At 34.6% G+C, this 72,089-nt stretch overlaps 4 protein-coding genes, 2 non-coding genes and 1 pseudogene across 6 annotated transcripts; 2 read left to right on the forward strand and 5 right to left on the reverse strand.

Annotated features, from left to right (window-relative positions):
* Window positions 1-14,194: 14,194 nt before the first annotated feature.
* On the reverse strand, window positions 14,195-15,483 carry LOC111622894. Its single transcript, XM_023365348.1, has one exon. The coding sequence runs from the start codon at window positions 15,221-15,223 to the stop codon at window positions 14,210-14,212; it is 1,014 nt and encodes a 337-aa protein (XP_023221116.1). The 5' UTR covers window positions 15,224-15,483; the 3' UTR covers window positions 14,195-14,209.
* An 8,326-nt stretch (window positions 15,484-23,809) lies between these two features.
* Window positions 23,810-24,691, reverse strand: LOC111622910. The gene is made up of 2 exons (XM_023365371.1): window positions 24,625-24,691; window positions 23,810-24,570 (listed from the first exon to the last, which is right to left on the reverse strand). The coding sequence occupies exons 1-2, from the start codon at window positions 24,689-24,691 to the stop codon at window positions 23,810-23,812; spliced, it is 828 nt and encodes a 275-aa protein (XP_023221139.1).
* LOC111622911 lies at window positions 24,561-26,902 on the forward strand (annotated as a pseudogene).
* A 20,554-nt stretch (window positions 26,903-47,456) lies between these two features.
* Window positions 47,457-48,125, reverse strand: LOC111622912. Its single transcript, XM_023365372.1, has one exon. The coding sequence runs from the start codon at window positions 48,123-48,125 to the stop codon at window positions 47,457-47,459; it is 669 nt and encodes a 222-aa protein (XP_023221140.1).
* Window positions 48,126-49,495: 1,370 nt separating this feature from the next.
* Window positions 49,496-49,579, reverse strand: Trnay-gua. The gene is given in 2 exon segments: window positions 49,496-49,531; window positions 49,543-49,579. It is a non-coding gene; the product is annotated as a tRNA-Tyr (tRNA).
* Window positions 49,580-49,878: 299 nt separating this feature from the next.
* On the forward strand, window positions 49,879-49,960 carry Trnas-gcu. Its single transcript has one exon. It is a non-coding gene; the product is annotated as a tRNA-Ser (tRNA).
* Window positions 49,961-52,576: 2,616 nt separating this feature from the next.
* On the reverse strand, window positions 52,577-60,007 carry LOC111622885. Its single transcript, XM_023365343.1, has 6 exons — window positions 59,948-60,007; window positions 59,438-59,704; window positions 54,025-54,189; window positions 53,225-53,953; window positions 52,852-52,951; window positions 52,577-52,782 (listed from the first exon to the last, which is right to left on the reverse strand). Exons 1-6 carry the CDS (start codon window positions 59,961-59,963, stop codon window positions 52,677-52,679), a joined length of 1,383 nt encoding a protein of 460 aa, XP_023221111.1. The 5' UTR covers window positions 59,964-60,007; the 3' UTR covers window positions 52,577-52,676.
* Window positions 60,008-72,089: the final 12,082 nt, after the last annotated feature.

Here is a 72,089-nt window from a genome sequence, read left to right on the forward strand (position 1 = left end):
GTTCAAGGAACCAAGAGCGCTTGGCCACTGGTGTGCCGTTTTTTGTTTGTTGAAAATGATAAATTTCAGAAATTGTTTTTCGATTATGTGATTGAGCAGTTTGCGGCCGAGAAGAGTCGGAAAAAGTTATACTTTGTAATAAACTGTGTAGAGGGGGTGCACGTGACATCACATGACTCCGCTTACGAAGCGCACGCCGTATTGGTTTGCTGTTTGGTTGTCGATCTCGATATCGTCATCTAACTCATATTGTTTTTTCAATTTTAGTTTATTATTGTTTATTGCGTTGTATTTGGTTGCGAAAAGCATAAAGATCGGTCATTTTTCCGAATTCTGACGGTAATTCACTATCAAGGGAAAAAAATCGAAGATCTTTCCAGGCAAAGGCAAACGGAATGGCTTGCCAGAATTAACAGGCAAAATTTTACCGATTCCTCTGTGACGGATAATATACGTGTTTGCAATAAACATTTCATTTCAGGTAAATGTACATAATTGATCTTGTTTTTGGTATTATTTTTTATAAATTGAGATTTTGTTACCTTGTAATTCGTATAGGGGAATGGGAAACTGTGAGATGCTTTTCCAATTCACGGTTTACTATTACGTACCAACCATCGTTGAGAAAATTTTTCCGTGGTCATAAAATCCTCTGTTCCCTTCAGAATGAATATGGTGACACACACAATTATCTTATAATTTAAAGTTTACAAATAAACTGTAGGATTTTTATTAATATTTAAACAAACTGAAGTAAAAGGTGCAATGAAAAGATAAACTTTTTACCTTCATATCTCTTTCATACCTGGACTAATTATTTTAAAGCCAAATTACAGAAGAAAAAAATTAGTTAAATAAAATAGTAATGTTTATGAAGAAAATATTCATTTACATTTACATAAAAGAACATATTAGAATGAATTACAAGGGCTAATGATGGAAATGCTTCCATGTAAAGTTTTTTTCTTGTTATAAATTTTGCTGTCTCATTGCTTTTCATTTTTCTCCGCTTGTAAACACAAAAGTATGTGTGTATGTAAGCAATACTTATTTTGAAACTACTTTTTATTTAAAGGAAAACCAGGAAAGCTGTATGATTTAGAATTTCCAGATTGGACCTCAGCAATAAACATAGGAAAAAGTAGCAGATCATAGCAAGCAAGAGCAAGACAAGAAAGATATGAACGTGCTATGAAAAGAAGAAAAAGTAGACAGGTGAAAAAGTGCATCAGACTGAAGTTTCTTCCAATGAAGAAGCTTCAGAAAGTGTTGTAAATTTAAAATCAGCTTCAGATTTGTGCGATAATGGAAAGAGTACTGTTTATGTGCAAACCGAAAACAAAAAAGGAGTTGCATCAATGTCACAAACAGAACTTATTTCCATTATGATACATAATTTGGAACAGAAATGTGATGCACTTCGGAGAGAATGGCAACATTAAAAGCAACAGCCACCATAAATGATTATTATTTACTTCAGTCATTTCAAGGAAATGATGAAAAAACAAGATTTTTTAAAGGCGTGATAAACTTCAATGTCCTTCCGGCTGTATTTGACTTATGTTCTGCTGCTGTTCAACATTCAAAACAAAGCAAATTATCGCAGTTTCCGGAATTTTTGATATGTTTAATGAGATTCAGAATGAATTTATGCCATTAGGATTTTGCCTGCAGGTTTCATGTTTTACGATTAATAGTTTCAATAATCCTGGAATAATGGACAAATGTTTTGTGTTCGTTTGTGTGATTTAATTCACTGGCCAGATAGGAACATTTTACAGCAAACAATGCCTAATGTATTTAAAAACTGTCTTGGATAAAATGTTGCCATAATAATAGACTGTTTGAAATTTTTGTTGATAGACCTTCATTATTAATGCCTAGAGCTCAGACTTGGTCACAATATAAACATCATAATACTATTTAATATTTAATAGGAGTAACACTTCAAGGAACAGTATTATTTATTTCGGTACCATGGGGAGGTAGAGTTAGTGACCAATATTTAACTGAGCATTCTGGTTTTTAAATTATCTCAATCCCGGTGATGTTATTTTAGCTGGCAGAGGGTTAACATAGCTGACAGTGTAGGTTTCTATTGTACAAAGCTCCAATTTCCAGCATACACAAGTTCAAGTTCAAGTTCTTTATTGCCGTACAAAGGTAAAAGCCAGGTACCGCATAAGCACAACCGGTTTGAAAACGCATACAACAGTAAAGTTACAGGAATAGAGTACATAACATAGCATAACATGATATTCGATATAAATCAATTATATACAAGGTATGAAATAAAAGACGGGACTGTAGTTACGGAGCACTATATACATAACATGATATACAAAGCAGTTTAATTACATACTACAGATCGCGTAACAAATAAGAATGACTTTATATACAGGACATTGAATTGGAACACAATATACAAGACAATTACATGTCAAAGGTCAAATACATAATGGAATTGCATAGCAATATGAATAAGTTATAAGTGGTGGTATTTATGTTGCTAGGAGGTGCTAGTTGNACCTGAATGACCTTTATGCACATCACACACTGTTCCATGAACTTCGAATTTGTCTCGTATGCGTGTAATTGTTAATCTTGAAGGTGGTTCTGTATCATACTCCCTTCTCCACTGTCTTTGAACTTCATTTACATTTTCAAACTTCCAGTACCACTTAATAACCTGCTTACGTTCTTCAAAACTCAAACGTACGTCCCCCATGTTGATATTACAAATTCCAACTGATAATATAACATAGAGGGACGATTATGCTGCCACCTGGCGAAGAAATATAACATTAGCCTTGTAGAGCGGGAAAACTACAATAGTTCAAAGTGTGTATACATTTTTTTGAAGCACCCTGTATAAATTAATACAAAATATCAAATGAAAAAATGATATAAACCGAGAGAGACGCGACCCTATTATAACCGATACAAGATCGAGAGAGAGATTACAACATCGTTGCAAAACATACAACCTGTTTTAGTTGTCGTTCGTCTTCTTCTCTGTAGGCGAGGGATACTTCGGAGATAAAGTTCATTTACTTCTTTTCCATGGGAGATCGATATGTGCACAAAATCCAAGTATATTTTCTAAGTGTTGACTCTGGGCTTATTCTATGTGACTCGTCTAAGGGCGTTGGTCATCAGGAGGAAAACATGTGTGGAGTCTGGACACTTCCAGGTCTGTCGATGAACTCCCCGAATTCTGACAAATTTCCTCTATATGTCACGATCGGCGACCAATCATCATGCAAAGATTCCTCCGTGAGAACAAATGGAAAGGGGGATATGTGAGGGGTAAGCATTTCCCATCAAAGCGAGAGGTTTCGCAGATAAGGGAAAAACAGAGGATGTACTAACTTCTGTGAAAGGAAATAGCATCTGTTATCTATTTTTCCTACGTTAAAACGTTAATTTTTCACCCAAACGAAATAATATTTTATAACAAAATATTAACATTATCAATAAAATCACTATTTTAGCCCAGGGGCCTTTCAGGTCTCACAATTCTTTGGTGCTGTAAGTACTGAGTTTTGAGATTGGAACGTTTAGGCTCACTGGATGTGCTTTGATATCTTTTGCGTAGTAGGTTATTTGTTTTTCTCAGTTCTGAAAGTGTGGAGTTCCACCACGGCACCTGCCTGCCCTTAGGAGGGGTCTGTGGAATAAAGAGTTTGCAGGCTGTCGAGATGTGCTCGATGTTGTCTTCTATGATGCGCATGGTGGTGTCCCTATCATGATTATCAGGATCCGTTAGGTGAGAGATGAGATGTTAATAAACTTATCAAACAGTGTAGTTCCACTTGATTAATAATTTTAATTTGTTATTCGTGGATGGAAATCTTTTGTCAACTGAAGTTCCAATAATATGTAAAATAAGTAAGTAAATTTTGATTATTAGTCAAATGAATTACAATATTTATTCAATACTGTAATACTTTTGGGGTTTTCAGTTTTTTGCTTGAAAGTGGCAATTTTTACATCAAACTAAACCATTTGCTGTACAGTAATCTATGTATTTTATTCTATAAAATTTATACATTTTCTGAATCTTTTCATGGCAGTAGAGCTGGCTGGGAAGAAAATTTTTTTACAATTAGCTCTGGTAAAATATAGTGCACAAAAAAGGCCTTACTTTATTGCACAATGTTTGCCTACAACAATTCATCACGTGTAATGCGTTCAATGTAAATGGACTTTCTTGTCCAAACAACAAAATCACAGTAACTGGCATTGCAAATAAACAGCTGAGTTTGAATTTGATAATAGTACACATGATCTTTCTTTAGTATGAATTTACCAGCTTTATTTAGAAAGTTTGGAGGGTTTTCTTCTATATTTTTATCTCTTTTACACCATGCGCACTTAATTTCTATCAAACCTGCTCCATAGCAATTGCAATTTACAATTCCATCCAGTGTGGCACCAATGTGAGGCCAGGACAAATTTAAGTGAAAGTCACAAGCTTTCATACTAAAATTTTCATGTTTTTTGCATTGTAATCTTTTATACTCATCAGACGCAATTTGTTTGTGTTCACAACCCCGTGCAGTTGCAGAATTCTTAAAAGAGAATTCTTTAGGGTAACAAATTTTTTAATTAATGAAACTGGTGGAGTCTCTGCTCTACACACACTTTTCATAACAGAAGCAGTTATTCTACCTGATCTATGCACAAACCACAGCTTGCTTCTACTCTGTGCTAGTGTGTTTTTTTAATAAAATCAATTTCTTCATCTGTCAGATGCAAAGTTTCAAATACAGTCCTGCAGTGATTTAACAGCTGATCCTAGAGTAAGGCAGCTTTTTTTGGCATCAAGTAGAGTTGTAAGTGGGTAAAAACCCACTTACAACTCTACTTGATGCCAAATGGAAAGATGAAATGACATGGTTTGTAAAAGAATTAGAGTAACCTGGCATCACTGAAAAAATTGCAGCAGTTGGATTATGAATAGAAATTTTATTCCAAAAACTGCTCAAATTCTCTCTTACTAGGTTTGTTTATACAAGTATTCCAAGTTTTATCACTTGACAAATGAGGTTTTTTAAATTTTTTTCTTCAAGGCCGTTTGCTTGCAGTTGCAGCTGACGTAAAGTATATTTTTCGTAGTGGTTTCTAACAACAATCTTTTACATGTGGCACAATTTAATTATTTGGTCGGTCAGTACATGTCTGGGAGCTCCTTGTTTTAATTCCTTCTGCAATGGCAAAAAGAATAGCACCAATATAAGAGCAGGAGGAAGATTGTCCAGCCATGCAATTGCAATGCCCAGTTATCACCTTTCCATTTTTCTTAGCTAAAACCCACACTACTCAAGCTAGCTGCCGTAGATTTTGTAAGTGATTAACTTGTGTGCAAAAGCAATGCAAGAAACTGTGCTATTTACTTTCAATAATACATTATATTTAAACAATAATAGGTTACTAAATCATGCTTCTAGCCCACAACATAAATTAAGATTAAACTAATCAATTTAATAAGCCCTCCAATTTATTATAGTCATATTTATAATATCAGGAATTGACTGGAGCAAACTAGACTATATTTTTACAAAAAAAAAATGTAGTCTATTTTGTCTATAAATTATAGTCAAAATAGACTATATTTTTACAAAAAAAAATGGATACATTGGTGTCGTCGACAGTCGTATTAGTTCATTTAGGTCATATTGAACGTTTGCTAAGGAACGATCGGCCATTTTGATATCCTCATTGGAGGTTAATTGGTGGATTCCTCGCTCTCGCAGGTATTTCTCAAGTATCTGCATTTCGGTTTTATTTAAAAGTTGGTTTATTTGCGGAACTATCAGGTGTTGCGCAATTTCATGTTGCATTGTTGATCGTCTTTGAAAAGGTGAGGTAAGGATAAATCCAGGTAAATAACCTGTACACGCGTTTGGGAGATTAATTATCCCGGTATGATTTAATTTGTAGGTAGTGGATATAGAAGAAGGGGTTGGATGTCTTGTGGGACATCTAATCGTTAGGGTGAGAGGATGTGGTATGGAATAAATCCATGATCCCCATAGGTCAATCTTCTTAAATATTGGCGTATATTTGACAACTATTTGGCGAATGCAGAGGTCTTTGACCTTGGTTTCCATTCCCGTAAATAAGGCATATTCACAACTTTGTTGAAGGAATCGTTGAATAGGAACACCTAATGAACACACAGGGAAATGGTCTACTTTGCACATAGTTAGGTCATGCCGCTGTAGTAACATATAGGATTGTCTATCCATAGATAGGGCGATGACTGCGTATTCAGGTTGAAATTGGACAAAGGCCTTTACGACAGGGACGTAGGTCGGAAACTTTATAATCTCGTATACATCAAAATATCCATGAGGAGTTATTAATGGTATCTTAGCAAAAATTCGCAACTTGTTAGGTAAAGCAACAGCAATGGTAGTAATCCATTGGTAATACTTGAATAACGTATCTTGTTTGATAGGTTCGATCATTGCGTAACTCTCTGGTAATTGAAGTTGGATGTTTCGGAGGGTACGTAGCATAATGTCGTGCGGAATGAAATAGGTACTTAATTGGTTATGTTCCGACACATCAATGGCCTCTCTCAATTCTACCAGTTGGAAATGCAATTCTTGGATAGAAAAGTCGATTATTCGTAGAATACCTTCAAAGGCGAGGTCATATCTGTACAGATTCATTAGTTCTCCGAAGGCTTCCTGTCTTTTGAATAGTACATAAATTTGATGTCGATTATTTCTATTGATATTTATCATTCAAGAGGTATCATTTAAGAGGGTGGTTTGGGAGTGTAATAAATGAATGATTCCTTCGTTACGCTGGTTAATTTTTGAAATCTCGTCATTTAATGTTTTAATATCTTCAGATGTGGCTGTGCCAAAGAGGAATTTTAAGATTTTTCCGCCAGCATCTATCAAACCTCGCTTTTTCGTTTGTGAGGGCCGTATTGTAATTAGGGTGGTGAGCTCTTGATATTCTTTATGGTAATTAAGAAAAGATGTTTTTACTAGCTCAAAGCCTCTTTTCGGGAGATTCCATTGTGTCTGCGGGACTTTGTCCTGTGGCGGTATATGTTCTCGCTGTTGAATCATTGTTTCTAAATAAATAAGAGAACTAGAAATGAATTGAATTTGTCTCTCGAGATGCTCAAAGGTCATATCGTTTACCAGGGTCCAGTGGCTGGTGGTTATCAGGAAATTTCCTTGGTGCAGGAACACGATTCCTTTGGAGAACTCTTCCGTTTTTACAGGAAATGTCGCTGTCGCGAGCAAGCTTAAGAGAAAACCATAAATTCGAAGACAACCCATGTTGTTGACCCGGCGGTGATATTTTTCGTGTAGGTCGGTATGATCAGGGTAGAATTCTTTCTCTGCAATAGGGAAATAGTCTCATTAAGGTCAAGCTCTCTCAAAAATTGTGGTGCAATTAATAATTACAAAATGTTTCGGGGGTGGTATTAGGAAAGGAGTATCTAACACGCTAACCGTGTCTTGAGCCAATAATGACGAGGCTGGATAGGTTATGATAAATCTATATTTATTAACTAGATCCTGAGGACGACATATAACAAGGATATTTGCATATTATTGGATTATCTGTACACCAGGGATATATATATAAATTCTTCCGTTTTATTCCTTTATTACAAATTATTTTTCGCGCACATAGCAATATATTGCTAACAGTACTATAGCACTCCTCTTCTCTATTATTAAGTATCTTTAGGATCACGGGGAGCGTTGATTGTGTTCAGTTGTCCGAGCCGTCCCTCTAGGTAGGGACTGGAATATTGGGACTCTGAATGCTTGCGGAGAGATGGCGGATTGTGTGTCATAATGTTCTCTGCTAAGTCTATTCTCTTCCCCTACAGCTTCCTCGAGCTCAGGAGGACACATATATCCAATAGGCAGTATGATGGTAACATTTTCATTTCATTTTTATTTTATTTACAACTTGTTGGAGTACAACAAATCCTGGCGCCATATACATATAGCCAGGTGAAAAGCGGAGTTGATGGTTCCATAATAACGATACATTTAGTAGGATAAAATGCATAATAAGGGAATAGGGAAAAAATAAGAAAATATAAAAGTATAAAGATATAAAATATAAAGGTATGAAATATGAGACAATAAAATTAATGGATACATAGCAGTTAGAAGAATTATACATACATATAATTTGTACAAAATATACATATAGATAATTACATATCATTACAGTGATGCGAAAATAAGTGATATAAGATGCTAAGGTTAGTAATACAGTTATAAAAATACATAATATCAGGATGATGTACAATAAAGACACAGAACACAGTAAGTGAGGTTTCAGTTGAAAGAGTATGATGGTAAGAGGAGTGACCCCTCTTAGTCGTTGCATTCGTGCAAAATTCAGCACGGCTCGTATCGAGGCAGCGTTGACTATTTTCCTGGGTGTCGCTGTGATGTCGGGGTTCCACCATTCTTCTGAATTCGTTATCTCTCTGTAAGTCGCAGGAAATGAGAGTTTACTCAGACAGAATTTCAAAGAAAAACTTAAAATTACTATGTCCGCAAAATGCGTATATTAAGTTGACGGATATTTCGAGAGGAGGAGATGGTGGTGGCTCCCCAGACGGGAATATGGGAAGACTTCCAAAAGAGAGTGTTGCCACCCCTCTTAAAAGTAATAGAGTAACTGAGATTAGAAGCGCTCTGTCGCTCCGTAAGTAGGAAAAAATTCACAACAAAAGAAGGGGGCTCGGTTTGTTGTTTGGTGACCATTAGCAGACACTAGAATTGTTTATTGGCCGCACTCATTGGTATAGCCGAAAAACATGAATAGGAAAGAAGAATAAAAGTTTTAGGAAGGGTTGAGGTGGAAGGTGAAAGAAAGCGAGATAGGACAGAGTTAAAGCTGAGATATACAATTTGACCTGATGGTCACTGCAACTTTTTACAATTAAAGAAAGAAAATATTTACAAAGAAAACGTTTGAACAAAATATGGGTACAGTATTTACACTGAAGAGTTACATGCTGAACTTTTGCGCTTTAAATCTTTGTAGCAATACACTATATAAATGATGTCATAAAAATTAGCAAATCCAAAGAAAATATATTTTAATTTGAAAACTTCGTTTACAGATTTAAACCCGTACAATTATATATTTCACAAAATGTTAATTTACATGTTTGGAATATACGCAAGAATTTATTTTAATGACAAATGAGATATTAATAGGAAGTTTACAAATAAAAAAAACTGTTGCTTAGGGATAAATTATTAATTGTTTACCCATACAATATTATAGTGTTACAAAAACATATAAAAACAAAGAGGACTTTGATACCAACATTAAAATACAAAATTTTTAAAGATAAAGCCCATGCAGAAAGTAAATCCTTTATATGTGCATGCAATCGGAATAAAATTAGTCCAGAATCTTTATGCTTGTGGCAAAGCTTTTTAGTGCATTAAATAGTTTTTTTGCTATTTGTTAAATTACTTAATTGGCAAGGCCACAGTTCGTTTGCTGTACGCACAGAGTCAATTAACACTTTCCTTTGCCTACTGTAGTGGGGACTGTGAAACAGAACATGCTCTGGGTTATCTTCCTGATTCGTGTGGCAAGTACAAAGTCCGTCTGTCTTATGAAGAAACCTTTTAAGATAACACCTGAAGTTCCCATGCCCTGACATTATTTGGGTTATTTGAAAACTTGGGGTTATAAAGTTACAAGTGTTCCTGAGTTGGACATTCGGGATAAACTGGTAGGTGAGTCTACCTGTAGGGCTATTAGCCCATCTGTTTTGCCAACTGTTCCAAGTGGTGTCACGTAATTGTTTCTTAAGCCAAGAGGTTGGAGTTAAATCGTAGGAGCAGCTTCTGGTCCTGGTGGGGGCTGATCGGGCTAGTTGGTCTGCCCTCTCATTACCTTATATTTTGGGATGACCTTTAACCCAAATGAATTTAAACTGAATGATGTTTCGATAGGCTTCAATAAGTTTCACACTGTCGTAAACGATCGACAGCTTCATGTTTAAGTTCTTTAGTTGCAGAAGGGCAACCCTACTGTCACAAAGAGTGTTTACTTTGGAAATATTATAGTTTGTCTGGTGGTCGGTTATCCATTTAATAGCCTTGTAGATCGCGTAAGACTCAGCCTGGTTGGCTGTGCAATGGCCAGCCAGACTGAATTGTGCCTGATAGATGGTTTTACTGTTGGCTAACACAACAATGGAGCAACCCACTCCCACCTCGGACTTCGAACCGTCCGTAAAAATGTTAAGTCCCGTCGGGTTCTTTTCACCCTCTAAAGAGAAAAGTTCTTCGATAGAAAAACTTGGGTGAAAGACAAATTGCCTAGGGTTGTGATCCAACTTGTAAGTCTGTAAGTGGTCCGAGATGTGTGATGCTGCTTGGTGGATACCTAGTTTCTCGGTGATTCGAAGAAAGTTTTCCATATTTATAGTCCCGTTGGCTAACTTGAATTGACAGTAATTCCATACTTTTTCCTTAATAATTAAGTCAATCGGTATAAGGTTAGCAATAACTAGTGCTGCATCAGTAGATATTGTCCTGTATGCCCTGGATATGGAAATAGCTGATAGCCGTTGTGCTGACAGGACCTTTCTCATTCTATTCTAATAAAAGACAAGAGGGGCTATCTGCGATTTAGTGCAGACTTTACCCCTGTATGAATACGAAGGAAGAGTAAAAGAAAGTAAAAGTTAGAGAGAAGAGGAAATAAAGGACCTTCCTCATTGTATACTTTTTAGTAATTGATGTGCCCCAGACTTCAGAACCATATGTGCGGATTGGAGTAATCACAGCGATGTAGAGAAGCCTCCGGGCTTTGTTGCTATTGCCCCAGTGATTCTTGGCGTTTGAGGCGAGGGAATGCAGGGCTGTTATGGCTTTCCCGTATGCGTAGTGAATGTGGTTTTTCCATGTGAGCTTATTGTCTATAAGTACTTCCAAGTATTTAATTTCATTGCAGTTTTTGATTCTGTAACTATCCATCCTTATTCTAGGTCCCTGTTTTAGTGGAGTAGTTTTTGGAAAAACAATGCATTTACATTTTTCGTAATTGATGATTAGTTTCATTCTTTTGCTCCACTGTGAAATTGACTGTAGAATATTATTTGCTCTTGTTTCTAGAACTTTCTGGTTTTCGTGAGATATTGCCAAAATGGAGTCATCTGCATATCCTTGTAACAAACTGTTGTACTCTTTAGGAATAGTTGAGTTAATATCTAAAAGGCTATTGTAAATGACAAGCCACAAGAAAGGGCCTGACTGCGAGCCCTGAGGACAGCCTCTATTAATACTTTTTTGAAAATATGTATTATTGTTTTTGACAACTGTGATGCTTCTATCTGTGAGGTAGCTTTTCACCAGGTTGAAGATATTTCTAGGGCAGCCAGTTTCCTTTATGGCTGTAAGGATTGCTGGCCACCACGCATGATCGAAGGCACCTCTGTAGTCTATAGAGATCACCATGGTGTGCTGTCCCCTTTCCTTGGCTTCCTTTATGTAATTAATTAAATTATCTAAGGCCGATATGGTATTAATCCCTTTCCGAAAATCGTACTGTTTATCATTAATGCAGTTATATTTTTCACAATGATATTGAAGTCTATTTGTCATGAGTCGGTCCAGCACTTTTCCAATCACCGGAAGAAGCGAGATGGGACGATAGTCAGTGGAGCTCTTTTGATTGGCACACTTTGGTATTAGCTTAACTGAAGCTTTTTTCCAAATGGTCGGAAAAAGACCTATTTGTAAACATTTATTTAGAATGATGGAAAATGTTGTAGGAATTGCTTCATAGGCAAGTTTCGCCATCATGGGGTTGATGCTATCAAATCTGGGTGCCTTTTTCAACCTGAGTTTGCAGAATTCGTTGTGGATTTCCTGGGTCGTAAACATAGTATCTTCTGTTGTAGTGGGACAGATGTGACAGTCTTTCCTTATACTTGTGTGTGTGTCGTCATCTGTGGCCGGATCATCACTTGGAAAAAGATCATTGATGATTTTGATATAAGTATCCTGTATCAAATTACTGTAGTCAACACTGTCTTGGAAGTTATGTGGAATTCTGGTGTTTTTCATCTTTCCTCTGGCAACGTAATATGGAGTAGACCATGGTGTACTCTTCCCGCGCTCCGAACAGAATCTTCTCCACGATTCAGTGCGAGCTTTATTGATATTGTTCTTGTATTCCCTAAAGAGGACTAAATAATCTTGTCGTAAATTTTCACGCCTTTCTGGGTCCTGCTCTTGCCTAAACTTTTTCCTGGCCATTCTAAGTGTGGTCCGCTGTTAAGAAAGTTCTTTAGACCATCAAGGTGCAGACTGTTTAACAGTTTTTATAGTTGTTGCTAGGTGGTAAGCCATCTGAATGATATACTGAAGCTTTACAATAACCTGCTCAAGTGCAATAATATTATTCAGATTTGCAAGAGTGTCATTGTACCATTGTGACTTAATGTAATCTTGATAATGGACCCGGTCAGTTTTTCGTTTAATGTGAAACTTTTTGTACGCACTATTGATGTTTATAGTTGTCTCTATGTAGTTATGATCACTTGCAGAGTGATCTACTAAGGTACTGCAGTGAATGTTTAGCCTTAATATGAGTTTATTTCCAATACAAATGTCCACCCAACTTTTGCCAGTGGAGGAAGAGTATGTTGGGAGAATGCTTTTGTTGAGGGACTGTAAGGATAGACTATTTAAGAGTTCCACAACTTTGTAGCCCCTAGGGTCTTGAATTGGGCTGTGCCACAACTGTGATTTGGCATTAAAATCCCCCGCTATTATGATGGGAAGGTTACTTAGTTTGTAGATGGTATTATAAAGCTCCTCAAGTGGCTTCGTTATGTCTTCATAGGGAGAACAATAGAATGATATCAGAACCAGTTTTATATTATGAGTCTTAACTATAATGGTGGTGTAGTACCTGTTTGTATGGCAGCACAGCAACTGTACGTCGATATTCTTGTTAATAATGACAAAACCACGATGTGGTTTGTCCAGAGGATCCGTATGGCAGAGAGTATTTAAACTTCCGAAAAGTGCTATTTTCCCATTGTAACAGTAGGGCTCTTGTATAGCAAGGATGTCTGCTTGTCGAGTGTTAGCTGTTTGCATTGCCTCTGTGGTAGCCGCTTTGGAACGTTGAAGATTGATCTGTATCAGTTTTATGTTACTTGGTGAGACGTTAGAACCCATAGTTTGTTTGTTTTATCATTAGCTCCTTTATTTTAATTGTCTGCTGACATTTTTGGTCGAACGCATTATGGTTTGTCTTATCTTCTGTCATGTGCTATGTCTTTATTGATTCTTTTGCAATTAATACAGCACTGAGGCAGTTCACGATTGGTACAATCACTGTATTTATGGCTCTTTGAGCAGTGACTACAACTTTGTGCTGTAGTATAATCCCGTGCAATGTGGTTATACCCACAGCATCTGAAACATTTTATGATATGCACATAATCGTCAACCTGTATATTCGTCAACCTGTACAATCGTCAACCTGTAAATTGAATTACTTATTTTAAACAACTCCTGAACCAAATAATTAAGAAAAGTACCAGAACACTACATAGTTTAAATTAAATGATCCTTCTTACAAAAAACCTTAAAACTATAAAAATTAAATTACAAAGATAAACCGTTCAAAACCCATAATACCATTATTAGCCGTTTAAACCGTTAGAACCTTTACTCATTACAGGCAATTAAAACACAAAAACCAAAATTAAATCCTGAGTGCAACGTATATAAATTATTAATATATATGATTTAATTATTATAATTTTTTTATAAATAAAACAACTTATAAAAGTAAGAGATATTCTTACAAAATGGTTAAAGAACAATAGAACGGCCGATAAACGACCGTTAGAAAGACAATAACCACGACCATTAGTTTTTTGTAATGAACAAAGAAAACCGGAACAAAGACTTTCCCAGAATGCTGATGAAATAAATGTATATTAAATCTAAGCTAGAACGGTTAAATTGGAGCCAAAAGAGACCAAATTTTAATACTAAGACCTATAACCTAACGATAACAATGCGATATAAGCAAGCCCCCCTTTCAATTAAATACCCCCTCTAAAACCGACCGAAAAATACTAAATTTACTAACCAGTAACTCCCCCCCTAATATAGCTAGCTAAACCATGCTAATATAAAACTTTTTGTTGTTGTTAAGTTCCATCGAGTCGTCGTCGACTCCTGGTGACTTCATGGACAAGTCTTCTCCATCTTGATCTTTCCCTTGTTGTCTCTCGTAGCTCATCCAGCTTCATTTCTGTGACTTTTTCTATTTCTTCTATCCATCTTATCCGTTGCCTTCCCCTCTTCCTTCTACCTTCCACTTTTCCCAGCATAATAGTCTTCTCTAGGGAAACTTCTTTACGCATCACATGTCCAAAGTAGGTCAATTTTTGTTTTAAGATTCTTGACTCTAAGGAGAAGCTTGGCTTAATTTTTTCTAAAATTGAGATATTTGTTTTCTTTTCTGTCCATGGAACTCTAAGTAATCTTCTCCATACCCATAATTCGAATGCATCTATCATTTTTCTTTCCTTTTTCCTTAGAGTCCAGCTTTCACAGCCATATAATGTTACAGGGAAAACCATTGCTTCTACAATTCTTTTCTTAGTATGAATGGAAATGTCTTTATCTTTCATTATCTTGGTGAGATTTGCCATGGCTGTTCTGCCAAGATTAATTCTCCTCCTGATTTCTCCTTCACAACTTCCATTCCTTTCTATCTTTGAGCCCAAAAGTATGTAACTTTCTACCACTTCAATTCTTTCACCATCCACAATGAAATCTTTTAACTCTTTAGTTGACATTACTTTAGTTTTCTTTACATTTAGCTTCAAACCAAATTTAGCACTTTCTTCTTTTACCCTTATGATAAGTTTTTCTAAATCTGCTTTGCTTTCTGTCAAAAGGGTGGTATCATCTGCATATCTTATATTATTAATAGTTTCGCCTCCAATCTTGATACCAATGGACTCTTCATTTGTAGTAACCATTCTCATGATATATTCAGTATATAAGTTAAACAGATATGGAGACAAAATGCAGCCTTGTCGCACCCCTTTCTCAATTTTAAAGCATTCAGTTTCTCCGTATAGAGTTCTTACTTTTGCTTCTTGTTCATTGTAAAGACTCATCAATAAAGATATAAGGTGTTCAGGAATTCCCATGCTCCTGAGTACTTTCCATAACTTGGAGTGATCCACACAATCGAAGGCTTTACTATAGTCTATAAAACAAAAGAAGGCGTCCTTCTGGTACTCTTTTGCCTTTTCTAGAATCCATCTGATGTTGCTAATTTGATCGCGAGTTCCTCTTCCCTTTCTAAATCCAGCCTGTTCCAGTGGCAATTCTCTTTCTAAATATGGCTCAATTCTCTTCTGTATTATTTTTAACAGAATCTTACTTGCATGGGGAATTAGTGCGATTGTTCTATAATATAAAACTAACCGTGATTAAATACGCTATCCAACGATGTATCAGAAGATAAAATACGATAAATATTTCCGAAACCAATCTCCACGAAAAGAGGAGCGATGAAAAGAACGTCTTGACTCGTTGACGACCTACTCTCGACTGGTGACCATTAGCAGAAGATACTGGCTGTACCAAGTCAGGATGGTAGCCCAGTTGTTGGCGTGGTGTTCAGTTGCCGGGACCCCCAAGAAGATTAGGCGGGTCTGTTATAAAACAGGTACCTGAGGATGATTGGTCTGTATATGAGCTATCAAATTGGCTAATGCTCCTCTCCAACCGCAATCATTGTCAGAGAAGGGACAAGCCACCGGTCAGAATGAACATATGTTTTCGTGTGTCTCCCGGTCGACCTCCTTCAGCAAGACCGGGCATCCAAACATTTTATTAGCACACGACCGTTGCAGGGAGGCAATTATTTGTTTCACCGCTAAATTGCGGATGTAGCCTAATGTCTCTCGACACGTTTGACATATTGATATATGGGGTCTGCATTGTGAACATACCAGGTGCCCATTGGTACACTGGTATGCAGGTGGCTTTATCAAGTCATAGCAGATGGGGCAGTTGCAAACTGCTGGCACAGAATTGTCTTGTTCAAGGTTAGCCATATTTCTCTAAAAGGGATAAAAGGACCAATAAGGAGAGGAAGGGCAAAAGAAAAGATATTGTTTAGTTTTAATATTTGAGTCTCGTATAGGAGATATAGCTTATCTCGGAACACGGAAGTCGTGTGGTTTTTCCTTTAGATAAACTAAAGGGATTAAGGGAAAGATGATCGACTATCAGTAGGAGAAATGAACCGTGGTATATGGCTACTTGTGGGTCGAGGCATAACCCAAGGTTCATCTTCAACTGGGCCCCGACTGCGAAGAGCATAGGGCGAAGTAGCTTCTGGCTCTCCCTCTGGCTCTGAGTCACTTTCCGACTCTGATTCTCTTATATCGTCTTCTTCTTCCTGTTCTGTTGTCTCTTCCGGTTGTGGAGTGGGTATAGAGGATAAAATAAAATTTTCCCAAGGGTCGATAGAGATATCTGGTGGAGACTCTGCATTTGGCGATACGGTAGCTGGATTTATGGTTAGGTCAGATTTTAGGTCAAATTCTTTTCGAGCACTGGTCGGTTTAATGCGATCAGCATGGACGTGTAGTTTTCATTTATTTTGTAGGTCTTCAATTTTAAAGTTAACAGGTCCATAATTTTAATAATTCTATAAGGTCCCGACCATCGCGGAGCTAATTTTCGCTTTAAGCCCTTAAATGTAACAACTTCTTTTAACCCCACTCTGTACCATGGAGGTTTATTTTGTTTACGATGACGTTCTTGCCTCGATTCAGCAGCGTGTTCGGAGCAATGTTGAGCCATTCGATGGGCTTGCTGCATTCTTTGCTGCAATTCTGATGCAAAGTTGTCTTCGATGTCGTAAGATATCGTAGTAGGGCTCGTAACTAGGTCAAAAGGGTAGGTCGGGTCTCTCCCATATAGCAGATAAAAAGGGCTTTCATTGGTAGACACGTGTACCGACGTATTATATGCAAACAAAGCGTAGGAGATCCATTCGTCCCAATTTCGTTGATCTTTAGATACATAATGAGATAGAATATCGATTAAGGTCTTGTTAAATCTTTCAACGATACCATTATAAGCAGGATGATAGGCCGTAGTAAGAAGTCTTTTTATCTGCAGCAGTTTACACACTTCTGTAAACATTTTAGAGGTCAAGTTCGGTGCTCTATCAGTTAACAACTGGGTTGGTGTGAAATGACGTAATACTACGTGAGTAACAAATGCTTTCGCTATCGTATTACTGCTGACATCTGGTAGTGGCACCGCTTCCGCATATCGGCTGAAATGATCTAGGAATACTAGGATATATTTGTTTCCATTATTAGTAAGAGGAAGAGGTCCTACAATATCTATGGCGGTTCGTTTAAAGACATGAGAAAGAGGAGCAAATAATTGTAGATCAGCTTGTGCTCGCCGTCCTTGCCGCCGATGTTTTGCACAGTTTGTGCAGCTTTTACAATAATTTCGAATATCTTTCGGCAATTATGGCCAATAGAAGGTCTTAGCAATTTTAGTTTGCATCTTTAATTCACCTAAGTGTTTCGCTATCGGATTATCGTGATAAGTATATAGGATATAGTCCTTTAGGGTAGTCGGGATGACTATTTGTTCCCACCAATCTGTTTGTCTTTTATTTGTCCCTTTGTGACAAAGGGCACCTTCCTCATTGATATAAAATTAATCTATTTTGATTGTTTTATAGGTTCCTGTCATAATGACGTCCTTTAGGGCTTTTATTATAAGTTCCAATACTTTATCTTGCTGTTGTGCATTGATTATCTGAGGTACATCGTTACATCGTTAGTGAAAGGGGGTGAAACCAGTGCTACTCGGCGGTATTGCACGGGAGGAAGGACAAAGGGAAAGGGTGAGGAGAGAGTAGGAGGTAAGGGGAAGTGTAAAGTAGATAGGAAAGTTGGTAAAGGGAGTCATGAGCGCCTGGCGCCGCAATTATTTAAAATAAAACAGAGATACAAAAGATTACAGAGCATACATAGTTGATGAACATGCCGAACAGGCCGCTGGCGCTGTATCTGAGGTACAGAAAAAATAGGGTCGACTTCGTATATTTGCAGAATTGAAATACGGCTAAGGGCATCTGCATTTTGTGCAAACTTCTGGCCTTATGTATAATGTCAAAATCAAATTCTTGAAGGCAAATGATCCATCGCGATAACCTAGAATTGGTTGTAGAATCTTTGCAGTCTAGTAACAATCGAAGAGGTCTATGATTAGTTACAATCGTAAACTTTTGTCCATATAGATAGGGTTTAAAATATTTTACTGCCCAAACAGTGGCTAAACATTCTTTCTCAGTAGTACTATAGTTTTGCTGAGATTTTCTTAGTAAGTGGCTTGCATAGGCAATCAGTTTTTCTTTTCCATTTTCTTCTTGGGCCAACACCGCTCCTAAGGCAGAATTTGAAGCATCTGTAGCGAGTATAAAAGGTTTTGTAAAGTCTGGTGATTTTAATAATGGCGCGGAGGTCAAAATTTTCTTAAGGGTTTCAAAACTTTCTTGTTGATTGGGTCCCCATTTAAATGTTTTATCCTTTCGTAATAGGTCTGTTAAGGGCTTAGCGATCTTTGCATAGGATTCTACGTGTCTGCGGTAATATCCGGTCAGTCTTAGGAAGGCTCGGAGCTCTCACTCGTTCTCCGGTTGCGGAAAATCTAATACGCATTGTATCTTATCGGAGTCAGGTTTGATGCTTTTTTCAGAAATTTCGTGCCCTAGAAACTTGATCTGTTGTTGTAGGAAATAGCATTTATTTGGTTTTAGTTTGATCCCCGCTTCTCCTAGTTTCTAAAATATTTGTTCAAGTCGTTTAAGGTTGCTCTGGAAGTCTGGACTAAAAGTTAAAATGTCGTCCATATAGACGAGACATGTTTTTCCTTTTAGGCCATGTAATATAAAGTCCATCGTTCTTTCAAAAACCGCAGAACTTGTTTTCAGACCTATCGGGACCCGGTTCCATTGATAATGCCCATCAGGAGTGGAAAAGGCAGTCTTCTCCTTATCACCTGCCCCTAGTTGCCAGAAACCTGAAATCGTATCCATGAACGAAAAGTACTTGGCTTGTCTCATTAGATTAAGGGATTCTTGTACAAGGGGCAGGGGTATAGGTCCTCCTTAGTAATTGTATTTAGCTTCCTATAGTCGACCGCCAAGCGAATCATCCCATCTTTCTTCTTTACTAGGAGAGCAGCTGAACTCCAAGGGGAGGTAGAATGTTCAATTATATTATGGGCCAAGAGGCCATCTATAATCTTATTTAATTGCTGGCGTTGCGCATAAGGAATTCGATAGGGAGGAGAGTAAATGGGCGCCGCATCACCTGTGTTTATCTGATGTTGCACAATATCACAATATCCTAGGTCATAGTCATTTGTAGAAAAACGTGCCTATATTTATACATTAATGTCAGTAGGTCTTGTTTCTTGTTCTCAGGGATCCCATTCCAGTTAAAAAGTTGACTAAATTCTTCTTTTGATAGGTTTGCCGTCGCTCCCTCCTTGATATTGTGTATGTGATCTGAGCTTTCTATAGCTTCGAAAAACAGTCCGAATTTAGTACCCTTTTTTAATTTAATTGTCTTATGAGAGTCGTTACGGAACCACACGGTAACCTGTCCCTTTTTATTGGGTGTTACCAGTACATCTACTCCGGAGACTCCCTCTTGACCAACAGACTCAGTTTCAATTATTCCGATCTGGGCAGATCGTTTGATTCCCAAAATTCGAGCTGTAACTATGTTTTCGGTCAACAGAGGCAATTGACAAGTTTCCAATATTACTACTTCCTTTCCTTCTTCCCGCTCGGCCGGTTGGTCGGCTCTTTTTCTTGTTTCACTAATTTCTGCTGTTCGGGATGGCTGGCTTCTCATCCCCCTTCGCCTATCTTTACCGAATTTTGGTTTCCCGTTTTTCTCATATTGTTCTCCTTCCGTTTTTCTCCTCACATTCCCTGGAGTATGAAAAGGTATGACAGTATGCAGAGGAATCCTTATCTCTCCCCTTTCAAATCAATACAAAATCCCTTTTCTGTTATCATATCTCGGTTATCATATCTAATAATACCATCACAGGGATAGGTCACGTCTATATCCACCAGGCAACAGGCGAAAGGGAATTGTAAATTCCCGATTTGGAAAATAGGGCTAGTAATGCCATAGGTTCGGATTAGATGTCCAGTAGTACTTCTCAGGTCTGTTTCCTTATTATAGTGAATGGGTACCTTTTCCCTCATAGTATTGGCGAAAGCCTTAGATAATAGGGACACCTTAGCTCCCGTGTCTACTTGTACTATCTCTGGATTACCTCCTATGTAACAATCAAATGTAGCCTCACTTCTCTCTGTAGTATACTTAGAAATTTGCAGGGAGGAATTTTTCCGATACCTTTTCAGAGAATTCTTATAGGTCTGTTCATTTAAGGTTAATTCTGGCCCTTGCTTCCTACTAAAGTTACAAAGAGGAAGCATAGAAGTTTCCCCTCTATATTTAACTCGATGTCGGGGACTTTCAACACTGTGTACATTGCCTTGCCATTTGGTTGGCGTCTCTTGCGTTGGCGGAGATCGGAAGCGTACTCTATTTCTATCACTTTCACTCCTTTTTGCCTATGGAAGCCAGGTTTCGGACGCATAGATCGTTTGTTACGTTGATTAGTTCGCTGTCTGAGCGTATTCCGATCTATGGATTGATTCGTATTAGGTCGTCTGGTCGTTTGATCGAATTGTCGACTAGGGGAGTTCGAACGATAGCCCCTTCGTCGAAAGGTCGGATTATTATACGTATTATTGTTATAATTGTTACTAGTATAACTTCCTCGTTGGTTTATTCTCGAGGTAGGGTTTCTAAAGCTGTTTTGAGAGGGAGGTCTGGTTAAACACTCTATGCGAGCCTTAAGCTCGTTCATCGCTGCAGTTAATTGATGTAGTTCCTCTGAAGAGGAGGAGGAATCGGTCGATTTGTCGCCTTCTCGAATTGTTCGCATAATCCCTCGAGGACGTGTGGTGAGGTTCTCTATTCTTTCCTCGCTAATGGCGGCTTTTAGCGCATCGTCAAAGGTGGCAGGCTCTCGGGACTGCCTTATGCGTATATCGATCCCATTCAGGAATTGTGCCTTTAATCTCTCATCTAGCTCCTTGCTTTGTACTCTGTGAATAATGGCTGTTTCTGCTGCATCTGCGCCAGGTTCCGGTGTGATATCTATCTCCATGGCCAACGCTTGTAGGCGAGTGGCATATGTCTGTACGTCTTCCTCCCGTTTCTGCACGCAGGTATAAAATCTATCTAGTCGAAATGTAAAGGGTTCGCGGTCAAAGCGCTCTATCATTAATCGCTTAAATTCGTCGAATTTCTCTACTTTCTTGATTCGACGGTCCTTCCTAACAAATTCCCGGGCTATCCCGGTAAGTTTAAGCTTGGCCACGGCCAACATCTGTGCCTTTGACCATGCCGCTACCTTGGTAACATCCGTTAATGAATCAAAGAAGTCTGTTACTCTGGGGCCTCCAGCCTCAGAGAATACAGGTTATAAGGGTATAATTCTACTTAATCCTCCCAACGTAAGGGGATTCGGCGTTGGCTTTGAATTTGGGTTTGTGTTGCCTGCCCTAGCCACATCACGAGCTGCTTCCTCCATTAGGTATATTTTGTAATTCTAATTAGGTCTAAATCTTAAAATACTAGGTCTAAATAAAATTTTAGGTCTAAATAATCCCTACTTCGATTTAAATTAACTACTTTCTCGACTATAGCCTCCTGTGCCTTACCGATTTTCCGATAAAGTCGGACCGCACTCCTGTAAACCAATTTGTGAGCCGCCGGGGAGGTCGGGAAGTCCTCTCCTTCCGGCCACAGGTCGGTGACCTACTTTTCTTGTCAGGGATGGTAGTAACGTTAGGTTACTCGTTACGCGAGTGGAGGAGAGTTGGAGGGGTCGGCGATAAGGCGTGAGCAAAGTCGAGTAACGACACCATTTAAAAACAAACAACGGTGTATTTAACGCGCTAACTAAATAAAATTTTACAAAACTCTGCGGATGAGAGAGAGAGTCTACAATAATATTTCATACCTCTGTGATAGTATCGGATGGATACTTCGACTTTAATTTCTGAAAAATGGTGCGAGTTGGGGCACAAGGTCTTCCAATTAGTGTCGTTCAGTAGGTCAACGGAAAGTGAAGGTCCCGTCTTGGTCGTCGATCGGTGACTCTCTCGAGAGGGGCAGGAAGATGGCTTTTATACATTTTTGGTGGGAAAATTCGTCAGATGACCAATTGTTTTCGCAGGTGTGGGGTTAATTAAAGTTGGTGTTAGAATGAGAACAATATGACGAATTTTGTCGATAATTGTAAACTATTCACGGATTGATCGTAAGAATGTTTATAGTTAAATAGAAAGAGTTATAATTTTCTCATGCACCTCAAATTTCGTTTTTGCAGGTGCAACTTCTAGTTAAAGGAATTTATTAAAACTTTAAAGGATTAAATGCTTTTATTACCTTATATAAATCTCGAATTTCACACATTTCACCAAGTTCGGCTCTCACATCATCTCGGCCTTTGTAAAATCGAGCTTGTTCGTAGTGGACAAGCTACATTTTTACCCTTTGGGTTACAATCTAAACAATTTTATTCTCTCTCTCTCATTTCATTATGCCTTTATTATGATTTAAATAGAGAATTCATTTATTATGAGTTAAATAGAGAATCGGTGATTTATCCGGTTGCGCTTTAGTCTGGTTTCCGTAACGGAAATAATTGATAATTTTCTCGCGATAAGAAAATAACATTGAAGTTATACTCTCTCTCTCGGTTTCGTAATTATGTTATTAAAGGAAATTATAACAATATGTTATTATATTCAATAATTAGTTTATTTCTATATATGTGATGGATATACAATCAAATTATTCAAATTTCAATAATATAAAAATTAAATTACAAATTAGATTCACAATAAGAGATTATAGATTAATTATAATATAAGGTGATGATAATATATGAACAATTGGATATACTTAATTGATATATAGACAAGTAAATATGGGATATGGGTTTAGTCTAAGTTGGAGGGGGTGCGGAAGATCGTTGCTGTCTAGTTCTTCGGGCGGAGGGTGTCTTATCCATGCAATCGAAGTAGGATTGGCAAGTGCGGAGGATGGACTGATAGTAGTAAGTGGGGTAGAGGAAACTGGAGGTTGATTGATGGTAGTTGTAGGTTGACTCAGGGAATTGGTTTTCCACTGTTCGGTGTATGCTTCTGTTTGACGGAGTTCCTCCTGGAAGGCTGACTCTTCGGGGGGCAAGCGTACCCCACTGGTGCAAATGTTTCATCAAAGTCAGTTCCAAATTTTTGATCATAGCCTTTTGCTACTAATCTTGCTTTGCATTTTGTTTATCTTTCATTTTCATCCTACTTTGTCTTGAAAACACACTTATATCCTATTGCTCTTTTATCTTGTGGTAAATCAACTAATTTTCAAGTTTCCTTTTTTTTAGGGAATTAATTTCTTCACTCATTGCTTTTTCCCATTTTAGCTTTCCTTCCTTTGGTAATTCCAATATATGTTCTAATGACTTTGGATCTCTATGTGGAATTTTAACTTCAGCTTTGAATGCCATTTTTTCTGGAGGTATACCTTTAGTTGATCTTTCAAACCACCTTAGTGGAATTTCTGATTCTGTTTCTTCTTCTGTTTGCATTTCTACAGACTCTGTTTCTTCTTCTGAGTCTTGCTCTTCTGGAAAACTTTCATTAACATGGAAAAATTGGAAGGCATCTTTAGTATTCCATAGTTTATGTTTTCCTTTATTTTCTTTTCCTGTANCTTTTTCCTTAGAGTCCAGCTTTCACAGCCATATAATGTTACAGGGAAAACCATTGCTTCTACAATTCTTTTCTTAGTATGAATGGAAATGTCTTTATCTTTCATTATCTTGGTGAGATTTGCCATGGCTGTTCTGCCAAGATTAATTCTCCTCCTGATTTCTTCTTCACAACTTCCATTCCTTTCTATCTTTGAGCCCAAAAGTATGTAACTTTCTAACACTTCAATTCTTTCACCATCCACAATGAAATCTTTTAACTCTTTAGTTGACATTACTTTAGTTTTCTTTACATTTAGCTTCAAACCAAACTTAGCACTTTCTTCTTTTACCCTTATGATAATTTTTTCTAAATCTGCTTTGCTTTCTGTGAAAAGGGTGGTATCATCTGCATATCTTATATTATTAATAGTTTCGCCTCCAATCTTGATACCAATGGACTCTTCATTTGTAGTACCCATTCTCATGATATATTCAGTATATAAGTTAAACAGATATGGAGACAAAATGCAGCCTTGTCGCACCCCTTTCTCAATTTTAAAGCATTCAGTTTCTCCGTATAGAGTTCTTACTTTTGCTTCTTGTTCATTGTAAAGACTCATCAATAAAGATATAAGGNCCTTTGGTTGATCTTTCAGACCTTCTTAGTGGAATTTCTGATTCTGTTTCTTCTTCTGTTTGCATTTCTACAGACTCTGTTTCTTCTTCTGAGTCTTGCTCTTCTGGAAAACTTTCATTAACATGGAAAAATTGGAAGGCATCTTTAGTATTCCATAGTTTATGTTTTCCTTTATTTTCTTTTCCTGTATTCATTTCTAGGAATTTTACTGATCTGCTTATTATTACATTTCTATCGCCTGTGTAAATCCTGTATCCCTTACTTCTCATATCATACCCTACAAATATACCTTCAATGGCTTTCTCATCTAATTTTCTTCTTTTATGCTTATTTATGTAGGGATATGCTTTACATCCAAAAATTTTAAGATGGTTTAGGTTGGGCTTTCTTTTGTTCCACAACTCATGTGGTGTTTTATTTATTATTTTAGTAGGTAATCTGTTCTGCAAATAATTTGCAGTTATTACTGCTTCTCCTCAAAAGGATTTTGCAAGATGTGCATTTATTATCATAGCTCGTGCCATTTCTATGAGAGATCTGTTCTTTCTTTTTGCAACACCATTTTGTGCAGGAGAATAAGGTATTGTAGTTTGATGAGTGATTCCTTGTTTTGTTAAATATTCTTCAACATTTTTATTACAGTATTCACCACCGTTATCTGATCCTAATGTGTTGATTTTTCTTAAATTTATTTGTAGTAGAAGCTACAAATTCTTTCAGTTTTGTAAGAACATCATCTTTGCTTTCAATTAGATATACTATAGTAAATCTAGAAAAGTCATCTACAAATGTAATACCCTATTCACACTGTATATTTTAAGCGGGATTAAGATTTAAGCAGAGTTAAGTTAAGTCGCATTGCCGAAAACAAATTTAACTGCTTGTTCACACTGGGTAATTAAAGCGAATTATTCGCTTAGCCCTCAAGCGGGTGCACTCAATATTACATTTTAAATAAAATCAAACTTTTGTTTATTTTTGATAAATCATCATAAATTAATTTAAAATACATAAGACGTTAGTTAGGAATTATTAACATTTATTATCAGTGATGTCATTATCGTTGTGGTTGGCAGCACGATTCTCTCAATGTTATCACTTTGTGATAAGAATGGATTCTCGACAAAAGTTATATTATTATTATTTAAACTTCTTGTATTGAAGCAGCGTATACACGATAACAGAGAGGGGTATCGTTTGACACGAACAAGAGCATTGAAATGGCGACAACGAGCAAAAGTTAAGGCATGTGTTGTAGCCATGATTTGTTCTACGCTTCCTAGTGATCGAATTTGGAAGATCCCAAGAAATCAGAAATGGTGGGAAGAGTGTGTTCCTGCAATGGATGAAGTAAGTTGGCGTGAAAACTAGAGTTTCTAGAGAAACGTTTAATTTTTCACGTGCTGCATTACCTGAAATGAAAAGAAATAATACTCACTTGAGGTGATGTATTTCTACACATAAAAGAGTAGCAATTGCTCTATATACATTGGCATTATCGTCTGAATATAGGACTATTTCACATTTGTTTGGTGTAGGAAAATCCATTGTTTGTAAAATTGTTATAGACTTCTGCAATGCAGTTATAGATAATTCAATGTCTACCGCTATTCAGTTTCCACAGAGTAGAAATGAAATAGACTTAAAAATTCGTGATTTTTACGAGATTTGGAATTTTCTACAATGCTTTGGATCAATTGATAGCACACACATTCCTATTTCATCACCAAAACAAGACTGCATTGCCTATTACAACTATAAAGGATGGTATTCTATGGTCCTCCTTGCTGTTGCAGATGCCAAATATATGTTTACATATATAAATACATATATAAATGTAGTATCTCCTGGAAGAAATAATGATGCACATATTTTAAAAAATTCTCACTTTCTTTTAACATGCCTACAAAATAGAAACACCTTAGAATTAGGGGAAAGAATTGGTGGAGAAGTTGTGCCATCTTTAATTATTGATGACTCTGCTTTTCCTTTACAGCCAACTTTAATGAAACCATTTAGAAGTAAAACAGAGGATGAGATAGAAAAAATATTCAATTTTAAATTATCTAGAGCTCGACGAGTAGTGGAAAATGTTTTTGGAAGATTAAAAGCAAGATTTCGAACACTATCTAAACGAATGGATAATAGGATTGACATATCAAAACAAATAATTAAAACTTGTATATTACATAATTTGTGTGAGAAGAGAGATGATCCAATAGAGAAAACATGGCTTAATGAAATAAATCAGTCTGATAGTTTATCAGAAAGAATTTGTGTTATAGGGATAAACAACACCAAAGCTATTTCAATTAGAAATGCTACTGCAAGAAGTTTTAGGGATGAAGATTAAGATTATAAGGATTTTAAATTAAGTTCTCAAAANTTCGTATAAAACGGAATAATCAACAGTGTTATAGGGGGTCGACTGTAATTAAAACTTGTTGTATATTACATAATTTGTGTGAGGAGAGGGTTGATCCAATAGAGAAAACATGTCTGATTGTTCATCAGGGAGAATTTGTGTCATAGGGATAAACAACACCAAAGCTATTTCAATTAGAAATTCTATTGCAAGAAGTTTTAGGGATGAAGATTAAGATTATAAGGATTTTAAATTAAGTTCACAAAACAAGATTTGTTACAGGACAATACTCAAAGTTCAGTAGAATATAGTTGTACTTTAAATTTTGACATTGCTAATATTAAATAATATATAAAGTTCTATCTGTTTGTTCTAAAATCATTAATATAAATTAATTTTTATGTGAGCAGTCCTCATAACTTGAGTGTTAAATGAAACTCCTTGTAACTGCGAATTCTTTTTAAACAAGCTCTTGAAAACCAGGAGACTGTAATAAAATTTATATACTCAAACATTAAGCTGAAATAAATTACTTTGACTGAAATTTTGTCTAGTGTGTGTAGTTTTATTCATTTATAAAGTCAGGAAAATAAACTTTATAACTGCAGTCCTCCCGCAATCATCAAAGATGTATTTTCAATTAAGGAAAATAAACAATCATATACAATAAAAATGATTTTTATTTCAAATCATAAATATTCAAATTTTAATTAGACAGTTTTATTACAGATAACAACTCCTTTTGCAATCCTATACTCTCTCTCTGTAGTTGCAGTCCTTCTTCTGCAATTTTTATAGATTTCCTTTCCAATTCCTCAGAAACGGCATTGCTCCTTTTAATTTCACTTATTGATTCATTTATTTGCCGTTCCAGTTGCCGTTTCTTTTTCTTTGATGACCTTGTCACCCTTATTTCGGGTTCAAGTCGTTCTGGTACTGGTACATCTATAAATTCATTGGAATTTTCATCGTTCTCTAAAAGATACAAGCACAATTGTTTAAAAATATACACTTATTTTATTTAAATACTCACAATAAAGGATTTAAATTATATAAAAACATTAATTTATTAAAGTAAATGATGTTTACCTGTTTAGTAACAACCACAAGAAAAATCACCAGAACTTAAATGCTTAATTAAACAAAAATATATGTAAAATGGAGTTTGTGAACATGCTTAAATATTTTACAATGTCTATCCAGACAAATGTATTCTGACAACTTTTGAATTTAACTGGCATTCTATAGTTCTTGCAGTTATAGATGCCAAATGGTAATAAAGGCACAAATGTACAATTTTAATAATAAATTCCAGAATGTTGTGTTATATTTAAAAGTGACCAAGTATTATGAGAAGTTGAGTTATTATAACAAATATTTTTGATGGTTAACTAATAGATCTTGATATAGACTAACAGGATACATCTAATGATAGTTTACATGTATCCAATTCGAGTGATGGTAAACATTGTATCATCACACTGCTATAACTTTCTTCCATTAATGCTATATTCTGGGCTGGCTGATGTCCTATAATGCTATTAACTACCTGGAAATATTGCCAGGTAGATGGGCTGCCTCCCGAATGCCCAATCTTCGTTACTTCTTCTCTAGTTAAAATACAAAGAAAATTTCAATGTTTCAAATAGGAAGAATTATTTTTTTTTTAAATTTAATAATAGTTATTAATTTGATGTTTTCATCATTTACGATTATCGTACGAGTAACAAGAAAAATAAATATAATAAATAGTTCCGTTCATATTTCATTCCTTTAGCTGGCTTAAAATATACAGTGTGAATAGGGTATTACGTAATTTCTGGACGATTCCTATAAGACTGTTTAAAACTATTGCAAAACATGTTTGTCTCAATTCCATAATAAATTTCAATACTTATCTCATTTTCTAATTCAAGACAGTATTAAAATTCCCGAAAGTTACATGATTAGTTTATTTAAAAAAAAGCAACGATATGGTTAACTTTTCTGGCAACTTTTGGTGGCGCAGACTGTTAGGATATTTTATTATTTAAAAATTTTCATATTTTTACCTATTATAAAATAGAAAAATTTAGTTTTTGGCAAAATGGAATTTAGTTTTATAAAAAATACCAAATTCTAATAACGAGTAAAATTGTCATTAAGTTCGATTTCACTCAAGATGTGACATGCAACTCCTTTATCACTTCACTCTGTCGATCTATAACTACCACCATAATTTAATAGCACCAATCCCTCTAATAAACAAACCGCCATGCCGAATGTCAGAAATATTCGACGAAAACTATACAAGTTATTAAGCTTCAAACAAAGTGAACAAAATCATGCTTCTCCACAAATACAGAAACATCCATACATACAAAAAACCACGAATTTTTTTGAATTTCTCGACATCTTAAGTTTTCCTTAATCTTCGGGAGGAGTGAATTTTTGAACGATCGCCTACTTTCCCTCTGTTGTATATAATAACCGGGAAAGTAACGAGTAAATGAAACCACAAAATATACTTATCGTCGAATGTATACATCTTTGAATACATAAGATAATACGTGAGAATTGAGGGAATATTTGAAAAAGTAGAACTTTTGTAGCTCGTAACAGCGAATAACTACAAGGAGCTTTCATTTATACAAATATATATATATATATATATATATATAATCAGTCACATACCAGTCATGCAAATTAAACTTTATCTATTTTCATAAGTCTACATTTATTTATATAACAACACAGTGAAGTACGTGTAAAGACAATTTGTTATCGAAGCAACTAGACAATATTTTGAAGTTATTAAAAATAAAATACATCATACACAAATTTCTGCTTTAGCTCGTTTTCTTGAGTTCGAAACTACATAAAATCAACTATACTGTACAAGGTAATAATACCATTTTCTTAAAATCTTACACAAAAAATTACATTTAACACATGAAATTCCAATACATATATCAAAGGCAATAATGGCGGACAGTGACATTTCATCCCAGAAAAGTAAATGATAGATTTGAATCTAGTGTCTGTTTACAGTGGGAAAGTTGAGGCGGTGAAGGCATCAGCCTAGTGTTTTGGGCAATCTGCAATCGATTCCGGGTGAGCAGTTTTTTAGAAATCTTTAGTGGTGATCTGGCATGAATATGTCAAGCCCATTTATCACTCGTTCGATTCATTATTTAATTGGTCGAACCCACGAGGGACATGGAAAAGGACCTTTATTGTGTCTATGAAGAAGAAAGAAAAACCATACATTTTTATTATATTAGGTACGAGCAAACCTAGCGACAGACGTGGTAACTGGATAAAGTAATGGAATAAAATTTTTTACTTCGAAAAACTACCATGGTGCTTTGGTTGGTTTATATATACAGTATACACTTAAACAACAACGCGACACTTGGGCAATACTTCAGGAGGACTTTCTACAGAAAACGGTCTACTAATTAAATGCTAAGAACGTGAAGGAACCCAACAAAACTCCACATAGCCATCTCTTTAATCATGCGCGAACACAGGTCCGAGTACCAAGTTCAATGGTTTTATGCATTAGGCCACTGATGGCAACTTTGTTTTTTTTTTAAATATTTCTAAGTACTGTATTAAAATGTTACAAAATTTTATTATACGCATTTTATAGAGAATGATCTCAAGATCTCGAATAAAAAAAACTACAGGAAATTGTCTGAGAATTCTTTTGAGCAAGTGTACGCATTATATAATCTATGGATTCTATTGATTCGCGTACAATACCACTTAAACTACGATACTGGATATTTTTAAGAAACACTGTTGCTAAGATACGTGCCAACAGGAAATTTTAATTATAAATGTATTTCCAAATTTAATTTTAAATTAAACAACGTGAACGTTTTAAAACTTATTAAGAAAGTGGAAAGTAAATATAATTTAGAGTAAATAAATTTTCAACGAATAATGAATTTATTTTCAGTTCGTGTAAGTATAAACGAACAACTGTTTTAATATTTTAATAATATATGGACTTCACATACAATATTTTGAAAAATAATGTATTATTTCTATAATCTGGATACTCTTTATTCAATTTAAATGTGAAAATTATTAGTAAATGGAATAAAGTAATTACCAAGCTGTGCATTTCACATAATAAAGATCTATTAAGATTTAGAAGAGCGTTGATTTAATAACTGAATATTACAACAATATTTCTTTAGATATTTGTGTATATTGTTATCGTGATGTTAAAATTAACAAAACACATTCTATTATAACTATTCAATGCCACCATTTGAGAGCAGTTAATAAATCTAGTTTGAGACTAAATTTGAAAAATACTGTAATTTAATTATACGAATTAAGTATATACTGTGGGATTTTTATTATCAGTTCTTTCTTGCTCTGTGGGAATAATGAGGCTATTTTAGAAATACATTTCGTTCGTTCAGTCGCACAATAGAGCGGGAGGGAGTTAGTGAGGGATAGGACACGATTGTTCTAGAAAAATTCTTGAGATTCGACCATACAAGTAGATCCATCCTATGGCCTCATTTATCTATGACACCCTCGCGAGTTACACTCCTTGTGATGGGCGTAATTGTAGCTAATTATATGGAATATGCCGGTATATCGCGTTAACTACTCAATTAATCGTATTATATGAATTACGAAAATATAAAATTATTTTATCCATATGAGATCCATCAAAAGAGTCCAAAAATTGACAAAATATTGTTTTTTCAGAAATACAAAACCGTATATTCTTTAATATCGACAATGACAGTAGCGTGCAAACGTAACTTTTAATCGATTTTAAAACTATTATTTTCTAAACATTTCTCCTGAAAATTCGAAATCATTTAATGACATTTCGTTTGTTGTCGACAAGTAAATACAAAGTTTAATTAAAAACTTGTGTTTTATTTACTTATTGCAAAAGACAGTGTAAAATGGGAAATATAGTGAATAGAAGAAAACGAAACACATAAAACAGATAAATTTATAAATAATATATCAGATATTTAGAAAAATCAATAATATTTGAAAATATATTAACAAGTTGAATAATTCTTCGGTAGTATACATTCTTGTTAATCTGACCCTTAATATTTCGGCCAATTACAAGTTTAATTGCACGATTTATTACGAATTTCATGTATTAATCATCTCTCATAAAGTGAAAGATAATGCTTTCTAATCAATAATGAAGTTTGTATTAGATTTTACCCTTTAAAATTTATATTATTATACGACAAAAACTGCAGAAATAAAATTACAAGACAGTCTAAGAATTATCTTAGAAACAAGTATAGTTTAGTGTTTATAGCAGAAAGGAGAGACGATTGCCATTTCTTGAAATTTCGAAATACGTGGCTTAAATAACAGCATGACATGTCACAAGCGAAGGCAGCAGGGAATTAATATGAAAACCGAAAAATTAAAATTTGTGTTGTTGAAATCCATTCGCAGAATATTCTGTAGAGTAGGGGCCACCAATCTTTTTAAACAGCGGGCCAGATAATCGAGAGAATGTCGAGCGCGGGCCGCATAACTATTTTGTTCAATATAGTATACTGAACACACAAAAAATAAAGACGATCATCGTATTCATTTATTGTACTAATACACTAACGGGATCGCTACAGTAAGCTCGTAATCGCTTTTCTTAGAAATTTCATTGCAGGTAACACGCACGAAAAAGCACCATCATAACAAAAGTAGCCACATTTTTCATTTCACTGATTTTCATAAAAATGTATTACTGTCAAACGCAAAAATCAGATTGGATCAATTTTGGCATATGTTTGTACTTATTTGAGTTATATCTACATAGTTCACCTACAGTCTACAATATTTCCAAGTAAATAATTATATTTTACCTCGGTTATTCCGGCCAGCCGCGCACTGTGCTGGCTGACCACGGGGGCCATACTTTGGTGACCCCTGTTTTAGAGTGATGATCTCTAGGAAATCACTAGCAGTATGAATTTTATCTGTTCCTACAGACAAGCTGTTATTTTCTAACATAAAATAATATTCCTGTGAATTGCCAATGAAACTCAAAGTATTTTAGCAGTCTCATCAAATACAGTGTTTAGAAGCTAAAAATGTTTATGACAACCAACAAAATACTCATATTCTCATAACACGGAAGCATTACAGTTTCTTCATTATAATCTATTTCTTTTCAATTATGATTACAAACTCGAATAATGATAATTTTTTAAAATTGTTTTATGTATTTTTTACAAGGGCGAAGCTAGACTAACTATACTTGGGTTAACTCAAATTATGAAATGTCCTTACTTATATCTAAGAATTGCGTAGTAATGAATATGCCTTAATAAGCAAAAAAGTATTGAAATTTAATATCATAATACAATACTGTTAGCTACAGTAGCACAAGACAATACAAGAATATATGAAATTTAAACGTTGAAATGATTTTTGAATTTGTTTAGATAAATATAGAGAGAAAATTTTGATAGTTCGAACAATGACTTTAAACTAATTATTACTAGTATTCGATCAAATAGATTATTTAGCTGTAAAATATTATAACATATACGAATAAAGAATAATACCAAATATTCGGCCTGTGAATTAAAAACAAATCTTTCTTTTCATTGGAGAATGCTTTCTCGAAAGGCGTGGTCTAAATGATTTGAATATCAATGTAAAAAAGTACTGCTAAACGGTGCAGCGATTGTAAATGACGTCACAAACGTCCCAGTTTAGTAATACACTTTTACGCATCAAACTGAGGTGTTCATTGCGGATGTCCTGTCAATTATTACGTCATCCAAGCGTCGTAGCTGTGCAGCTTGTTAGGTTTTACACTTTCCTCCCTATTTTGGCAAGAACACTCGTGTTGATATTACTTGACGATATTCACTTGTATCTCGTTTAAACGTTTAGTCATTTGTTTTCACACAAATGTTGTATTCCATCTTCACAAGTAAATTCAAGAAGGTAAGTAAGTAATAGCAATTCTTATCGGACGTGTGAAATTTAATAATACATTGGTATGAATTTTTTCAAAAGAAATATCCTCATGAGTTCTTTGGTGATAAACGTACAACCAAGAGTAGAAGATCAGAAACATCAATTATCGATTTCGTGGAAAATTCTCTTTGTAAATATGAAAATTTTAGGTTTAAACATTCAAAACAAAAATGTATCTATTCATAGTATCGTAGTGTCAATTGTACAAAAAATCTGTATTATTTGGCGTTTCTGTATAATAATTTCTAATTTTAAGAATAACCATTCTGTGTATAACTTATCGAATTTATCAATTTCAACATTATTTACATGTATGTTAGTAATTGCTATCGATTTATTTATTATTTACAAGAGGAATCTTATTTGCAGTTTGAAAGAGTTGTTTGCTTTAAGTAATTCGAAACGGTCAAATGTTAAAAGAATAATAATTTTAATGGCTGTAATTTGGATTAATGCTATGGTTTATATATGGCACTATTTCTTTGTTGTTTTTCCAAAACAAAACAAAAGACTAATTGATTTGTATAATGTAAAAACATTTTTTGGAACTGCTATTACGGAAAACATTTCAATATTACTTGTAATAATTATAAAAATTATTGATATACTGTTAATAACAACCCCACATTATTTCTGTTTCGTACTATTTATTTTAATCTGCAAAGAATTGGAGACGGAATTCGTCGAATTATTGCGTAAAATAGAGAAATATACGCCCGAAGACTTCTGTAGAGAAATATCTCACATACCTGAAGAATTTATGAGGATCAAGTCAGTTGTGGACAGTTTCCAAGGATTTTATTCCAAGATATTGTTAATTTGGACAATTTACTCAGGAGGAAATATCGTTTCTAATTGTAGCTGGTTATTTTCTAGCTCAAATTTTTTAGAAATAAATGATATTACTGTCATGTTTGCTTTTAGGGCACTTTCGTTTATATTATTTATGTTTGTTTGTAACGCTGCAACTCGTGTATCTAATGTTGCAAAAAATATATCAGCGGTTGTCTACACAAAGTCACTTTCTTGTAATATTTTCGTGCAAGATTGTGCATACAAATTTTCCATGAAATGTTTTCAAGATACTCCTCAGTTCACGGGATGGAACATATTCGTTGTCGATCGTGCTTTGGTGTTCACTATTATCGGGATAGCAATTTCCTACACTATCATAATAACCCAGTATCAGTCATAATTATTAGGTGTTAAATCTTATATATTGGTATTTCTTATGCATACAAAACTTGATGTAGTTAGGAAGTTACTATGTACTCATTTCTGTTAAAATAAATTAATTAAAAAAACGATCACTGGTGGTTTGTGGTTTTATTGATATACGGCGACATGTTGAGTTGAGAATGTTTTTCCGGTTTTTTTTAATAGTAAAATGGCTTCTACTTAGTTTTTACAGACGTAAAAAAAAACCCAGGAAACTCCAAGTGTTCAGTTTACTGTTTATGTAAAAACCCGCGACCAAATATTATTGCATATTGTTGTATATTATATCTGAAAGACATTATTATCATTCAAATTATTTTCTATTGGATTTGTTTATATAGGAAATAATATGCAAAAATAAATGCAAGTTGATATTAGTTTTTATTATCATTGTTATTATACTTGTTATTTATTTATTTGAGTACGATTAGTATCAGAAGTCGTAATATTTTCATTCTTATTGAATTTTTCTGTTCGTTGTAATTATATTTGTTATTGTAAATTTTAAGAATGGCAGAAAAAAACAATAATGTTGAAATATACAGTTTTCTTTTGATTCTTTAAATTAATTTTATAAAAGTAAATATATTATTTATCCATCGTTCGATGTATATAATACAATTACTTGAAACTATTAATTATAACTAACAATGAACACTTTCCGCAATACTAAGCAGAGCCAATAAACTTGGCAGTATGTTGAAAATACCAAATTTCAATGTATGTTTTTACTGTACATTACATGACCCAAGTGTTGCTCATTATACCAATGTCTTGAAAAGAATGTAACAGCGAAAACACTGTTACGTAGTCGAAGATGACCATCTATTTCTAATTTAATGTACAATTCACGTTTTTCGTGCAGAAAAGTTAAATATAATTTGAATTGCTAATTGTAAGTGTTAAGACAAAAAATAAAGCTCTTTTCTTTAGTTTTATTCTTTTAATACTTAACTTTAATAACTAACAGAACCTATTTACAACTTTCCAACCAGACAAACTCAGACGACTTTTCAAGTGTTGCCAGATATAAATGTACAATAATTAATTATATAAATGTACAATAATTAACACGCCTCCTTATATCTATATTGTAACACAAAAAAATAATGTTCAATACAAGAAAAGTAACAGCAAACTTGACAGCTCTATTAATAACTTATTTTAATCTTAAACATCTTATATTCTATTCTTTTACATTTAGCATTTCTCTATATTTAATGAATTTGACATTTCCTAATGCTTTGGTAAAAATATCAGCAATATTATTTTCTGTCTATTTTTACAACTTCAATTTTTCCTTTCTTAACATTTTCATGCACAAAATGATAATGATCTTTAATATGTTTTGAGTTTTTTGTAAATTTTCCATATTTAGCAACGGCTACTACACCTGAGTTGTCTTCATATACCTTAATTGGTTTACAAACTTTAATGAAAACCTTATTTATTAGACAAATTAGAAAATTTTTATTTCTGTTACAGCTTCTGATAATGCAATATACTCTGCAAATGTAGAAGACTTTGTTACACTATTCTGCTTTTTGGATTTCCAAAAGATTACATTTTCAAACAATCTAATTATAAATCCAGTGGTAGATTTCCTGTCTAGAGTATCTCCTGCCCTGTCAGAATCCACAAAACAATCTGTATTATTATTCTTATAATATTTTAATTTAAGGTCTTTTGTCAAATACAAGTACTTCAGGACTCGCGAAGTATATTTAAAGTGTGTCTCATCGTAACAATTTTGAAATCGGCTCAGATAATTTACACTGAAAGATATATCTGGTCTTGTACCAGAGTTAATGTACAGAAGTGCACCTATCAAATTTTTATATTTTACATCCTCATTTACATTAGATTTTTCCAGTTTTATTTCCATAGGAGTCCACATTTATTTCCATAGGAGTCTTATACAATTTCGAATTTTCAATATTATAATGTTTAGGTAAAGACTCAATATAAGATTTCTGACTTAAGGTTAAAATATTATCTTGTTCATAGTCATATTCAATATCAATACTAATGTAGTTTTTTACTCTATCTAAATCCTTCATTCTAAACTTATTAGATAACTTGTTTTTAATGTCAACAATAACTTGTTTATCTTTACAGCAAACCAAAAGGTCATCAACAAATAATAAAATGTAAATTGTCAAATCATTCTTTTTTATAACATACAGGCAATAATCATATTTACTCCTGTAAAAATCAAGAATAGTCAGAAAGCCATTAAAACATTCATACCATGCTCGAGGACTTTCCCTAAATCCACATAATGACTTATTTAATTTATAAACTCTATCTGTACCATCTTCATAACCAATTGGCTGTTTTACGTAATCTTCAGAGAAAACTTTACCATTTAGAAATGCTGTTTCTACATCTATTTGATGAATATTTAAAGAATTTTGACAGTAGTAAGACAGTAACAACTTTAAAGTCGGCATTTTAGCAACAGGAGAATAAATGTCATCAATACAATCAGTTTGTTGAAAACCTTGTGACCTTTCGGGTTGGCACCTCCTTGGTGCCCTGTCAGGATTGACACCACCATCTTTATCGGAACACGGAAAATGAGACGGAAACTATTGCGTGACACCGTCGCGGGAGCGGTCCCGTCAATGGACGGGCGGATTCGTAATATCGGATCGAGAGACAACATACGGAAGTGACTCGCACTACAATTCAAACGTAGCAAAGATTTAATTAAAAAAAAAACATAATGTGTATTAGGTACGATACAGAATTCTAAGGTTAGGTCGCGGAGAGAGAGTTTACAGAACAAGCGCGAGTTGTATAAATACCTGGGGATAATATGTCTGTTCTCGTAGGCACAAAGTTGGTTGATTATTGGTTGTCTCATGAGCGTTGAGACTGGTTCCGATGAGGATTAGGTTCACGATAATATCCATAGCACAATGATAGCACACAGTATCCAAGAAGATGGGCACTGATTGATGATATTCCGATATCCGATGGGCACTGATGGATGATATTGGGAGTAAACATTGTGGGTTTTCTGTGTCGGAAGGACAGACAACGACTGACAAATTTCAGCCGTCTCTGGAGATATTCACCGACGATTTCGGCCATGCTGAGGTTAATAGTTCACGAGAAAGCATCATGTTGCCTTCGAGAAAATGTAACGGGAGACTTTCTCAAGTAGCTAAGAACAACAATTGTTCTTAACAATTGTTGCTTAACTCGCTAAATGTTAATATTAAAGACTAGGTCTGATATAGGAATTTCTGCTATCTCACATCACTCCCGTTTTTTGAAAATCGAGCTTGTTCGTGAAAGTGCAAGTTTGATTTTAGATGGTGATATAAGAACATTAATAAGTTGGGCTTTTACTCTCTCTCTCTCTTTTTTCTGTTTACATATGGGCAATAGGAGTACAAATTATGAAAACAAAGTTTATTATTGTTTATTTACTGACTAGTATACAAATTTAGCTTACTCTCTCTCTCTCTATTTGTGTTGCGGTTAAAATAAAACACTCAGACACTTGATAAATGTTGTTTTACTAAAGATAAACTTTGGTTACAAAAAAAAGAAATTGGTTATACATACGAATAATATTTATGACATGGTTATAATGGTTGTATACTTATTTTATATAGTAATACAAATGATATATAGAGGAAGGGATGAAGAAAAGTTATGAGATGGAATTTCTAGGATGGGAAGTGGAGAGGGAGGAAGGAGAACGAAATATAGGAGTACGAGAGGCATGTGGGATCATTTCCGGAGGACTAGTAGTAGTAGCTTCGATAGAATTAAAGGATTCATTGGATCCAATAGAGGTTGGTTCTGGTCGAAAATGGCGATTGGCGTCTTGGTACTCTTGTTCTAGTTGAGGCGGCACAGAATATCCAATTGGAAGAACTATTGTAACTGGACGAAGGGATCTTGGTCGCTGAGAACAAGTGAAACGAATGGCTGCTCAAAGAGTCTTGACATTGACTTCCTGATCATGGGTTATGGTAGATTCTTGATTGGTGTGAGTATTGCTGGTTTCGTTATTATTATTCATCTATTGTGGAAATGTTCAGAATGAATTTAAAGCTATTAGAACTTTCGAAAAATTGCAAAAGTTCGAAAGGAATTGCAAGAGAGGGTGAGGAAGGATTTGTGGGTGATGGAGGAATTCCGTATTTCTCATGGATAACTGAGGTCCAACAGAGAGTATGATCTCCTTTTTTTAATTTGAGGTTGTAGATAAATTTAGCATAGGAAATAGGATTGTCTATAAATTGAACGGTTATTATAAAAGATGGGTTTATAGGAGAATTTTTGGTAATGGTGATGAGAAATTGGTAAAGATGGCACTCGAGTACAGCGGCCCAGGTGCCCTCAGGAATTTGAAGATCTACTCCTTGAAAAAAATTGATGGTTGGGATACAATAGGTATCTGGGGGTGTCCTATTGAAAGTGGGAAAGGAGATGCATTCTAGCTCCTTCCCAGGTACAATTTAAAGATTGAAAAGGACATGGAAGAGGTTGGAAAAGACAAGTTGCTTCGTGTTGTGTGCGGCTATCTTCGGGGCGTACTTTGGTACATCCAAAGGAGTGGAAAGCACAAAGGGATTGCATAGTGCGAAGAATTTGCTAGGTAAGAAAGTTTCTTATGTATCCTGGAGATTCTCTAAACGTGTGACATTGGGAAATTCGGGGTCTACAATCGGGACAGACAACATGACCATTGGTGCACTGGTAGACTGGTGCTTTTAAGCGGTTATAGCATATAGGGCAATGAAATAAGGCGTCCAAAGAAGGGTCCATTTTGATGGGTGTATGCAGCAGGGAATATTCTGTACAGAAGAAAGGAAGATGCAAAAAAGTATATAATACTAATAGGGTAATTATATCTAAATGTTAAGGATATGGTTATAGCAGGTGATGTTTACATAAGAATGGGTGTGCGGTCTCCCGAAGAAGGGGGAGATATTTCGGAGTTTCGTGTGATTAAATTGGACGCGCGTTGGACCAGTTCTATGGTGGGTCTGATGCAGCGGGGTTGCGGTCGAGGGTAACGTAGCCGTAAATAAATAACACTGAGGATACTTCCTATCCCAAGAACAGCGATGAAGGCTGACACAATAAAAATGGTGGTAGGTGTAGAGACTCGGGAAGAGGGTTTATAATTTGGTTGAGCCGTAAGAAGCTGTTCCAGATCGAATTCCATTTTGGTTAGAGATTTGTCGGCTGGTAAGATCTCTGCATCTGTTTGCATCTCGGAAGTTAAACTGAGAAGTTGAGGTTGTGTCAGTCGAGTTTGGATGATTTTTAATTCTGTTTCATTGATAATATTCTCGATAGGAGGAATGATGAAATGATTCATAGTTTCGAGATGGATTGCAGTTTTCCTTTGAAAATACGAGGTTAAAATAATTCCGGGAAGATATCTGACACAAGTTTCAGGAAGTATTATTATACCCGTATTGTTTATTTTAGAGATGGTGATTGGAGGATCTTTCTCGTCGTTGGAGGAACATCGAATAGTTAGACTCATAGATAACCAAGGAACATGGACTTATTATATTCCTACTGGTTAGGAATAGAAGAAGTCCAAGTTCCTTGGTTACATTACGTCGGAAAATAGGAGAATAAGCCCTAATTAATCGTCGAGGACATAATTGATTAATACATTTCTTATTTCCCAAGTATAAGGAATATTCGCAGTTCTGTCTTGGCGATTGCCAGATAGGTACGCTGCGTGAGCACATGGCTACAGGAGTCGTCTGACATTTCATTAATTTATGATACGGTAATAACATATACGATTGACGATTTCTTGATAAAGCGATAATTGGATAAGAATTGTTATAATAAACAAAGGATTGTATAGTAGGATATACAGGAAGTCGTACAATTTCGTAGATATCAAAATATCCTGTGGGAGTAATGAGAGGTATTTTGGCAAAAAGGCAGAGTCTTTTTGGTAATGCTATGGCTGTAGTAGATGTCCATTGGTAATATTTGAAGATTGTTTCAAGGCTGGGTGTTTCCAAGAAGGAATATCCTTCGGGCAAATGTAATTGTATCTCTTTGAGGGTGTTCAATAATACTTCCTTGGGAAGAAAATAAGTGCTTAGTCGGCCTTGTTCCAAGGTTTCGATGGCATTTCGGATTTCAAGTATTAGAGTTCAAAATTCTCTGATGGAGAACCCGGTAGATCGAACTGTTGATTCCACTGCTAAATGATATTGGTGTTGGATTAATGTTTCTTCGATAAGGATTTGCTTTTTTTATTAAAGAATAAATTTGTTGTCGGTTTGTCTTGGCGATTCATAAGGTATCATTGAGTAAAGTTGCTTGAGACTGGAGAAAGTGAGTAAATTCCATATTTGTTTCTGATAATTGCGCTGTTTTTCGTTGAGACATTCAATATCTTTCGAGGTGGCTGTTCCAAATAGTTTTTTTGTGAAGCTTTCTCTCGAAAGCCACAGGCTAACAATGGGCCAGATCTAAAGTACGACCTTTGGCCAACGGTAAACTTTGAGAATTTCAGTGGGGCAGGTAAATATTTTCAGTTCTTTCTAACAGTGCCAGTAATATAGGTACCCATTGTATATAAATATCAAACAAGAGGAACCGACATAAAGAAATTGTCTACAAAGAGATGATAGCCTTTTCTGAGGTACGACCCCGTCTCAAGCAGCTTTATTACGGCGCTGTACCCTAGACCAAATTTAGAATTGTCCTTTTCCTGCTTAGTCCTGGCCCCTTTATAAGTGAAAAAACTCAAGTAGTACTTAGAGACTGAGTCACACAGCATCCAAAATTTTATGCCCCACTGATGATGATGTTTTTTTTGGAAGGTACTGCATGAGCGAGGTTCTATTTTTCGTACCAACAAGGCTCTCATCCACACAAATTTGCTGGTGTGGTGTGTAGTGATGCCGGAACACTCTGTTAGCATGATCTACCAGAGGTTGATACTTAGCACAAGAATCGTATCCTTGTTCCCCTGGGTTGGATAACTTAGTGTTATTAACGAGAAGGAAAAATCGCAACAAGTGATAAAAGCGGGTTCTTGGAAACATGAAGAAGAATCTCTTCTGGAGGAAGAAGTGGACCAGTAGGATGCTATATAAGGCTTTTTGATTAGACCCATGTTCAATATACATGCGAGAAACCCCTTTATTTCAACAACCGAACTTTTGGACCAGTTCTTCAGAGAAAGCGGTACATTATTCCCCATGCCATTTATCACTTTTTGAGCGTAACGATTTGATTCCGTTACGATTAGATTGAGCAAAGTAACGGTGAAAAAAAGGTTGAAATACGCAATCGGTGGTGAATCTGGCAGTGGCATGTGCTTAGGGCCAGCTAGCTCAAGAAAAGAGAAAGGAAGAGAAGTAGGTTGCTCGGGAGATAAAACCTCCTGATAGTCTTCATCATCACATGGGTAATGGTGCATATATGGTGTTGGCATGATCATACCATGCCAATAAAAATCTACTGGTTGACCTTATGGGTATGGTGCATAGGTCTAGTAGATAGCGGATTGGTGTATTTAAGTCTCAGGGCCTACTGGTATGCTCACGCAGGTACAGTAGGGGTGGTGGCGGGACCTTTGGGACGGGATGTATGTAGGTCAAGGGGGCGGTCAAAACAGCTTTATTAATAAAATTTAACTTCATATTATACTTTGACAAGAATTTTATGAATCAAAGACACTATATAGTTTAGTCATAGCTTACACTTAAATATATTTTTAGTTTCTTTAAATTGTTATTGAATAAAATGGATTATTCTTTATCATATTAGAGTACAAAAATTACCAAATGATCGCCTAAATATCGGGCTATAATATAGCTAATTAAATGATTGGAATAAAGTAATTTGACATTTGATGTAGGCGTTAGGCGCCATCTCTTAAGTAAATTAATAATTAAAATTAAATAAATTTTAGAACCTTCTGGAATAAAAGAACTGGCCCAGGACGAGGCTTGAATCCAAAACCTTCACTTGCCGTGCGGTGCGCTTGCCAGTTACGCCACCCGAACTTTTTTTTTTCAAATAATTTTATTATCAGAACAATATATCCTTTATACAGAAACTATACCAAACTGGATGGGTATAGAATAGTTAAATATTTACATTTAAAATATTTAATAGTTTACAAGAGCATTACAGGTTTAATTGTAGTGAACCATTACGTTCCATAATAAGTCCAGTCTTTATCCAGTTTTCTTTTTCAATATTTGTAAAGTTCTGCTTTTTGTACTCTAGCAGTTGTCTCTGGTTTTCCATTAGGTTTTTAAAAATAAAAAAGGTTATTCCTTCGTTGGTTTTTTTGTAATAGGATAGATTTCTGCTTGTCCAGATTGCGTTTATCACGATGATTAGTATTGTTAGTTGCTGTTTAGTCTCTGTATACTCACATTTGATGTCTTCTATATTGTGCGTTCGTGTTAGAGAACATTTGTTACTTAATGTTGTTCAGAGTAGGTTCGTGTGTCTGCATTCCAGGATGGCGTGTTCAAGCGTTTCTTTGTTGTAGCATATGGGACAGTCTGTGCAGTTTTTAAATTTTTTTTTGCTTTCTCCATTCGTTTGTCTGTAGGCAGTTATGATGAAGTTTCCAAAAGATGGTTTTCGCTTTGCTAGGGATATTTAGTTTTGAAATGATTTTAATTATATTTTTACTTCTCAGATTGAATTGACATATACGGTTTTGGGGTTTCGGAATAAATTCATCTATTACTTTATAATAGAGCTCTTTTGGTGTTGATGTAAAGATGATTTCATCGGAGAAGTTTTCTTCATTGTTCTGTAGCATCGTACAATTTCAAGCAGTATTGTTGGTGGTCTTAGCCTGTGTATTTTCTCGGTAGTTATGACTATATTTGGTATGGAGTTGGAAAAATGCTTTCGCTAGGCTAGTCCAGATGCAATATTTGTGCAGGTTATTTATTAATTTGATCCTCTGGATTAAGGTTTTCAGGGAGACTTCCAATAAGCCAGCTCCTCCGTTTTCTAAACAATTATATAACGTCGTTCTTCTTATCGGTTCGAAGTTTGAGCCCCAGATGAAGGTGGCACATATTCTATTGATTTGCGTCACCGCTCTCTTGGGGAGTGGTTGCGTGTGAATAAGATACCAAAAAGGGCCTAGCAGTTTGATATTCGCTAATTTAGCCTTTCCAGTAATTGAGATATTTCTTCCTTTCCACATGTAAGAGGTCTTTCTTACCTTCTCGATGTCTTTGTTCCATTGCTCGTTGCTATTCTTACCTATCAGTATTCCCAAACATTTGATATTGGTCTTGGACCAGTTAAATCCTAAGTAGTTTGATGAGAGATTTTCCCAGGCTCCAATCCAGAGCCCTTTGCACTTTTGAGGATTCATTTCCGTACCAGAGATATGTTCAAATTTCTCGAAAACTAGACTCACCATCTTAATACTGTTTATGTCAGTGAGGAACAACGTTATGTCGTCCGCATAAGCAGTGTATTTGATCTCGCTGTCAAGATTGTTTTGAAGGCGGTATCCTTTGATGTTACTGTCAGCTGTAATGTGGTGGAAAAGGGGTTCCATGCAAATAATAAAAAGAAGCATGGATAATGGGCAGCCCTGGCGTACAGAACTGTACAGGTTACATTTGTCTGTAAGTTTTCTGTTAACTATTATTTGGCTGGTGGCGTTTTCGTAACACAAGTTTATCCATTTGAAACAGTTTTCTCCAATGTTAATGTGGTTTAGGACCGACCCGAGGTAATCGTGCCCGATATTATCAAAGGCTTTATGGAGGTCTATTTGTAGAAGACCGCATGTATTGTGACATTGGCTGGCTAATTCGTAGATGGATTGAGAGAGAAAAATGTTAGAGTGGATGGAACGGTTTTTATGCCACAGGTTTGGTGCTCGTCTATGATCGAGGGGACGCAGGTTTGAAGTCTGGTGGCTAGGACTTTAGTGAGGATTTTGTAATCGGTATTGAGCAGTGAGATGGGTCTCCAGTTTGTGATTTTCGTTAACTCTTCCTTTTTGTCGGTTTTAGGAATGAGGGTGATTATTCCGTGATTGAAGCCATTTATCAGTTTGTTAATTTTTATAGCGTTGTTGATCATGTTGACGTATCGTTGCCTTATCAAGGGGAAAAATTGTTTATAAAATTTAGCAGGTAGCCCATCCGGTCCTGGTGATTTGTTATTTCCCATGCTATTTAGCGCTGTTTTGCATTCTTCGTAGGTGATGTTTTTATTTAGCTCAGTACTCTGCTTATCGTTAAGCTTTGGCATTCGAGACATGAAGTCTCGTGCTTTTCCTTCGTGAAAACTTTTCCTTTCGAATATTTTTGAGTAGTATTAGTGAATAAATTTTGTTATTTCTTCCTCATCAGTTATTATTTCATTATTTCCATTTTTTACTGTACTGATTGTTTTATATTGATTATGCTTTCGTTCCATTTGATAAAATTTCTTGGACGATTTGGTTTCCTGTTCACAAAGCTCTGCACGAGATCGGATAAATGCTCCATATAGACGGTTCTCGTGATATACCTTTAGTTTGGCTTTTGCGTCCGCAATGGCTGTTTGATGCTTGCCAGGGTATTGGATTTCGTCCATATATGCCTGTTTCAGTTCCCGTATCCCGTTTTCGTATTCTTTACGACGTTGTTTTTCTTTATTTATACTTATCTTAACTGCGATATTTTTAATATTTTTTTTCACAGTTTCCCACCAATCACAGTCGTTTTCTCCCGTGGTGTTAAATATCGTTTGGGTTGCTTCAGTTAGGAAGTCGACTTCTTTCAGTAGATTTACGTTCATTTTCCAGGGTATATTTACTCTATGTTTGGGTTTGCAGTTCCTCTTTGTTAAGTCGAGTGTTAAAATAACATCGCTATGATTAGTTAAGTGATTCGGAATGATTTTGCATTCCGACGTTATCTGCTGGAGGTGACCAGAAATATAGAATCTATCCAAACGGGAGTGAGATTTATTCTGATGGTATGTGAATTCACATTTATGAGGGTTCATTTTACGCCAGATGTCAATTAAGTCAAACCGATCTTTCAGGGTCTGGAAAATTTTAGTTTCGCTTTTATTGCAGGTGTTTCCTATTCTGTCTATATCTTTCTCGACGAAGTTGAAGTCACCGCCTAATACGACTTCGTTAGTGGAATCCAGATAAAAATCAAGGATATTGATAAAGTCACGTCTTGCTTTCGGATCTCCTGATGGGCAGTAAACTGAAATGACTCTCTGTATTTCATGTGAAAATTCTATATCGCAAAGAGCCAACCGCCCGTGGTCGTCGTGTGCCTGGTATACGATATTAATGCCATGTTTAACTAGAATCGCCGTTCCTGCGTTACCTCTGTTACCGTGGGACCAGACACCTTGATAATACTTGTTTATGTTACGGGCAAATTGATGAAAATTTTCATTTTCACTAAGCATTGATTCCTGAATTAATGCAACGTCAATTTTACTAGTAAGAAGTTTATGAATAAAGATTTGTTGTTTATTTTTGTTGTTTAGACCGTTGATGTTTATTGAGAGAATTTATAGCTTATTCATTCCGGCGGGATTATCATGACTTCCGGCTCGTTTGTTTTGATATTCTCTTCTTTTGTGTTCTTATCATTACTGTTATTTTCTAATTTATCGTTTTCTAAGGTCGTTTCCATTTCGTTCGTTTATTGTCGATTTTATTCCTAAACACGGTGGCATTCCAGTTGTCGCCAAGTCTAGTATCTTGCAATAGAGCCACGTCTATGTTATTCTGCAACAGATACTGTACTAAAAGGTCCTGTTTGTGGTGAACGTTAAGCCCGTTTATATTAACCGTTATAATGCATAGCTTGCTTCGCATCTTGGGGGAACAATCATAACCTCTTATTTGTTAGTAACCGTTGTGTAGACGTTTTCGGTTATCCCTGAAAGAGTATCGTCCGATGTCATTAAATTTTCGCATTCCATTCTTTCTTGGTTTAATGTGTTTAAAATTTTGAATTTATTCGTAGTTACGACAATGTCTGTCGTGTCACAACCTTTTTGAGTGTCTGGTCTAGGCTTGACTTCATTATATTTAATCGATGGAGTCGCCTTAATTTTCCTTTGTTTGTCAGGAGGGCTTCCGGACGAATTTTGTCTCTCGTCAGTGCTTAGTGGTTTCCTGTTAAATTCTTCTTTGTTGTTTTGTTTGACTGAAGACGACGCCTCGGGCTTCGTCGTTGCTGAAACGTTGGCATTGTCTCCTCCCCTGTTGCCTTATTGTTTTCTGACTCTTTGTCTACATTACCACACCACGTGCTTTCGACCGTTGTTGCCGAAGCATACGTTTTTCCAATACAGTTTTCGGTTGAATGACCAAATTTTTTTACAAGTTTTGCACTTTTTCGAGACAGTTTCTTCTGATATGACCAAATTGTTTGCATCGATAACATAGTAGTGGTCTGTCCGCGATGACAACCGATCCAGTCATACCTTTCACCCTTATAAAATACGGCAATTCTTCAATACTTATTCCTTGTTTCAGCTCTAACCATACTCGTCTTTTGTTCGTAAGGACATGTTCCAACCCAGGCACTGCCGATTTTAAAAATTCGCACTTTACAATTCTTCCATAATTTATGAAGTGTCTATTAACCAGATCATGTGATAATACTGGTGTTAACCAATGTATATTAATAATCACTTTCCGGTTTTCTATAGGAATAATTCGACATTTCCTACCTTTAACTTGTATTTCTCTCAGATTTAGTAAAGCACTTGCGCTATTTTCCGTTTTCATTCCTATAATGTAGACATGAGTCACTACACTGGCACCAAAGTGTACGATGTCTTTCAAATCGATAACACTTCTAAGTGAGGGGACAAAATCTTCGATGTCGTAGGGTCCGTTTCCGGGGTCAACAATTAACAGCAGCGTATTTCTCCAGTCCGTGTCATTTGGAAAATTCAGTAATCGTAAAATATCTTGATCACATAAGTAACGGTGGCTTTCGCCACGTAAACTTTGAACTTCGACAGTTTCAAAGCGCGACATTTCACGTCCTACTCACACCGCGGTCGAACCGGTTCTCGTTACGCCACCCGGACCCCAAGCGAGTCTTCGCTTCCAGAAGTATATTAGATTTAGATATAACCTTACTTGGTTAAATACATGGTAGTTCTTTTGAATACATGGTATTCGTACTTTTGAATATATGGCAGTTCTTGTTACTGTTATGAGAAGTTTGGTACAAATTTAAATTTTTATTAATATTTTAAAAAGCAAATTTCACTTTTTACAGGCTGCCGATGAAAACTGGGAACAAACGAAGAACCATCGTCATCAAATGAAAAAGTGTTAAATGAAGGTGAGGTTACAAAGAGATTATAAAAAATTTTCCGATTCATAAAATAATTTGTTCAAAAATTATTAAGGAATGATTTAATGTTAAACTCATTGTATTAAAATCTCTTTAGGTTTAGTAACTTAAAATTAATTATTACAAAATCTCCTCTACTACATTTTTTTTACATTACATTTAGTGGAGCACTCCCTCTGACCTGTTGCATTAAATGCTACTGGCTTGAGGTACTCCTCTTTTAATTAACCTGCTTCGCATACGCTTTGCAGGTAGTTAAGATTACATAGTCGCGGTCGTAGCCGCAATACATTAATACCCGACAATTCTATTTTTTACATTAATTATATTTTTGTTGAGTAGAGTATTTGATGTCATTAATTTAACAATGAACTATGACAGAAATTTTTATGTTCTGTTTTTATAACAAGTTTTTATAAATTCATTGAAATAATAATATATGTTAACATTATTTATAAGGCTACTTTTCCTAATAGGCCAATTGTAACCTTNTATTCTCCCGTAATTTATAAAATGTTTCGTCACAAGTTCGTGGGATAGTTCGGGAGGGAGCCAGTGTATTGTGGCTATTATTTTCCGGTTTGCTATATTTACTATATTACAAGGCTTACCTTTTACATTAATGGTTCCTTTATTAAGAAGAGTTTCCGCCGTAGCTTCATTCTTAAGCCCGATAGTAAAGACATGGGTCACTACAGATGCGCCAAAATGAATGATATCCTTTAAGTCAATGACTTCTCTTAATTCAGTTACAGAATCTTGAATATTGTAAGGACCGTTTCCAGGATCGACGACCAAAAGTAGGGTCTTACACCAGTCTATATCATTTGGAAAGTTTAGTAATTTCATAATTTCTTCATTCGATAAAGCACTTCGATTATACCGGGTTGTACTGGGCGAGTTACCCATGATTTCGGAACTAGAAACAGGGAGCGAGGCCATCACACGTCCACATACAACGCTGAGCTATCGACGGAACGAATATAACGTCTGTGAATTGGTTCTCATAAGTTTTGACGCCGAACGTGAGAAAAAAACGATCAAGTCCGTCGAGGCGGATTTGAACCACCGACCTATGGATAGCTATAGCCACTACAGTCCACCGCTCTACCAGCTGAGCTATCGACGGAACGAATATAACGTCTGCGAATTGGTTCTCATAAGTTTCAACCGGCACTATTTCAGCTGGTTGGTAGCAGTACGCTGCATTCATCCAGTGAGATAAAAAAGCCATATCACTGCAGAAAAGATGCCACATCGCCCGAATCGAAATCAAGTTGCTGTGAGACAGTGTCCCGTATTATCGACGACGCCATCATCCGATCACTCGCCACGCTACTACAGCCAACATTTTGAGTGCAACTCTTATTGCCAAGTATTGAGTGGTTGGCGAAAATGCATGTATCGAAAGATAGGGCAGTACTTCAGGACGAGGTGGCCGAGCGGTTAAGGCGATGGACTGCTAATCCATTGGGTTTTTCCCGCGTGGGTTCGAATCCCACCCTCGTCGATAACGTGCCTTTTGGCTGCGTCTTCTTTTAGGCTGCGTTTAGCTCGGAGTGTCTTACAATTTCCAACGCACGCGAAGAAAAATCGTAATATTTTTCTTTAGCCTTGTAATTTTCCTACTCTTACTTAAAACTTTTTCAAAAGTCGATCGCGAATATTTACGCATTCGTATACGACGAGCCGTATTTATACGAGTTTTAACATCCTGCATTTACCGGTGTCCCACTTCATCCTTTGTCGTGCCAGTCTGCTGTGTGAAAAGTTGTCCAACGACATTTGGTGACGTCACTGTCGACTCACTATGTAAGTTGAAGGCGGCGAACATCAATTAGTTTGCAAGTTCGCTCAATGACAGGATAGTTACGATTGTATAAAGTTGACGTTCCAGGCTAAATTACTACATTTGTTTAAACTCAATACAAAGTGAAGGAGTTTTAAGTGCAGTTGTTTATTAATATGGCAGCTCGAACTAACGATTAATTTCTCGGATGATATCTTGAAAATTTCGAGTCTCATTTACAGGAAACATTAGGTGAAATTTTGGGAGAACTTCAATATTTTACTGAACGCCGATGGCATTGGTCCTCTAAAATCACAGATAAACAGAGTTAAGTAAAATTGGCTGTATTTGTTCGTTTTAAATAATAACTAAATAATATCAGCTGCAGGTTTCATATGTTTATTATAAGAAAATGTGTGCAAGTTTTTATTTTGAGTCTATAGTCAATTAAATCTAGTTACAGTAGATCTCTGTGTGTGTCAAAGTTAAGCAACGGAACTCACTCACGTGGGTCAACCACAACCATAACTTTACGCAATTTCTTACGGGACATGGTCGCTTCAACAGCTACCTTCACCGCTTCAACCTCCAGGACAGAGATCTCTGCGACTACTGCGGTGACGGGAGTGATCACTATGTCTTCCATTGTTTAATGCTTCTTAAGAAAAGGCTCACCATCTTGACGTGTCTCCATGCAGGCATCACTTGGCCCTGCAGCCACCACATCCTACTTGAAAACAGGAAACTATACAAACTCTATCAAACTTATCAATACCTACTAGACCATCACTCCAGTTCACTGCTTTTTCCCATTCTCAACCTGACCCATTGTCAAGCTGACGTGATTGCGTGCACTTCTTTACATCCTTATACTTGGCTATACTGACTTTATTTGCCTCGGATAAATCATGTATATATGTATTTATTCTGTAATTACCGTACATTGTATAGTCTCTAATAACTTTATTTGCTTATTTTAATCACTTCTTTATTGTTACTGTAATTATGCAACAACGTTTTTACTCCTGTGTTTATATCATTTTATTGTCAATAGTATGTAATTTCTTAATTTTATTTTATATTTTATTTCAATTTTGTATCCATATGTTAACTCATTTTATGTACCTAATGTACTATATATTTCCTACCCACCCCAATTGTGCTATGCCGTATTGCAGATGTACCACGTACAGTACAGTACATATGTTTTAATAAATTGAATTGAATTGAATTTCTGTGTGTGTATTATAGATTGATAGAAATATAGCTTATTGCAACATTATATTGCCAGTTAAATTAAACTAATGAGTGGTCAACATTTCCAGTACATTAATATACAGCATAAAATTTTAAACATTGAAATATTTAAAAGTAAAACCAGAAACATCAAGAAATGTATTTAAAAAAGTGCTCAGGGGTATATTTTGTGTATAGAGTAGTAATTTTGTGTAAACAGAGAGTGGTGTCGTTTGTCGTATCTTGAGTGGGGTTCGGCTTAATAAACATTTTATTCGTTATTATCATTTATTGTTTTTTTTTTTTTTATAAAACATGTCTAACTTCGAAGTTAAGCTTACTCCGATTTTATAATAAAGTGTTAAAAGACTTTTAAAATGCATATAATATGACGATAATTCCTTCAAACTGTTTATAATGAAATAAACTGGAATAATTAGTAATGAAATAAATCTATAATGAATGCACTGCCAAGTGTGCGTTTGAAATCGAAATATTGTTTTATTAAAAACGACATTGGCATCGATACCAAAACTGTATCTTATGAAAATTCTTGATCTCACTTTTGACGTCGAAAATACTACTTGATGTCCCTCCCTGATATCAAGACTTTCCATAGCCAAATAATTACGAATGTAAAACGTAATCATTGAATGAAGGTTTCAAACATTTTTGTCCTTTGTTTATAGTACATCTAATATAAAAGGTAATAATTTGAAAATGATTAATCTACACCTTGATGACGGCAGCTGCTGTACCTGTAATGTTTACAGATATGTTTTTGGAGACTTATTATTGTTTAAAATTCAGAATTTATATTTTTGTTTTTATGTAGTAATGCAGTTTTCATTTTATAAATAATATATTACGATATTGTCTATAAAATTAAAATTTTGTCACGATTACGAAATGGCAGTCATTACTTTGTCAGAACAATATAATGCCAAAAACAATTAATGCAAATGTTTCTTACTCATATAATCTTTTAATGCTGTGCAATATATTCAGTTTCCGATGGATTAATACAGAACGTTTGTAAAATAATCATTATATTTTATTAAATTACTGTACAATAAAAATTTTTATATATGTTGTAACTTATAATTTTATTGAAACATAACAAAAATTGTTGAATAGTTAATTAATTATAAATAATATAAATATATATAATAATTAAGAGTCAAATTTATCCAGGATCTGTTTATTGCAGATTAGAAAATGATAAATCCAAACCTGGATTGTTGCTATTAAAATGAATAGCAGAACGGATTAAAGTTTTGTCGTCGTAAGTTGACAAAATCTCTCTTCTGCAATGATAAAACATATTAAAATTAAAACAAATAATTAACATTTAAATATAAGGAATGATTTTATACTTGTAGAGTGATTGCGGTAATATTTCAGGTCCATTGCAAGGTACAAAATGGACTAAGAATGGGCATCTTTCATTTAATGATCCATAAAATTCTGGATTATCTGTAATTTATAGATTATTATTAAGCCTTAAAAAATCTTATACATATATAATTATTTGTCCAATATTACAATTAATTTTCTGAACATTTATATGTTATTTGCTATAAATTTTAAGGACTTATCACATCACAGTTTTTTAAAATAATTGGAAATTGAAAACTGTGGTGTGATAAGTCCTTAAAATTTATAGCAAATAATATATAAATGTTCAGAAAATTTATGAAAAGTATATTTTAAACTTTTATAATTATTTTAGATGACACAATTCTTTACCTTTTGGTACTTCAGGATAAGAATAGGGAGAAATGGGATTGAAATGGCTGCCAACCATAGCGACATGACTTGGTATTCTTTGTCTTGTTTGATAAGTTTGAAGAAATCTTCCATCGTTATTTACATAACTTTGTTCGTTAAGTAACCCGTTTCGATTTCCGAAATGACAACCATTCGATTTGACATAATGCAAATAATTATGATGTTCAACAGAATTTAATCCGACAAAACTTGAACTTGGATATTGTGGATAACAACATAATTGACCTCCAGAACAGCAGTTTGACAACGAAATGTTGCATAAGTTCTGCACAATGTACATTTCATTTTTAACAATACTTTGACTATCACAAAATTGTTTTGCTGATGCTTGATTCATTTCTGGATCATTAGATTCCTTAATAAAATCTGTTGTAGTAGAATATTCCTTAATTTTCACATTCTGCAAATCATTCTCTTCTTTTATAGTCGTGCTGAAGTCGACATCTCTTGTTTCCTGCTGAGAAGAAGAAAGTTTTGACTTTTTAGGCTCTTGAATATATTTGTTATAAAAATCTTCAGTGAAATACTGAATTTCGGAAGTAGAATCTTGTAAATTGTAATTTTCGTGTTTTCTTTTCACCGAAGTATATTCGGGATAAGAACTGAACAATGTATTTTCTGAATTGCGTATGTCAACAGGTTCAGAAAGTTTGGATATCTCTTTTTCTTGTACTTGTTTTTGTGCAACTGTTTATAAAATAGAAATTATATTAGCTGCAAATTTTTAAAAATATCTAAATAATACAATTAAATCATACATAATTCTTTTTCATTAAATTCTGCTGATGGATTGTCTTCAGATTTATTTTTTGATGCAACTGAAGTAGGTGTATGCAGCGTATTACATGAAAAAGCATTCTTGTTCAGTATCGCTCGCTTGATTTTCTTATTCTTCCTAGCCACAAATGAATTATATTCGTAGTCTGAGGAAATATATATAATGTTATAGTATTCTATTTATATTTGGTCGGCCGGATGACCGAACGATTAAGGTGGCAATCTACGGGACTGAATACGGATGGAAACAAATTTTCGGGAGGCGGTCTATTTGGATATAAAAGGATCCGCCCGTCGACAATCCGACCGCTTCATTGTGAGCAGAGCCAAACCCACAATGGACTTACAAAAAGTCCTTCTTATTCCGGAAAGATTTTTAAAAAAGTACCCTACGTTTTATAATATAAATAATTTAAGACAAAATACAAAAATCAAGAAAAATGGATTCATCCAAAGCGAGGGACAAAATAAAGAACGTAATTTCCTCTGTTAATTTCGAATTACCCTTAACGAATACACTGTGCCGCTTTCTTCTGTTATAATTATAAGTTAATCTTTAACTTTAAAATTTTACGCAATATTTGTATTAGGGAATAATTTCTCTGATGAAAAAATATCTAATAAATTCTACCATTTTCAGAATTTGTACATTTTATGTTTTTACCCAAATATGGCAATTCGGTTCCCTCTGAAAAAACTTGGAGATTCAATATTATTTACAATGCAAAATCGAATAAATAAATATAAAAACTAGATAATCTGATGTGCAAGTCATTATTATCATTAAAAGAAGATACGTGTGACAATTTTATTGGAATAAGATTTAAATTTTATTAGCTGCTAATTTTACGTTTTATTTTGTTTGGTAAGAATTTCAATTTTTTTAAATAAGCATAATAAGTAGTAAATAATTAGATAAATGGTATGCGAGAATTCGTTTTTAGAAGTTTTTGAAGGATTGTTTAAAACGGATATGCAGTGCTTTAACTTCAGCACAACGAGGATATCCAGCTGAAATGACCCACTGGCGTCACGGCGTACTTCTTCAATACGACAACGCTCACCTCACGTCGCTAATTTGACAAAAAATGCTATTACAGAGTTCGGTTTTCTCTAGAATAGCATTTTTGATCAAATCCGTTCCTCTTCAACAATCTGCGAGGCGTTCATTCAACAATGACGTGAAACTGAAAACGTAGCTCCATGAACTCTTCAAGTCAAGAATCAGTGATTTATACGGTCAAGGCATTGAAAAGAAGTTAGTGTAAAGTTGGCAAGAAGTCGTGAACAATAAAGGATAATATATTTTTTTGATTCACTAACACAAGATGTGTTACAATTTCACTAACACATCCTGTGTTAGTGAATCAAAGAAATTAACAAAACACGATTATTGACTGATTTGTTAAAACTGTTGATGAAAAATAGATTAAAATGCGCAATTATTTATTGTTACGATGCTGCAATGCCGGGCTGCAATGTTTAATTATACAGTATTTTAAATATATTTAATTTAAAATACATGCTCTCCACCTTAAATTAGTAGTGTCTTGCTCCTGTACATCACAATTTTACTGTTAACAATAGAATCGTGCCGGTCATCTATCTAACTCCTTTCAAGGGAAGATTTTTGAATTAAAATAACGTAACTTCCGGTTTGTGTCGAAAGTTTGTATACAGTATAGCTAATCTGGGCCTCCTGCCCAAAGAATTTCCATATCTGGTCGGACTTTAATCTGTCTAACTCTGTTATTGAGATTAAGGAAAGACAGACAAACAGATGGACAGCAGTGGAAATTTATAATTTTTAAAATATTAGATTTATATTATACTTTTTAGTATATTATCAATAGGTATTTTTGTTCTTGATAAGTTTATATACTTGTGATTAATTTAATGTCTCGGTCTCTGATATAAAAATTTATCATTTTTTGTCATTTATTGACCTGTTATTGAAATATTTCTCATTTGTTTTTTCTATTTGTTTGTTTGAGTATTTTATTGTGTATTGATAAAGTCAAATAGTCGAAACAAGCTAATTGTTTAATTTAGTTTATATGATTAAGTGAACGCCAGTCTGATTGTCTTGCAATATGGTACCACTGTAGATTGTTTAAAATTTATGAAAGCAGAAATAGAATTCGAACTTATATCGTTCATTCGGAACGATGTGAGTTCGAATTGTATTTCTGTTCTCGTGAATTTTCATGGACACATCAATCTCGGTCGTTCAATCCATATTATCCGACATTATTGTAATGTAACAAAAAAATGAAAAATGGCAGAGGTAGTAAGGCGCTAGTCTGCCACTCTGAAGAATCTGGGTTTGAGTTCAGGAGAACCTATAAATTTTTCAAAAATGTCATGACCCGGATACGTCGGGCCTTATCCTTTACCACTAATCACTCAACCACACTCAACTCGAGCCTGATCCAATACTGAGTGTGGTTGAGTTCCGACAAAGGAAAAAAAACAGTTAGAAAAAGAGCAAAAAGTTAAAAAAGTAGGCAAAAGGACAAGTTTCATAATGTCTTATATGCTGTTTCTGGGTATTTTTCGACTCGTCCTGATTCGATTCCGGGTTTCCCAGAACAGTAAACTGCTACCTTGACCGATCGGCCATCCGGCCGTTGGTCAAGGTAGCAGTTTACTGTTGTACAGTTTGCATTACTGTTACAGTGTACAGTTTGCATTACTGTTAGTAATGCAAACTGTACACCGAAAACAATATTTTTGTCTATTTTTCACTAACTTACACTCGTTTTTGCCTTTCACACATTTTTGTCTATCTAAAATCAATCCTTCATGTAAAAATGCTACCAAAATTATCTCGCAATTACAAATATAAAAAATATCAATAGAACTATACATCCCTTTGAATACAAACGAAAACGAAGAAATTAAGAATGAGTCGCTTTATTCGCGTACAAATGGCTTTCTTTGGCGTGAGAGAGAAAATTGATACAGATAGTACGAATTACCTATGTATAAATGTTCATGTCCCGCAAGTAATTTTCGATCAATATAAAGTATCAATTTAATGAACGCACGATTAGTTCTCTCAAACAAAATCACATGTGGCGATGACCGCTAATTTATAAGCTTAATCTATACTCTTTTTATCTAACCCATTAATAATTTTATGTATCGTAAAATAAATTAATAATAAGTGCAAAATTATTTATTACTTGCCATTTACAATTTTATAACAAAAAATCACAGCAGTCTCCTCATCTTCCTTTTCGGTAATAGATTGAAGGTGAAAAGGATTGAAAAAAAAGACTTAGAAATTTGTCTACTTAAGTTTCAAATGAAAATAGTCCTGGGTTATGTCGTCTTTATGCAAATAATGCATGATTTTTATGCAATAGATTGACAAATTAAATCTGAGCATTTTTGCTGATGGTATGAAGTTATAACAGCATATATTTCTGTCTTCAAACATAATTTTAACTCGGAAAATTGAAGAAAGAAATTCTAGCCCCATTCTGTTTCGGAGTTTTGTTTTTGTTGCAGTTACTCGTGAAAACACTCTTTCAACTATAGTATTGTTAATTGGCACACTGAATATAATCAATGCAAATTGAGACAATTCTTCCAAAACGAAACCACCAACCGAATTTAATGGTTATTGCTTTGCACCAGAAATATGCTCCATCTGTCGGTATGCCATGAGAAAAGCAGCCCATTCTATCGTCAGCAGTGGAATTTACTTTTCCTTTTGGAAAAGTAAATTTGTTTTTTTTTAAAACTCACTCAGTACCGGCAACACGAATGTTAAATATAATTTGTTCGCGGCAACAGAATACATAGCAGATAATTTTCTCGTGTAATATCTATCACAGTGGAAGAAACCATTTTAAAATGGAATTGTAAAGCATTCCATTGATGTAGGATTCTCTTTACGCAGTTGCTTCTTGCTGGCCACCGTGTAGGAGAAAGAGAAAGAATTTTTAAGAGTTCCTAGACATCGTTTATCAATTTGTATAGCTCCATATAAGAATCACTGTGCAAAGCAGATCTGTGAAACCAGCTATGTTTCTCTGAGCAAATAATCTATATTTCTAGGCAATTCCTCTGATGCGTGTGAATAAGATAAATGAAGAGAATGACAGATGCACTTTATTAATATTATATTTAAGTTATCTTTTTTCATGTGTGTGTAAGAGAGTTGATATTACCGCACAGGTTAGATGCACCATTAGTTGCAATAGCAAAGTATTGTTGAATATTGACACCAACATCAGACAAAAAGTGTTTAACAGCATCATGCAATGCCTCCGCAGTAGTAACTGTGATAGAAATTAATCCGAGGAATTGAGATACTATTCGATTATCCTTTGAGTTATTATATCTAATACACAAGCATAAATGTTTCACACAAAAAATATCGGTTGATTCATCAATAAGAAAAAAAAAACATGATTCTTAATAATAGCAGAGCACTTAGTTCTATACATTTTAAAATTTTTCGTAAACCGCCATCGATGATGAACTCGACGAAGGAAATTCATTTATACTAATTCTGTTAAATGATCAACATTTCTAATGTTTTTATGGCAACAAATGCAGCAAACTTGAGTTCAAGTGTAGTGATCATACACTTTTGAGAAAATACGGTTGTCAACCTTTGCTGAGCAATAATACTACGTGCTTAGCTTCGTGCGAAGTTATGCACACAGCATTCTTAATGTTTTGCAGTAGATGCATGTTTGCTTCAGTCAGTTTTGAGGCTCTGAGATACACTTTACAAAGTTCACATTATGCTTTTTCACTAGTTCCTCACTTATTTAATTAATCCATTTGCTAAATTCTTTATTTGCGTGTCAAGAATTTTGGAAGTTTTTATGTACTTCCCATTATGCTAGTATGAGTAATACAGTAACACAATTAAATTTTCAATGTTCGCGTTTACACAATACCGTTCAACTAGTAGACCTAGGTATAAATTAGAACAGCAACACGGTCAGTGATACTGCAACGGCGCGAACTCAACAAAAGTCTAGTTTGCCAGATCTGAAGATAAAAAAGTAGAGTATTTTTAAGATTTGTAACCCGCATATAATTAAAACTAGCCCAAAAAAGTACAGTGTCGCCCGATTTAAAATTTTTGCAGGGAGGTACTTAAAAAATCACCCAATCCGCTACTTGTAGCCCAATTTGGCAACATTGGTAGGCTGCCACCTTAATTTGGCAACATTGATAGGCAACATTGGTAGGTAGCCAACCGCTCGACCACCCGGCCTCGTAGTTGCTACGGTTTAGAAAGCCTCGACCACCCGGCCTCGTAGTTGCTACGGTTTAGAAAGCCTTGATGGCTTTCTAAACCGTAGCAACTACGAGGCTTGATGGCTTTCTAAACCGTATAGTTTCACTGAAATTCAAGAATATTACCTGGATATTTACGTCGATGTCTCCATTTGGCAAATTTTGCTTTCATGTAATATTCATCCTTAACACCTTTACTTAAGCTTTTCCATAGTTTTCTAAGACGCATATTTATTATTTTATTATTCTCCTTGATATATTGTAGTGACACTTGCTTTCTGTATTCTTGTGAAAATATCATAAAGGCATTAAGAGGATTAGGAATTTTCCGAGGTTGAGATGGAGGATAGGAGTTATCATTTCTATTGACGGATTTAGACAGTAGATCACATTCTAAAACGAAGAGAAAGTTCATTAATATTTTCCACGATTATTAAGAATAGTTGATGATTCACACAATTATTAAGACGTGAAAAATAAAATTAGCAGTAAGCTAAAAAAAATTCATGTCTAGACAGACTTGATGCTTAATTACGAAAATTCTAATTTAAATTACTATCTCAAATTTAATCTCAACATAGGAGGAACACTACATATTTTATGTTAACAAATACAAGAAGCATGTAATATTCTTACCAGATCCTGCTTCCATATTTATGTTTAATATTAATGTCTAATACAAATTCAAAATAAAATTCTACCAGTTATTTTGCATTTAAATTCTAAGAATATAAAAATAGAACTTCGAACGACAAAAATAAAATCGAAAGCATTCAAAATTGCTAATATTGTTCGAGCTTATTTAATGGAAAAAACTTAATTTTGAAGATAGGGATGGATTTTATTTTAAAAAATGTAAATGCTAATAACGAGAAAAAATCGTCAATTCCGACTCTACTGGAGATATGACACTAATCCTTTTCTCTCTCCACCCCCATCTTTAATCACCAAAAGTTAATAGCATCAATTCAATCCCCCTAAAAAACAAATTCCCTTGCAAAGTTTAAAAAATTTTCGTCAAAAAGTATAGGAATTATTAAGCTTCAAACAGGGTAAACGAAATCGCGACCATCCCACACATCTTAACATCCATAGTCAGTCATTTTTCCTTTATTAAAGTTTTGTACTGTACATTTTCGGCACCGTAAGAGCACAACTGAGAGTATTGACAAGGTACTGTACATATAAATTGTTACATAATATATGTTACATGATGAAGTACAGATAACATATATATAAAATAAAATAAAAAAATAAAATACAGAAAAATATAAGAGTAAACTAATCTAATGGTGAAATAAAGATATATACAATGGCACACCGAAATTATGACATTTCAATCAGTGTATAGTTGAAAGTACAACTACTGATACAGTAGCTTACACATATAGGGGAGATCGGGGCAAGATCGGCATGTTAAGCTTTACTTAAATTTTGTGTAATAAATACTGCTGTAAACTGAAAAAAAAGCTTTGCATATTGTCTATTGGAATGTTACCTTACTATAGAACTGGTTAAAATCAGTTTGGAAATAAAAATAATTAAAATAATTACAACTTTACAAGAAGAGAGAAATTGACGAAGTTGCCCCGGGTATAGGGGCAAGATCGGCAACTTCTCTCTTTTTGTAAAGTTGTAATTATTTTAATTATTTTTATTAAAGTTGCCCCTGGTATAGGGGCAACAGTAATGGGGCAAGATAGGCACGTATATAAAATTATGTTATTAACAATGTATAAGTTGGAATTCACTATTAAAACAAAGAAATACAAATCCAACACCCATTTAATATTATTACAACGAAATGCAAGTTCAAAGACATATATACATGAATAACAAATGCAAACATGTTTTCATTTATCATCTGTTTGATTTTTATCCTTTGCTTCTAATGTGGCTTTATGTTGCCGATCTTACCCCGCTAGTCATGATTTCGAAACATTAAGTACAACCCTGAGAACAGAATGCCAAGCCACGATCTGGCCACGTGAATAAGTTGAAGTTACATCCTTCTAACAGGAAAAGTAACTTTCGTTATCATGGAATTATAACAAAACCTGCCAATTCAATATAAATGGAAAAAAAATATTATATGGAATTGAACGAAAATGAAAATTTGCTTGATAATTCAACTACGCTTGTTGGAGAACAATAAAAACACTACACTCAACAAGCCATCAATAAAACTCAACTGCCTAACCTATAACCAAAGTCTCCTTTTAATTTGTTTTTTAAAAAAAGCGCTTGACAAACTTGCCCCGCATGCCGAAGTTGCCCCGATCTCCCCTAAGACTTAATTAATAAAGTAATTACAATAGCATATTTGTTAAATTAAGTACAGGACATTAAACAAGAAAGAAACAGTAATTATTACTACAACAAATCAGAATACATTAACATTCATAGACGTACAGTACATTACAGACGAACAAACAGATAAAAGCAAATGCTCTTACATAGTAATACAAACATGGTGCAGAGTTACGGGAGTAACAGCAGGTAATCGGGTAGCAGCGAAAGAAAATAACAAAACCTTAGATGATGGAGGTGCGCTGGAAATAGTATTTAATTAAGTCCACAAAAGCCTCAAAGATCCTGTCGTCTTGAAGAAGTGATCTTTCATGGCAGGGCCAGTCGTTGTCATGAGGGAGAAGAAAACGAATGGTGATCCTTTTGTCATTTAGCATGAGTCACTGGAAATGTAGTGTCGTACCCCATGGGATATTGCAGAGGCTGGTACAGTTGGCTTTGCCAAACCCGTTGAAGTAGCAGTTTAACCTGCCATGCTCAGTGATAAATTGAGTAAATTGATGTAGTAGTTAACGCATTTGGAAACCAAGTTCTCTTTGAGGTCGTTCGGCAGGAATTTCCTGGTGATTCTACCCAAGTCGGTGTTGTTCCACCTATTCTACCAGTAGGTCCTGTCCTCGTTAAACAGTTGTAGCTTTAGGTAAGAGGTGGGATTATCAGAATAAAGGCATTCTCCTAAAGAGAGCCTGGCAGCCTCCTGGGCAAGAGAGTTTGCCCTCTCGTTGCCGTAGATTCCAGCGTGCCCCTATCAGTTATAAGTGATTCGTCAAATATGCTCTTGGGTCGTATTTGGCTCTCCGGTCGTAGTTTGGGCAACACTGATTTAATGTGTAAAATTTATAAAGTACAAAATTTATAAATTAACTTTTAAAACTTTCTTTTAGATGTTTTACGGATTTATTATTATTGTTATTTGTTGTAATCAACATTAGTAACATGAAAAGATCTAAACAAATTGAAATTTAATCGAAGAAAATAACTTTAAGTCGTTTAAAATTTTAATGATTAATTGACTAATTAATCGTTAATATACACTGTCCTAATATAAACCAAATGCAAAATTCTTTAAAAGAGAAAATATTTCTGAGTAGGATGTTACACAAACAATTGATTTCAGTTTTGTATTGCAGCCACTATCAACATCTATACATCGGTACATCTATACAACTATATACATCGGTGGCTTTCAGCAAGGTCTGGACAGGATACCGTGATGCATCGCGGCAGTCGCCCAATTGGGTCCTTTGAGGTTGTGTGTGGGGTGTTTCTAGAGCGAATTTGGTTATTAGTTTTTTTCGATCTCAATTAGTTGGATTTCTTGTTATCTATTTTTGTTTTAAATGGGTTGGTATTCAGCACCAAATTGTAAAAATTCGCCGCCAAAGGTGTCAAATTGTTCCGTTTTCTCGCTGACAGATCCAGAAGAGTAATGATTTAAGAGTTAAGTTGTAAAGTATACAAATTATGCAAAATCTATCACAGATTTTTCGCAGATTTTATTTCCAGAGGCTTGGGTGAGTTCTTTAAATTGTAAAAGCGTCGATAAGCTGTTCCAAACAGAACTGACCATCTGCAAGGACAAAAAAGAATAAGTTAAAATAATACTAAACTATTAAAATTTTATATTCTTTCCATTAAATAATTTGCATTAATTTGAATACGATGCATTACGTTGATGAAATATATGTTTATAGTTTCGACCTACTTACACAACATAGTTTTAAGACATTTATCTCGTAAAACAACCAGATTCACATTTATATATTTGATCTTAATCGAGTTTTTCGTTACAAAATTTAAGAAAAAATCTTAAAATTAGATAATACACAAAGTGTCTTCTAACTTGTATCCACATGAGGAAATTAACAGTTCCATCGCGGAGTCGGCCTTTCTTTGAGGCTACTCATTAAATACAACATTTAAACAACGTTAAAATTTGCATAAAAAATATAAGCTTACATATTAAAATTGTGAACAGATAGCTATTAACTAAATCAAACAAAAACAATTAAAAATATAGATATGCAATGATTGCCAAAAAGAAAAAAAGAATATCATAAAGTATGAAAATGGAATAAGGCAACGCAATGCTTGCGTGATCTGCCAAGAAAGTGCCTTTCGAGAGGCCATTCTGTGGAAAAATGGCTCCTGTTTAAGTATTACGCCCATAAAGAAAACTCGGAAAACTCTACGCCGGTCAATCTGTTGTAGAAGAGCGAACACGCAACCAACCACCAGTGATAGTGGTTGTATCCACTCGACCACAAATGAGCAAGACTTAGTTTAATGTAATATTGAAAACCTTTAGTACGGTTTCTATTTTAGTTCATGTTAATAAATAAAATTAATGCTAATTTTTACAGTTTATAAATTTCTTATTATATCTTATACGGTATAACATTTAAAAACTGCAAATTTCTATTTCAAATATTGTTTTAAGTGATAATATAAAAATTTCGATAATTATTAACCTCAATTGTGAATTCCTTGCTGATTGGAACTGTTCCAAAATAATGAAATCCGACATATTCTCCATTTATTCTTTTCATAAACGTAATTATCTATAAAAAATTAAAAATGTGAAAATAAAATTTATATATAATAAATTGCTTACTTAATTATAAAATGAATGAGCAATTTAATTAGCATGTGATGTATATTGTTCTTACCTTCATCAAGTCATTTATATCCAGATGATTCATATTAAATACGTACAGTTCGTAAATTGGCTGTAATGACTGAAAAATTTTGAAATTTAAACATATTTTATTTTAAATATGAGTACAGTATACACAATTGAATTTATAATAATATAGTAATAATAATTTATTTACCTCTCTAATTATTTCTCCAACAGCCAGACTTACACCAATTAAAAATAAAACCAAACAGATGCCGACAATGAGAAAAAATGCGCGCTCCATATATTCATCAAAATTAATGACATAATAGAAACTGCAAGCCGTAGAATGTATAAAACACAAATCAACTAATGTGAAGTACGTTCCAAATGCATTATCATTCATTTCAATAACCTCGCACAATTCTGCATATTTATTCTCTTCTGTATAAATAACTGCTTTTATTGAATGTTGTCTCTGTCTGCAGTTTTTTAATTGCATAGTTATATCTTTGAATCTACTCGTAAAGACAAAGAATACTAACATTATGCATGCAGTAATATTAAGTATTACTCCCATAACAACCCAGTATATTAACTGATAAATAATTAGACATACTTTAAAATTAGTTTCATCTTTTGGCATTGGTAGTGAATTAGTAGCTAATGTCATGCCAATATTGTACGTAATACTGCCAAAAATCATACCAATATATACTATTGAATGCAATTTTACTTTTAATTTATGTAAAGTTGACTCCTCTCCAACATAATTCAGTTGTTGGAATCGAAATGAAAACTTTTTGCAGATAAAGGTCATAGTGAAGCACATTGTAATTATAAATACTAAGCCAATAAAAAATATTTTACTGACTAAAATACTGGCATCGCTATCTGTTATGTTGTATACAAAACCTGCGCAATTCTCAATGCAAGTATCTTTATCGGTAAAAACCAAATAAATTGATATAAAAGCAATTATCCAAAAGCTTAAAGTTATCGCTAAGCGATAAAAGTAATATAATTTTCTTTGTATCTTATGTGTATTGCATGATTCGATAATGTCAACGCCAAAGCATTTTAGCGCAAACGTGAATGGTTTACAGTAACAGTTGAGACATAGTCCGATTTCTTCCATTTAGAAACCTGTAAATATTAAAATATATATATTTAATGAGAGTAGAAGTAATTTATTAATTTAAATAATTAACTTTCTTATTATATTCATAATAATGGAAGGTGGTAAATTGAGTCATGCAACGGCGGATTTAGAGGAATGCACAGGACACAACTGCTTTCTTATTCTAGATGTTTTTCCCGAGCAATACCGAATACCTAAGGTAGTAAAACAATTATAAAATATATTGTTTCCTTTCTACACTTCCATCTAAAGATTTCTGGAGCTGCCATTGTAGTCAAGATTACAATTAATATTGACAAGAAAATCGGGAAGGGATGATTCTAGTCATGTGCGGTAGTTGACGTGCGTCAATGGCTTGTTCCCTTTGAAAATCATGTAATACAGACATTCGTTAAATTTTTATGATAACCTAACCAGTTTTTTAACATATTTAGTTTACATTTTTTTATATTATTAGGAAAAGATATTTTTGGTAACTTTATGTAATATGAAATAAATGAAAGTTATTTATAACGAATTTCATGAATTTAATTAATTTATTAAAAAATTAATTTTTTGTCCGCATTTGTGACAAATGACACTCAAATCTTCAATGTGTACCTCCAATATGAAAACTTTATAGTTAAGTTAACAAAAAGTTTATTAAATATAAGAAATGCTTCGGAACTTAAAGCACATCTTCGATGACGCCAGCAGAAAGATACAAAAACAAAAGATATTAAGAAAACGTAGAGGAAGCAGGATAATTCGAACACAGGAAAGAACTAAGAAAAGAACGAATACCAGCAATGCCAAGAGAAGACGATCCAAATTAAAAAGAGCGAGGAGGAGTAAGAAAAAAAGGACAAAGGGAAGTAGAGAAAAAAGATCTCATAGTAACGGCAGAAAAAAACAGGAAGTCAATAGAACGGCAATCTTCAACCACAACTGGAAACGGAATTACAGTACTAGATTCCTGAATCTTGCAAACAAACGGCTCTTTTCAGAGCTATGTTTTTATTGGTGAATAATAAACAACGTTTAATGCATTATATGTCGTAGATTCGGTTTTATTTTAAATTTTGAAGCGTTTCGAATATACAATTTAGAACGTCGTTTAGAGTAAAAATTGATTTTTCGATTATTTAATAATTTAAATTTTATGTAAATTTCAAATAAATTTTTTACTAATGTAGATATATATAAGTTGTTTTTTTTTGTATATATAGACCTAAACATACGAAATTTTATGTTTAATAAAGAAGATTTAAGAAGCGAGGAATGTAAAACAGAATATTTATGTTAATATTTATGAAATAACTTTAAAGAAACAGAGCAATTGTGACATGGTTACAATGCCGAGCTGAAATTTTTAATCATATTTTTAATATACCGGTCTTTAATTTAAAATATATGCTCTCCACCACAAATTATTAGTGTCCCCTTGTACAGTACATCATTCTTTTCCTTTAACAATGGAGTCGTGCCGGTCATTTATCTAACTCCTTTCAGGGGAAATTTTTGAATTAAAATAACGTCACGTCCGGTTTGCATCGGAAGTTCTTGTATAGTTAACCGGGAGAAGGTTTCCACACCTGATCTCGTCTTTTATTTATCTAACTATATTCTCGAGATTAGAGAAAGACAGACGGACGGACGATAGTGGGAATTTATAGGTCTACAGTTTTTAAATTGCAGCCAAACCAAAATGCATTTCGGACTTTTTTGGAGTCCCTCTTCAGTTGTGGTTTGATAAATTCCAGGTGGTTATTAATTAATTAAACAAGTCTCTCTATTTGGAACTGTCGATTGCTTGAAGGAATAACCCAATGAAATTAAAATAGGTACACTTACTATTTAAGAAGGGGGACAAGAATAGAACTGAAAAACATTGCCAATAGCGAGCCCCGTAAAGTTTTAAATGTAATATGTAATACAAGAAAAACGAATTAAGGTGCAAAAACTGATCGCATATCGTTATTTATTGGAAAATGTCACAGTGAACGTGGTTACGCTATCGCATGGCGTTGAGGATCCAGTTCAGGTTCCACAATACCGGTACATTTCCATTGTGATGGACTTCGGTACATATCGGTATTCCAGGCGGTGTACTAAACTGCGGAATATAACGTCTCAGGAGTGATGCTCCGCATATGTTATGGTATGCTATCTTTTAAAGCACTTAGGTTTGGGACACCTCCACGATACACATTTGATTACAGCAACGATTGAAGCAACAGACCACTCAGCGTTCTCTACCGGCAACCTTTTTCTTCTTTCATTCTTCGTTCCCCTTCTTAAATAATAAGTGTACCGATTTTGGTTTTATTTGATTATTCCTTCAAGCTACCTACAGCTCCAAATAGAGAAACTTATTGTATAACCACGAGGTATAATAAAACAAAATATATAAAAATTACATTAAAAAGGTTCAAATAACCATGAAGACCCTAGAATTAAAAAAAACGATGTTTTCTTATATGTACTGTATAATAAATTCCATCTTTGTTCTCTTTTTCCTTTATAATCGATTCAACCGCAGATAACAATACACATAATTAACAACAGTTAATGGCAAACTACAATAGGATTTAGAAGTAAAAGTGAGTTGTTTATCTCACATCGAAACCTCTGGAGAATTGACCAGAGTTCTCGATGTGATTTATTACAGCAAAATATTTAATCCGTTATTATAAACATTTACAATCATTAACTGCAGCAGCAACAACTATCAATGTACGGTACATTAATTTTCATATTAGAGATGTTGCGGCCGTCGTATTAAGCCCAAAACGACCATCCGCCCAGACGGCGGACGGTCGAGCGCCGCCATCTGGCAATTCTAGACGGTTGATAATGGCATTCGCTACGCTATGGCGAGTAGAAGATCGGTTTAAACTTCATGTTTTTTTGTGTTTGGGTTTAAAATTATAATCTATTTTATTAAAATAATGATTATTTAAACATTTACGAATAATAGTGTAAAGAAACAAACGATTTTAATCCAGAAATTATTTAATTATTCAATTTTTTAGCAAGTGATGCGAAGTGCCTATATAATTTACATATATTTGTCTTCATAATAGCTTATCATAAGGTAGGTTTGTACTTTCACGGCATCTGCTACCATCGACAGCGTAATACGTTGGTAAATTTTCTAAAAATTAATTTTCCGATTCCCCTTTTTCTCGATTCCCCTTTTCCTCTTCCCCTTTTTCTCGGTTGCTTCGACCCAACACTTGCTCGCGAGTATCTCGACAAAGCTCTTTCTCTCTGTCGACATTCCACCCTGTTGTTTATCATCGCGCCGCATTTGTTTTACAATTCGAAAAAGTTTTCGTCCCATCTGAGTTCTGTCATTAACACACCCTCTTGACCCGATTCTATCTTCGAAACTTTCCGACGTAAAAGTTTCGTAATTAGTCGTAATTTCGACGCGCTTTTACGACCCTCACACATAAGTAAACTGTATGTGAGCCGCTCATTTGCCAAAATGATAAGTTCATAAAAGAAAAGATAGAAAATATGTACAGTATTGATAAATTTTTATACATTTCTTATTTAACGGCCATAAAAATTATTTCTATTAATGATGTCTCCAAACTTCAACGAATTTTTCGCAGAAAAATAACTTATCAGAAAACTTTCGTCATTGCTTATACAGTGGAACCTCGGTATACGACCTTAATCCGTTCCTGGTGTTTGGACTTATACCGAATAGGACGTATACCAAACCAACCTTTTCCATAAGAAGTAATGTAAAAATGATTAATCCGTTCTCATGTAAAAAAATGGCTGGCTTTAAGCACCTCGCTTTCCTCGCTAGTTTCTGCTTGATTTTTCATAAGATCAGCATGTATCCTTTTAACTTTCTCGCAAATAATTTCTTCCGATACGCTGTCGCCGGCACACTGTTTTTCAGTTATCCAAAGCAAAAGCAATTTCTCGACATGATCTAATGTCTTCGATCTCTGTTTAGAAATTGATTTAACCCCTTTCGCAACGTTAGCAAATTTAATAATGTCTTTATTTTTCACGATTGTCGATATCGTCGTTCTCGGAATACGGAATGCAACAGTTAAATCTCGTTAAATCTCGAACACGCGTGCCACCTTCATATTTCTCAACAATCTCTTTTTTCAGTTCCGTTGTGATTCTAGTCATTTTTTTATTTTTCTGTTGCCCTTTTGCAATTCATGATTAATAAAAATAATAAAATGTTACTTACAAATTAAAATCAGAAGAAATTTAACAAAGTTATAAACCGTAGCACCGCGAACGTCTAGTCTAGTGTAGTACACCGATAGTGCTACTTGTTCATAGATGGCGCGTATAATTGAATTAAGTCGTATACCGAACAAAAGTCGTATACCGAGCAAAATTTGTTTCGTCCAAACAGGACGTATTCCGAATTGGACGTATTCTAAAGCAGACGTATACCGAGGTTCCACTGTACTTGTTTTCGTCGCGGAGTGTCCCTCCGCGACGAAAACAAGTACAGTAATACTTCGACTTACGCTACCCCGACTTACGCGAACCTGGAGTTACGCGATTTTCAAATCTCGTCAATTCCTCTTTTGTTTCAGCGCCACGCAACTCTCGATTACTCACTCCCTCTCACTATTGTTCGGCTTCATGTTCGGACTTGTTGCGCGGAATCGACACACAGCTACAATTTATTTTGTGTTATTTATTTCTGTGTTTGTTATATCTACGGAGACTTGAGAGACTCTATGTGGTGATTTCTTGTAACCGTGAACAAATCAAAAGACGAGATAAGATTAACGAGAACATTTATTAGCTTACATNGCGCGGAATCGACACACAGCTACAATTTATTTTGTGTTATTTATTTCTGTGTTTGTTATATCTACGGAGACTTGAGAGACTCTATGTGGTGATTTCTTGTAACCGTGAACAAATCAAAAGACGAGATAAGATTAACGAGAACATTTATTAGCTTACATACTTCCGACTTCGATTTTACACAAATTGCGAAATTATACCCCGACTTACGCGAATTCGACTTACGCGGTTATCGCTCGGTCCCACCTATCGCGTAAGTCCGAGGTATCACTGTATAAGCAATGGCGGTGCACACTCGGTAAGTAATCCTACAATTTTTTGTTTATAGCGTAGTTTATACGGATTATTCCCCCCAAAAAAATATACGTATTTTGGAAATGTTGAGTAGAATTAGTCTAGAATCGATTAATTTTATAGAAGAAAACCTTTCAAACAGCCGTAGTCCGTAAACTTGACACGTGTCCGGCTGTGATTGGAAGGACTCGTAAGAAATCGAATTCCTAAGAATGGAACGTATCTATGATCTTATAGGGGGGTCGTGGTTAAAAATATAAAAATCTTTAAAAACAAAATATGATAACAGATGGCGCCTCTAAAGTTTTAAATACTGCCCGTTATTTTTCTCAGCGTTATTCATTTCTTCGTTTATTTTTAAAATCGATCGCACAAACATTATCGCACAGATCTTTCAATGACACAATGATGACGTCATGTTTTAAAATATCAATACATGTACTAAAAATTTTTATTAATATTAATTTTAAGCTAATGCATAAAAATTTAATACACAAAAAAATTAGTTTTAGGCTATAGCAGTGAGTCGAATTACATAGAAGCAGGTTTACGTGATTTTTTGATTAAGTTCATTTCAAAGTTAAAAATCCGACAACGAGTTGCTTAACTTTCCCGGCAGCATTTAAAACTGTATTTGGCACTATTGTTATGATAATTTATTTTTTAAATTTTTTATATTTTTAATTCTTCTAAAATAACAAGGAACTTAATTTTGAGGGTAGGGATGAGTTTTATAAAAAAAATTGTAAATGCTAATAACGAGTAAAATCGTTATTAAGCCCGACTCTACTCGTCCCCCTTTATCTCCACATTCTGTCGAGCTTTAATTACTAAAATTTAAAATCATCAATCCACCTAATACACGAACCTTCCTGCAAGATTTCAAAAAATTTCGACAAAAAAGCACAACAGTTATTAAGCTTCAAAAAGAATGAAAAAATCGCGTTCCCCACACACAGACTAACATTCATACATACAGAAATAACCCCGAAGTTTTTTGCATTTCTCTATATTTCAAAGTCCCTCGAGTCCAAAAATGTAAAAAAAAAATTATCTGTCCGATTGCCACATTTTCCCTGTGTTATATATAACAGAGACGGAAAGTAAAAATTGCAACTTTTTAAATGTTTTTTTAACTTATTATTGTAACTAAATTTTATTTTTACATCTATCCAATGGTTGATATTATTTCCAAAAAATAAGAAAAAAGATTCTAGACTATAACCGCATCGCAGGCACGAGATGGAATCCAGGAAAGCTACTATAAAATCTTTTTCGGGATATTTCGGGCTCTGATCCTCACTTCCTGACGCTCTCATTGCAAGCCTGGCCAAACCCACGACTACTTGAAAAAACGTTCTCTTGGTTCCCAAAAGTTGGGAAGAGTAAAATAGTATTAAGATTCTACACTATAAATTATAAGAGAAATACTTAATTTAAAATTAGTCTGTTAGGATAAAACATAATACATTATAGAAAAATAAAGACGTAAATTAATTGAAATCTAAATGAATCGCAGCTACAGATTATATAACATAAATTTCACTAAAATCTTAGCATAAATTAGATCAAGTTAATTAAAAAATTACAAAATAGAAGGAAAATACATTATTAATCGCTTATTAATT

This window comes from Centruroides sculpturatus, unplaced genomic scaffold, assembly GCF_000671375.1.
Source record: "Centruroides sculpturatus isolate CEXI.00-Female unplaced genomic scaffold, Cexi_2.0 scaffold229, whole genome shotgun sequence".
In the NCBI taxonomy this organism is placed as follows: Eukaryota; Metazoa; Arthropoda; class Arachnida; order Scorpiones; family Buthidae; genus Centruroides; species Centruroides sculpturatus.

Excerpts from the sequence above, each read along its gene's own strand:
- LOC111622894 (XM_023365348.1), bottom strand. The coding sequence starts at position 15,223 with ATGGGAATTCCTGAACACCTTATATCTTTATTGATGAGTCTTTACAAT.
- LOC111622912 (XM_023365372.1), bottom strand. The coding sequence starts at position 48,125 with ATGTCGCGCTTTGAAACTGTCGAAGTTCAAAGTTTACGTGGCGAAAGC.
- LOC111622885 (XM_023365343.1), bottom strand. Across the intron at positions 54,190-59,437 it reads ACATCGACGTAAATATCCAG|ACTACGAATATAATTCATTT; the intron begins GTAATATTCTTG and ends ATATTTCCTCAG. Across the intron at positions 52,952-53,224 it reads TTATCCTGAAGTACCAAAAG|ATAATCCAGAATTTTATGGA; the intron begins GTAAAGAATTGT and ends TATAAATTACAG.